At 61.7% G+C, this 68,507-nt stretch overlaps 3 protein-coding genes and 1 long non-coding RNA gene across 4 annotated transcripts; all 4 read right to left on the reverse strand.

Annotated features, from left to right (window-relative positions):
* Window positions 1-23,316: 23,316 nt before the first annotated feature.
* On the reverse strand, window positions 23,317-33,247 carry IGF2 (insulin like growth factor 2). The gene is made up of 4 exons (XM_082627200.1): window positions 32,293-33,247; window positions 29,301-29,463; window positions 27,112-27,260; window positions 23,317-26,685 (listed from the first exon to the last, which is right to left on the reverse strand). Exons 2-4 carry the CDS (start codon window positions 29,455-29,457, stop codon window positions 26,446-26,448), a joined length of 546 nt encoding a protein of 181 aa, XP_082483326.1. The 5' UTR covers window positions 29,458-29,463; window positions 32,293-33,247; the 3' UTR covers window positions 23,317-26,445.
* Window positions 33,248-41,868: 8,621 nt separating this feature from the next.
* On the reverse strand, window positions 41,869-43,330 carry LOC309807499. Its single transcript, XR_014294590.1, has 3 exons — window positions 43,243-43,330; window positions 42,372-42,525; window positions 41,869-41,950 (listed from the first exon to the last, which is right to left on the reverse strand). It is a non-coding gene; the product is annotated as an uncharacterized lncRNA (long non-coding RNA).
* Window positions 43,331-52,636: 9,306 nt separating this feature from the next.
* On the reverse strand, window positions 52,637-53,483 carry INS (insulin; the record flags this gene model as incomplete). Its single annotated transcript, XM_082629315.1, has 2 exons — window positions 52,637-52,782; window positions 53,297-53,483. The coding sequence occupies 2 exons, from the start codon at window positions 53,481-53,483 to the stop codon at window positions 52,637-52,639; spliced, it is 333 nt and encodes a 110-aa protein (XP_082485441.1).
* Window positions 53,484-55,819: 2,336 nt separating this feature from the next.
* Window positions 55,820-62,957, reverse strand: TH (tyrosine hydroxylase; the record flags this gene model as incomplete). Its single annotated transcript, XM_082628750.1, has 13 exons — window positions 55,820-56,166; window positions 57,058-57,191; window positions 57,494-57,589; window positions 57,784-57,840; window positions 58,355-58,424; window positions 58,551-58,686; window positions 58,777-58,922; window positions 59,303-59,353; window positions 59,650-59,717; window positions 59,941-60,029; window positions 60,298-60,472; window positions 61,271-61,462; window positions 62,868-62,957. The coding sequence occupies 13 exons, from the start codon at window positions 62,955-62,957 to the stop codon at window positions 56,007-56,009; spliced, it is 1,464 nt and encodes a 487-aa protein (XP_082484876.1). The 3' UTR covers window positions 55,820-56,006.
* Between the last annotated feature and the right edge of the window lie 5,550 nt (window positions 62,958-68,507).

Below are 68,507 nucleotides of genomic sequence, written 5' to 3' on the forward strand. Positions count from 1 at the left end.
ATACATGCCATGCGGCTTCTCAATCCCCAAATAAGGTGGACAAAGTCCACTCTGGCCGCCCAGGGAGCAGGAAGCCCGGGTGGGGTGGGAGGCCCTGCTGCCGGGGCTGAAGTCAGTTCCTTCTTCTCTAAACAATGGGCCTGGCCTGATCCTTGCCCTCCGCCGCCCTGCTCCACCCAGGCCGCCTCCACCTCGATGGGGTGCTGGGGCCCTCGGAACTGGATGCCGGGGGGCTGGGGGTGGGGCAGAGAGCAGAGAAGCGTCCGGCTGTGGCAAAGGTGCTGTCCCTCTGGGCCGAGGGGCCTGGCCTGGCTCCTGCTGCCCTGGCTTCCCCCAGGCTTTCTGCAGGTGTTGGAGAGGGGGTGTGGGGCTGCCTCCCCCACAGTGTCCAGAGCACCACTCGTTTTCTTCTCTGTGTCTTTTCCCCTCAAGTCACTCATTTCTCTCTCTCGTCCTCTTTCTGTGGCTGTCCCAGCTCCTGCCCCCTGCCCCTCCCCCACCATGGCCAGTCTGGGCTGTGCCCCTCCCACAGACCACCAGCTGGCAGAAGAGACTGGCCAGCTGAGTAGAGTTCAGGCCCCACCCAGATGCCAGAAGAGGGAGGAGGGTAGGGAGGGGGAAACTGAGTCAGCCCACTGTCCACGGTGTCTGACAGTGGCTCCTAGGGTTGGATTACTCAGCTGGGAATCTCTTGGACCTGAGTCGTGGCTGGAAGGGCTGCCCTACCTCGCTGCCCAGGCCACTGCACCCGTGACCCCCAGGAGAGAGGGCCCTCCCCCAGGGCCCCCTGACCCCTGACCCCCCGCTGTCCCTGACCCCCAACCCAATCCAGGCAGAGGCCAAGCCTCCGGGGGGTGGGGTCCCGGTGTTGACCAAGTCAGCTGGTCTGGGCGGGTCCAGGAGAGGCAGATTCAGGAGCCCCCTCGCTACCTGCCCAGCCCGGAGGGCGTGGGGGTCACAGTGGAGCTATCTTTTCAACCCACTGCTGCTCTGCCCACACTGCCGACCCACAGGTACAGACAGTGCTTCTGGACTTGTCAGATCAGTGAGGGAGTGAGTGGGTGGAGGGGATGGACGATGGGTGGATGGACGATGGATGGACGATGGGTGGATGGACGATGGATGGACGATGGGTGGATGGACGATGGGTGGATGGACGATGGATGGATGGGTGGGTGATGGATGGACGATGGATGGATGGGTGATGGATGGATAGGTGAGTGAGTGGGTGGGTGGAGGGGATGGACGATGGGTGGATGGACGATGGATGGATGGACGATGGATGGACGATGGATGGATGGATGGATGGATGGATAGGTGAGTGAGTGGGTGGGTGGAGGGGATGGACGATGGGTGGATGGACGATGGATGGATAGGTGATGGATGGACGATGGGTGGATGGACGATGGATGGATGGACGATGGATGGACGATGGATGGATGGATGGGTGGATAGGTGAGTGAGTGGGTGGATGGAGGGGATGGACGATGGATGGATGGGTGTGTGGATGGATAGGTGAGTGAATGGGTGGGTGGAGGGGATGGACGATGGGTGGATGGACGATGGATGGACGATGGATGGATGGACGATGGATGGACGATGGATGGACGATGGATGGACGATGGATGGATGGACGATGGATGGACGATGGATGGATGGATGGATGGATAGGTGAGTGAGTGGGTGGGTGGAGGGGATGGACGATGGGTGGATGGACGATGGATGGATGGACGATGGATGGGTGGACGATGGATGGATGGATGGATGGATGGACGATGGATGGATAGGTGAGTGAATGGGTGGGTGGAGGGGATGGACGATGGGTGGATGGACGATGGATGGATGGATAGGTGAGTGAATGGGTGGATGGAGGGGATGGACGATGGGTGGATGGACGATGGATGGATGGATAGGTGAGTGAGTGGGTGGGTGGAGGGGATGGACGATGGGTGGATGGACGATGGATGGACGATGGGTGGATGGACGATGGATGGATAGGTGAGTGAATGGGTGGATGGAGGGGATGGACGATGGATGGATGGACGATGGATGGATGGGTGTGTGGATGGATAGGTGAGTGAATGGGTGGGTGGAGGGGATGGACGATGGGTGGATGGACGATGGATGGACGATGGATGGATGGACGATGGGTGGATGGATGGATGGATGGATGGATGGATAGGTGAGTGAATGGGTGGGTGGAGGGGATGGACGATGGGTGGATGGACGATGGATGGACGATGGGTGGATGGACGATGGATGGACGATGGATGGATGGACGATGGGTGGATGGATGGATGGATGGATGGATGGATAGGTGAGTGAATGGGTGGGTGGAGGGGATGGACGATGGGTGGATGGACGATGGATGGACGATGGATGGATGGACGATGGGTGGATGGACGATGGATGGATGGATAGGTGAGTGAATGGGTGGATGGAGGGGATGGACGATGGGTGGATGGACGATGGATGGATAGGTGATGGATGGACGATGGGTGGATGGACGATGGATGGACGATGGATGGACGATGGATGGATAGGTGAGTGAATGGGTGGATGGAGGGGATGGACGATGGATGATGGATGATGGATGGATGGGTGATGGATGGACGATGGATGGATAGGTGAGTGAATGGGTGGATGGAGGGGATGGACGATGGGTGGATGGACGATGGATGGACGATGGATGGATGGACGATGGATGGACGATGGATGGATGGACGATGGGTGGATGGATGGATGGATAGGTGAGTGAGTGGGTGGGTGGAGGGGATGGACGATGGGTGGATGGACGATGGATGGACGATGGATGGATGGACGATGGATGGATGGATGGATGGATAGGTGAGTGAGTGGGTGGGTGGAGGGGATGGACGATGGGTGGATGGACGATGGATGGATAGGTGAGTGAATGGGTGGATGGAGGGGATGGACGATGGATGATGGATGGGTGTGTGGATGGATGGTTGGATGGGTGTGTGGATGGATGGACGATGGATGGATGGATGGGTGATGGATGGATGGGTGAGTTGGTGGATGATTGGATGGATGGGTGGGTGGACGATGGATGGATGGTTGGATGGGTGATGGATGGATGATGGATGGATGGTTGGATGATGGATGGATGTGTACCATTGGACAGCAGGGCAGACAGACAGAGGCACAGAGGAGCAGCACCCCATCTTTCCCTCCTACACTTGTGCTCTCACACACACACACACGCATGCGTGTGCAGCGGGCCTCCCTGGTCAAGGCCTCCAGAGCTGTCCTTCCTCAGGGCTTTAGTGACCAGGCAGACCCAGGGAGAGGGTCCCTGAGCCCGCCCAGTGGCCGCCGGGGTCCTCTGCTCCCAGTAGGGAACCACACGGCCCACGCACATGGCCTCCGGCACCTGCTAATCCCCTCTGATCCTGGCAACCTCGAGGTGAGGGCATCCGCCGGGACCCCCAGGCAGCCCAGAGGGGAAGGGAGCCGCAGGCAGGCCTCGCTCCCGGGGCGACTCCATCCAACGCCGGGACCCAGAGGGCCTGAGCTCTGCGGCGACCAGACCCCAAGCAGGAGGGTCTCGGAGCCTGCCAGCGGCAACCCCAGCCGACATGCGGCTGCAGGCCCAGCCTGTTGCTAGGATTAGTGCTCAGATTAGCCCACCAAGTTTCCAGAACCCTGGGTGTCAGATTCACCAGTGCTATAGAAACCTGGCTGGGCTCGGTGGGCGGGACTGGCTCCCGGGGGGCCTCCCCTCCAGGCCCAGCCGCAGTCCCCCTCCAGGAAAGGAAGGGCCCGGGGCAGGGACCAGGGCTCCCTGGGCCTGAGCTCCCACCCCCAGCCCCGCTGGGCGCCCTCCTCCTCAGCGCTCCTTGCCCAGGGAAGTTTTAGGTTTCCAGAATCAGCTGTTTTCCAGATACTGGAATGAAAACTAATGACCGAATCGTTCTGTGCCTGCAGTAGAAACGCCGAGCACTTTCCTCCAGGCCCCCCCGCTCCCAGACCCCAACTCCCTAATGCAGAAAATATCTGAGCCGATTTACCCTGTGGGCCAAAACGTACCTTGGAACCTCACTTCCCAGGCCCAGCCCAGGGGCCCCTCCTCAGATCCCCTCTTCCCGCAGCCCCCCTCCCCGCCCGCCTCTGCTCTGGGCAGTGCGTGGGCCAGCCCGGCCGGCCAGGAGTCTGGGGCCTGGGGCCAGCCCTTGCTGGTGAGGCAGCCAGGACGCGGGGCCATCAAGGGGGGAGGCACTGAGAGTTCCTGCAAACACGGCGAGGCTGGCCCGAAGGGGGTGCCCACACCAGGGCGGGGTGGGCAGAAACAGCAGCCAGGGCCCGACCCCTTCCCCAGGCCACCTGTCCAGGGCCCACACAGCAGCACCATTTACCTACAGCCCCCTTTCACTGACGTCCCGGGCATCTCAGAGGGGCCGGCTCCAGCCCCAAGCCCCACCTGAGCCTTTCAGAGCCTGCTGCGCTGCGGCCCACTCCTCCGCTCCAGGAGGGCAGCGGCATTCCTCCAGGGGCTCAGGACGGGCCTGGGGCTCATCCGTCCTGGGCTCCTCCAGCCCCTCAGCAAATGCCCTCAGCTCCACCTCCAGCCCCCATTTGACCCCAACCACAATCACCTCCTCCTCACACCCCCAGTGCTCCGGCCTTTGGCCCCGGCCCCTTTGGTCGGTTGACTCAACATCCAGAGGACCCTTTGACGCTGAAATCAGACCCTCCACCAGCCCCTGCCTCAGAGAAAAAGCCACATCGTCTCAGAGATTTCCTGGCCCCCACCAGTTCCCCGTGGCCTCTGACAGTCTCTGAGCCACCCTCCCTGCCCATGTGGCCTCACCGCCCTCCCCCTTCACCACCCCCCAGAGACGACACGTCAATGTCACTGTCACGCAGGGCCTTGTACCTGTGCTCCTGCCACCGCTCAGTCTCTCCCTAGAAGCTCCTGGGTATTTAGTTGTAGACGGACAGATGGGTGGATGCATGGAGGGAGAGACGGAGGGATGCATGGGGCGGTGGATGCATGGGCGGATGCATGGGTGCACCCTGTCCCAGCCTCTCGGCCCCGACCTCCCACGTCTATCATCTCCAGCTCCCTGCTGTTGGGCTGCGCACAAGCCTCCCCCACCCCGCCCCGGCTTCTTAACCTCCAGAAGTTACCCACAGGTTGGGTACTTAGAATGTCCTCTTTAACCCCTTCACCCCCACCCACATGCATAGACCCAGCCTTTCAAGAGATGCAGACCCACCCTGTTCTGCTGATTCTCAAACCCTCCAATTCTCCCCCACCTGCACCCTGTGCTCCACCCCTGCGGGGAAGACCCAGACCCTCATGGAGACGGGGCCTGCCCAGCTCCAAGCTCCTGGAGCCCCTTCACCCTCCAAGCCCCACTGCAGGGCTTAGCACATGCTCCTTCCTCGGCCCCAACAGGTCCTAGTTGCCCTGGGCAACGCTGCATCTCCTTACCAGCTCAGGTAAATGGCCAGCGGGATCCTGGCCTGCCACAGGGCCAGGTCCCGGTCACCTGCTCTCCAGTCTCTCAGTATCACCCACCGACCCCCACCCCTGGTTATACTGCAAGCTGCGTGAGCATGGGGTCCTGCTGGTCTCACCCCAGACTGAGTGTCCAGCTTCAGAGAGAACCAGGCCTGTGTGGGGTCCACGCCAGAGGAGACAGTGTGGATGAGATGGTGGCGGGCGATGCAGCCAGGTCTCCTGACACCTGGGGATCTCGCCTCCCCACGAGGCCAGGGCTCCTTGACTCTGCAGCCCTTTCCTGCCTTCTTCCCTCCCTCCCTCCCTCCCCCCTCGCTCCCTCCCTGCCTTCCCCTCCCTCCTCCCTCCCTCCCTCCCTCCCTCCTCCCTCCTCCCTCCTCCCTCTCCCTCCCTCCTCCCTCCCTCCTCCCTCCCTCCCTTCCTTCCTTCCCTCCTTCCCTCCTTCCTTCCTTCCTTCCTTCCCTTCTTCCCTCCTTCCTTCCTTCCTTCCTTCCTTCCTTCCCTCCTTCCCTCCTTCCTTCCTTCCTTCCTTCCTTCCTTCCTTCCTTCCCTCCTTCCTTCCGAAGGAGCATCTCAACCCCTCTGCTCTCCCCATCCTCCTGCCCCTGCGGCCTCATCACCCTCCAGGTCCTGGCCTCCTGTCTCCCTCCCTGACCCTTCCTGCCCCCAGGCTGAGCCCTCACTCCCCTGCCCAAGCCCACTGCATGCCCCCTGTCATCCATTGCCTCTCCACCTCCACTGACGCCCCTTCCCCCTCTGCCTCTGTCCAGAGACAGGCTCAGCTCTCCCCTACTTGGGATGAGTCCAAGCCCCAGTGCTGGGAGCAGAGTGTGCCAGGAGCTCTGTTAGGGAGGCTGCGAGGGTTCTGGGGTGCCCCTGCCCCCTGCGCGCCTCCCGTGCTGTCTTGGCCGAGAGGTCCCCAGCTGGTGCCGCCCCTGCTGAGGGCCATCGAGGCCCACCTGCCATTCGAGGGCCCTTCTCCCACGCTGACTGTGGCTTGGGGAGGGTCAGAGGGTTGCTGGGCCCTGCTGACCAGGCAGCCGGATGGAAGGGGTTGCTCCCCTGGCCTCGCTGTCCAGCTTTCCCAGCACAGAGCCAGTCCTGGGCTCCACCGCCCTTCCCGGAGCCCCTGGCCCGGCACTGCCTGCTGGGCAGAGCGTTTAAAAGTGACGCCCGTCATGCAGGGAACGTCATAGGGCCCTGAGGCCAGAGCCGAGCGGGGTCACTTTTTTTATTCAAAAGCAAAACCTAAACCAAGAAAACAAAGTGATTAAGTTTCTCCTCGGAGCGACGGGCCTCGCGAGGACGGGGCCGCCCAGCTCCCTGGCGCTCGACCCTCCGCCACCACCGCGGGAAACGACCGGATTCTGCACACAAACAGGAAGCAGCTGGTTTTCCCCAAACGTGAGGCCTGGGCTGGGTCCCCAGGGCGCGGGCTGCGGAGACGGGGGGCCGGAGCCAGGAGCTCAGCTGGGTGGGCTGCCCATGTCCTCGAGAGAAACGTCAGGAGGGACCCCCTGGGCTCGATCCTGGGCCAGGGAGACGGGGAGGGGGTGAGGAGGGGGCTCCTGCATGCGTCCCGCCACCACCGTGGGGCTCAGTTACCCCTCGTGGGCTGCCTGAGCCGCCCGAGGGCACGTGAGTTTAAGCGGGGGCTCCATGGGGGCCGGGGACAGGGATGCAGGGCAGATGCTGGACATATCCCGGGAAGGCCTCCTGCAAGCCGGCAGGAGTCTACCCCGATGCCCCTGTCCTGCCTGCTGCTCCATGGCTGGATTCGATCCTGTGCCAGGAAGAGAGGGATCTCACTCCTCCCAGCCCTGGGGTCCTCCCGGGTCTTCTCTGTGGAGTTCTGCTGAGATGAAAAGCTGGGAGCGGCCCGAGCAGAAATGTGTGCAACTTGGAGCACGTGGGCTCAGCCCAGCCCCGAAGGGTGCCACCCTGAGGGAGGCCCCACCTGCCTGGAAGGGGACACTGGGGTGTCCCAGGAGGAAAGCCAGGGTCAGGGGCTGGTAGGCAACTGTCAGCCTTGGGCAGTAGTGAGTTTCCTGTCACGGGAGCATGTAAAGAGAAGCTCACACAGAGAGGCCCCAGGCAGAGTGGACAGAGCTGGCTGGGCTCTGCATGGACCCCCCCGAGAAGCTCCATGGAGACACAGGCTGGGGGCGCCTGTGGTGGAGACAACATTGCTGGGACAACTTGCTCACCGTGCAGTGCTCAGACGGCACTCAGGAGTGGAGGCCAAGGCAGTTCTGACCCGGCCCCTTGTGAGGAGAGCTTCTGAGCGTGGATCAGGGGCTGCTTGTGTGGGACTGAGCGGTCAGGCACACGTCCACATGTCTGTTATACTTCACCCGAAACTTACAACAAAAGAGACTTCTTGTCCACGTGTCTGTTACACTTCACCCGAAACTTACAACAAAAAAGAATGCTCGGACGAGGGATTCGGCCTGAAGGCCCTGGCCAGTCCTGCCGGGACCCGAGAGCCAGTGTCTCGTCCAGTGGGCTCTTCCCCAGACAGAGTGAGCTCCTGGGGCAGCCAGGAGGCCCTGAGCTGGGGAGTGGGCTCCCCACTTTTCCTAGTGGGCCAAGGGGCACGACGGCCACCCCTGCCCATGGCCGGCTATGAGCAGAGTGCCTGGCTGCACCCCAGCCTGACTCTGAATCTCAGGGTCAGCACAGGGTGGGTCCTCCACACCCTCCCTGGGCTGGAGACCCTGACCCCACCGTGGTGGTACTGCGGGGTAAAGGAGGTCTCTCTGAGCCAGGTTTGGGAGACAAGTGTCTTTCAAACAGGATTAAAAAAGAGGCCAGGGCCTCCCTGGTGGCGCAGTGGTTGGGAGTCCGCCTGCCGATGCAGGGGATGCGGGTTCGTGCCCCGGTCTGGGAGGATCCCATATGCCGCGGAGCGGCTGGGCCCGTGAGCCATGGCCGCTGGGCCTGCGCGTCCGGAGCCTGTGCTCCGCAATGGGGGAGGCCACAGCAGTGAGAGGCCCACATACCGCAAAAAGAAGAAAAAAAAAAAAAAAAAAAAAAAAGAGGCCAGTTTTTCAGGAATGTTCTCAGATAGCAAGGCAGAGCGGGCTTTAGCCCGGAAAGACATGAGAACACGTTCCAGGGAAACCATAGTTGGGACCGTGCGCCACTGACACCAGGATGGAACTGTCACCCAGTGGGGACAGACGGGGTCTGGCGATAGTCCCAACTGTTTATACAGGGAGCATTAAAACCACAGAGAAAAAGAACACTGCAAAGTTACAACGGCATACGACTCACCAAGCCTTTCCGACAAGGGGCCAAAGAGGAATCACCTTCAAAATAGTCTTGAGGTAACTCCCTAGTAATTTGGAGTGAGATTAGATTAAGGAGAAAACCTATGCTTATAGGAAAACCTGCACACGGATGTTTACGGCATCTTTTTGCAGAACCGCCAAAACTTGGAAGCAACCGAGATCCCCTTCTGTAGGTGAATAGATGAATAAAGTGTGGACCATCCAGACGATGGAATATTATTCAGCGATAGAAAGAAGCTGTCAGGCCATGAAGAGACATGGAAGAAACGTAAATACATACGACTGAGGGAAAGAAGCCAGTCTGAAAAGGCCACATACTGTATGATTCCAACCACATGACATTCCGGAAAAGGCAGGACTATGGAGGGCAGTAAAAGGATCAGTGGTTGCCGAGGTGTAGGAGGAGGTGAGGATTGAACAGGCAGAGTACGGAGGGTTTTCAGGGCAGTGAATCTACTCTGTGTGTTACCGTGATACTGGCACGGTGGGTACGTGCCCCTATACATCTGTCTAAACTCACAGAGTGCACGACCCCAGGAGTGAACCCTAATGTGAAGTGTGGACCTCATCACCAATAATGTCTCAAAATTGCTCCATTAGGGCTTCCCTGGTGGCGCAGTGGTTGAGAGTCCGCCTGCCGAGGCAGGGGACACAGGTTCGTGCCCCGGTCCGGGAAGATCCCACATGCCGCGGAGCGGCTGGGCCCGTGAGCCATGGCCGCGGAGCCTGCGCGTCCAGAACCTGTGCTCCGCAACGGGAGAGGCCACAACAGTGAGAGGTCCGCGTACCGCAAAAAAGGAAAAAAAAAATTGCTCCATTAATTTTGACCAATGTCCCACCCTAGAGCAAGGTGTGAATGATGGGGCTACTTTGTGTGTGGCGGGGGTGAAGTGGTAAGGGTAACTCCGTGTACATTCTGCAAAATTTTCCCATAACCCTAAACTGGTTCTATCCTCATCCGAGGGCTGTCTGTCACCGACCTTTGATGCCGCTGACTTCATAGAGCACAGACTATTCACACAGCCCACCTGTGTGAGCCCTTTGCTCCTATGGTCTCTGTCTTATGCACAGGGAAACTGAGACATGGCAGGTTTGAACCCAGAGCTGCTCCCCAGCCCAGGCCCTGTGAACTCTGTTCCCCCTTATTCTCTTCTCGGGACCCCTTTATACTCTTCTCGGGACCCCTTTATATTCCTAAACATTCTGGAGGATGGCAAAGAGCTTTAGCTGATGTAGGGTTGCACCTGCTGAGATTTGCTGTATTAGAAGTTCAAACTAACGCATGAAAGTGTTCTGAAATATTTAAATTTTTAGAAAATTTTTAAAAATTCTAAGTGAATTAAAAGTCACAACAAGAGGGACTTCCCTGGCGGTCCAGTGGTTAAGAGTCCTCACTCCCACTACAGGGGAAACGGGTTAGATCCTTGGTTGGGGATCCCGCATGCTGCACCGTGTGGCCAAAAAAAAAAAAAAAAGTCACAACAAGATTCTCCATATTAACATATTAACATAAAGTATTTTTTTACAAAAAAGTATCTAAGCTTTTCTAATCAAAACACATTTAGTGGGAAGAGCGGCATTGTTTCAGACTTCGAAAATCTCTGTGGCTATGGGGAGAGGAGGGCTGTCACGCGGGCATCTTCATGCGGTCCATCGCAATACAATATGGTGCTTGGGAAGAAGGAGAGTCATTTGATGGACTTCTCTGATGTGCCTGGGTTTCCTTTATGATACTACACCCAAACTTGACAAGAGGTGGGTTCTTAAAAGTGAGATGCACTGTGGGGTCTGAAACCCCGTCAGTGATCTCTCCAGACGCTGGTATGCAAAAAGCCATCCATCTAGGAGACGAAGGAGATGGATAAACAAAACGCATCTTGGCACCTGGATTGGGAACAGAAGGAGGATGGGGGTCGGAAACATGGGTGAAATCCAGGTGAAGCCTGGGGCTGGATCAGGGACCTTCACCATCTCTTACTTGACACAAATGTAGGGCAATTCGGGAACTCTACCACCTTTGCAATTTGTCTGTTAATCTAAAATTGTTCCAAAATAAAGTTTCTTGGAGGTAAAACCCCACTGGTCTGTCCTGCACACTCAGAGGACGTTTTCCTGTGCGTGGTCACTGGGAAATGCCAATCCCCGGATTAGGCAGATCTTCCAAGGTCCACCCTGTCCACCGTCGTGAGCGAAAACTCATGTTCATGGACGTCACCGCCTGGCTCCTCAGGGGCCTTTCAGGATTGGAAGGCTGTCCAGTTCAGGGTGGCAGGTGCGCGCTTCCCAAAGTTCTGCTTTCTGCTTGGAAGTTCAAATGGGATCGCCACCAACAAACGCCACGGGCTGTTTTCCTTGAGGTGACAGCATGGTCCTTCTTCTCCGACAAAGCGGCCAGCACATGTGTGCAGGTGGCCAGCTGAGTTGGTAACTCTGACCGCCACACGAGGGCTGCTCCTGGACAAGCCGGGTCCTTCCTCGAGCGGCACCACGGCACAGCAGAATGTTAAGACACACTCCAGGGTCCAGCTTAGTGGGATTCATCAAGTTGACAGCTTCACCAAGTGCTGCCAGTCTAGGTGCCTCCTCTGAGGCTGCCTCTTGGGGTGGAGCTCCGTGTGCTGGGAGCCCCTTGCTCCAGCCCCACCCTGGCCCCCAACCCAGGCAAACGTCCCTCTTGTAAAGATTCCTGGTGGAAGCGCAGCCCCAAACCCACCCTCTTCTCCGTGCACCCACCCGCCTTCTCCTACTCTCCTTCCTCCTCCCGATTCAGTTCTCCTCGGCCTTCAAGGCTTTCTCTGAGTCTCTCCTCTTCCAAGGAGCCCTCCCTGACCAGCCCCACCTAGAGGAACACACTTCCTGGAGCTCCCACGGCCCATCCTTCTCCCCAGTGTGTTCCTGGCTCCCCCCACGCCGGGTGTGGACTTCTCGGGGGCAGAATCCCCCACTCCCCAACGTATCTATCTCCCCCTTGTCCACCCTGAGGTTCCCCGCCCCGCACGCCCATCGCTGCCCCATAAGCCCCGACTGCAGGCCTGGCAGCGGCCGGACTCCTTTGGTTCTGGGAATTCTTTTGACCCCCCGGTGAACCGCTGAGAGCAAACACTGGCCTCTGTGCTAATTACAAGCAGAGCGTGGAGGGAGTGTGCGGCCCTGGCTGAACCGCCCTGTCCCGCGTCCCTCGACCTGCGCAACTTCCTAGAATGTCACAGGGAATTAGGCCTGAAATCCCTGCGCGCTGGGAGGGGTTTCCATGGAACTCATGGTGGGCAGGACTGACCAGGATTAAGGGGCCTGAGCCCCCTCAGGCTTCCTCTCCCGGGAACCCCCAAGGTCGGGCGGGATGGGTGTTGAGCGCTCCACGGGCCCTGCCCGAAAGCGGCCCCTTCTCTTCAGCTGTGCCTGGAAGCGGCTCTTGCCAGCAGGGCCCCGTCGCCCACAGGACGGGGTTCCTAGCCCTCGACACTGAGCTCAGGGCATCTCCCAGATGCCCGCGGCCTGCAGGACCCCGCCTGTTCGATGCCCCCAGGTCGGGGTACTGGCCCTGGTAGGAGGGCCCTGGTCCAGCTGAGAGAACAGACTTGGCGCTGACCTGGCCCACTCCTTCTTCCAGGCCCAGTGGAGGAGACCTGCCTGTCCCATGACCCAGGGAAGCGACCCTGGACACAGGGACACGTGCCTCCTTCCCTCTGGGCCCCTCCTCCAAGCTTCTGGCAGTGTTTCTTGGGCCCTGGATCTGGGAGAGGCCTGGAGGGACTCCAGGGCACAGAGTGGCTTCCCTAGGCAACCTTGAGTGACCTTGACCTTCCTCACCATCTCCATCTTCTCACCTGGACAACAGGGCTGGTGACCACAGAGCCTGCCTTCCGGGGGTGTTGAGAGGATGCAGGAGGGTGTGTACAGACAGCCCAAGAGCAGCCCTGGCCCCTGTGAGCTTTGGAAACATGCCGATAATTCTCACTCTTCACGTGAAGGGTCCAGGAGAGTCTGGGGGGATCCGCAGCAGGTTCACCTCTGCACCTGTGGCAGGGACAGTTATGCTGAGCTGGAAGTGAGGCTGCACCTGGCAGGGGCTGGAGATCCGACGCCACACCCCAGCCACACTGGCCCCCAGCTTGCCCTGGGGTGGCAGGGAGACAGCAGCGGGGTCCAGAGCACTGGAGCAAGCAGAGTCCGGGACTTCCCAGGAGAGGCTGGCCCACAAAGGTGTCTTGCCTCAGACTAGGGAGGCGAGAGGACCTGGGCCTGCCTCTCGGCCTTGGGAGGGAGCCTGGGGACAGTGGGATTGCCAAGACCATGAACCCCGTTATTCTCCGCAGCCCGTCATCATGGAATCGGCTCATTAAACACCTTGTTAGTTGTCCAGCTCTCCCTCCAGATGGTGAGCTCCCAGGGCAGCCAGCCCACCAGTCCACACGGCAATGGCCAGCCTAGGGCCTGACGTCGGGCACTCAGGAGCTATTAATGACCGTTGACGAGTCTTGACCTTTCTCGGGAGACCATCTGCAAAATGGGGGGAATGGGCTCCACTTTGAGGATTAAATGATAGCACAGATGTACTGTGCAGGAAGTTTCCCCCGTTGGTGGAAGCTTCTGGGTGAAGGCTGACTTGTAAGTAGTAATTCTGGCCAGAAAAAAAGTCACCTCGGGGGTGCAAGGTGAGGGAGATGGGAGTTTCCAGCACCCAGAATGCTGGCTTGGGCAGCTGAGTGGCTGGGACAGCCATTCCTTGAGATGGGGAGCCCAGAAGGAAGGCCACATGTGGAACGTGAAGAATTTCGGGTGCCACTGGGTAAATGAGCAGACACTGGATCCATGGTCCTGACCTTGGGCAAGTGGAACCAGGATCCACGGTTGAGAGTCTTCAGGATGTATGTGATCACTGAGGCTGTGGGAGGATGCCCTTCCCCAAGGGGAGAAGTCCAAGGAAAGAGAGGAGAGAATGTGCTAAGGTCAGGACAAGGCAACCAACACTTAAAGAAAGGGGGACAGAAAAACTCCCAAAAGATGGACAGGGAAATGACCCTGCAGCCACAGCAGCCAAGAGGAAACCATGTCTGAAGCCTTGAAAATATGGTTCCATTGTCTGCTGGCCTCCATGGTTTCTGTTGAGAAGTCTGTCACCTTCAACACATTGTTCTTGGTTATGTAATATGTCCTCCTTTCAAATCTGTCTTTATGAATTTTCATTTTCATCAGTTGGACTTCAATGAGCCCAGGCACGATTTTCTTCAAATTGATCCTATTTGGGGTTTGCTGAACTTCATGAATCTGTAAGTTTATATTTTTAGTCAATTTGGGCAGGTTTTAGCCATTATTTCTTCAATATTTTTTCTCCTCCATTCTCTTGCTTCTCCCCTTGTGGGACCTTAATTACCCATGTGTTAGACATTTTAATACTATTCATGTGACCTTGAGTCTCTGTTCTTTTTTTTAAAATTTTTTTGCTCTTCTTCTTTGCATTGGATAACTTCTATTGACCTACCTTCAAGTCCACAGACTCTTTCTTTTGTCATCTCCATTTTGCCCCTAATATCATCCAGTATTTTTTTTAATCTCAGAGGTTGTATTTTTCTGTCTTAAGCATCCACTTAGATATTTTTAATATTTTCTATTTGCTGAAATTTTCTATCTTTTCGTTCATGTGAATGTGTTTTCCTTTATCTTCACTGGCATAGTTATCATAGCTCTTTTAAAGTCCTTATCTTATCCAGTATCTGAGTGACCTCAGAGTTGGTCTCGGTTAATTGTCTTTCCCCTTGAGAGGAAAACACATGTTCCTAGCCCTCAGGCATGTCATGTAATTTTGGATTGTATCATAGACTTTGCAACTGTTATGTTGTAGAGGCTCCCCATGCCAGGAACGTGAGCAGAGTTTATACTTAAAATTTGTAATGTCCCCTTCTCTGGCTCTTTTTGGGACTCCCATCTCACTCACTGATAACCTTGATTGCCCCAGGCACCTTCTCCTGGTTCCTCCAGCCAGAAAGATTGGGATTTTAGATGCCTGAACTGTACTGTGTCTGCCCTTCCAAAATGACCTGCTTTTGCTAACTAACTCGCTAGAGCCCTTGGGTAGTTTTTTTGTTTGTTTGATTGTTGTCCAGGTTTATGATTGTTATCTTCAGGAGGGCTTGTTTGTTAGACACTTACTAGTCCATACAGGAAGGGTAATCAAGAGAAGTTTCAGGATGGGGGTGGGGGTAGGTGTCAGCAGCAGCAAATGCTCCTGAGAGGCCGTGTCTTATAAAGAAAAAAATGTCCATTGAATTTGACTGCAGGGATGTTGGTGGTGCTGATGAAGAGAGTCATTCCAAGGGTAGTGGGATAGCAGGGTGGGATAGGTATGGCAGGGTGAATCATAATTAAGGAAATTCCTTTTTATTCCTAGCCTAATAAACATGTTCTATAACTGGTAGTGCAGGGGACTTCCCTGGTGGTCCAGTGGGTAAGACTCCACGCTCCCAGTGCAGGGGGCCTGGGTCCAATCCCTGGTTGGGGAACTAGATCCCACATGCTGCAACGAAGACCCAACGCAGCCAAGATAAATAAATAAATAATAAAATAAAATATTTCGGGGCTTCCCTGGTGGCGCAGTGGTTAAGAATCTGTCTGCCAATGCAGGGGACACGGGTTCGAGCCCTGGTCCGGGAAGGTCCCACATGCCGCGGAGCAACTAAGCCCATGCACCACAACTACTGAGCCTGTGCTCTAGAGCCCATGAGCCACAACTACTGAGCCCGCGAGCCACAACTACTGAGCCCGTGTGCCACAACTACTGGAGCCCGTGCATCTAGAGCCTGTGCTCCACAATAAGAGGGGCCACCACAATGAGAAGCCCATTCACCGCATCGAAGAGTAGCCCCTACTTGCTGCAACTAGAGAAAGCCCGCGCACACAATGAAGACCCAACGCAGCCAAAAATAAATAAATAAATAAAATTTAAAAAGACACTATACACTGTAAAAAAAAAAAAAAAGAAGAAAAGCTACACATATAACTGGGAGTGCACTTTAAATTTTATGGAACATGTTTGGGCACTTATCTATATTACTATATGGCTTTTCTTCTCTTTTCTATCATACGGCCTATTAACGTGATGATATTAATGGATTTCTTAATGTTGAGTCATTTTTGCATTCCTGGAAGTAAACTCTACTTGGTCATGGTGTATTATTACTCTAATTCAATACACTGCTGGATTTAATTTGCTCATTCTTTTATTTATAATTTTTGTGTCTCTCTTCACATGTGAACTTGGCCTGTGGTTTTTCCTTTTTTGTACTCTCCTGATTGGGCTTTGGTATCAGGGTTATGTGAACACAGAAAATGAATCAGAATTTTGTTCATCTTCTGTGCTTGAAACATTTTGTATAGTATAGGAATGATCTTGAACATTGAATAAAAGAACTTACCCATAAAACTCTCTGGGCCCTGTGCCTTTTTCTAGGGTACGATTTTATAGCTTTCAGTGGGCAACTTGTTTATTGACAGGTTTAGATATTCTAGGTCCTTAAGACAATTTCCAGATACATATTCAGTTAAATAAGACCTGTAAATTCCATTTAATCAACCAATATGTTTCAATTCCTATTATGTTCCAGACTCTAAAGGCAGATATATTTCAATCTGAATCAGCATATAGAATGTCTATGAGGATAGACATTCAGTAAATTTCAGTCTCTTTGCTTTCCTCCCTCCTCCCCAACTAGGGATGTCACAAGTGACAACACAGTGGATATCCATTGACCTGCACTTGCCTTATACACACCCACATGTCAATTCATACATGTATCTATCCTTGTATCTACCTATTCATCCATCCATCTAGCCACCCACACATCTACCCACATGTACATACATACATACATTCATATGTACATACATCCATCTACCTGTCCACCCACTCACCCATCTGTCCATTCAGGGCAACCACACTGAGTCTCTACTCTGCAACAGATACTGGTCTAGGTATTGGGGTCCATGGAAAGATAAGCTAAGTGCTTAAGTGCTGGAAGACCAAATAAAGGATCAAAATGGCCACAGGAGGCTACAATACGAATAGAACTGAACAAGATAAGATGCTGTGCTAGGATCCAGGGAACCAGGGGTTCAGAGTGGCAGATTTGAGTGACTGATTTCGGGGTGGGCCACCCGACCTGAGCAGGGCGGGTAGTTTTCAGCTCCTGCTTGGAGGAGGCAGCCTGGAGAAGGAGAGGTCCAGGGTCCCAGGTGAGAAGCCCCCTGGGGGGTAACTCCCCCGACCTGGGCATGCCCTCAGCTCTGTTGTCCCTGCTACCCTTGAGTTGACACACCAGGTTCCTCCTTCACTATGATTGTCTTGAGGGCAGGAATGGAACCTTATCTGTCTCCGTGGCTCTGGGGCCTTGCTCAGAGCCTGGGCACCAACGTTTACAGGATAAAAGATGAGGGAAAGGAGGACCAATGGCTGGGAGGCAGTGCGTGCTCACACGGATGCTGCAGAGAACTGGGTAGGGCACTGCCTCAGCGTGGGTCTGGGTTTCTTCCCCTCCCACTGAAGCTCTGCACCCAGGTCCCCGGGGGTGGGAGATGCCCCCACAGCCTCAGCTCCCACCTGCTGGAACCCCTCAGCACACAAGAGGCCTGGAGAACCTTTCTTCCCCACAGCTGCCCAGCAGGGGCGAGACCCTGGCTGGGGAGCATCCCAGGCCCCTGGGCTCCAGGAAGGTGGGGGTGGGAGCGCTTGTCCTCCCTCCTCCCCTCACCGGCTCAAATCGCCTTATCAGAAACTCCCTCGAGTGACTGGTTAACCAAATAGCTAGAATTCCTGCTCAGAGGCACATCTGTTCCTGATCGAGGGGAGGCCAGGGATGACAAGGAGGGGAGTGGGGAGCAGAGGTACAAGGCCAGGCCTTCCCAAAGTGATGCTCGGGCCAGACCACGGGGAGCGGGGTGCCGGCCTGGCAGAAGCAGACCGGATTGTCTCCAGGGCTGGGGGCAGGACAAGCCCATGCCTGCACCACCCGCCAATAGTGGGGAGCTGGGACCTGCCCACCAGAGTGGGAGGGAGAGGGATGGGAAGCACCCCGCCCCCGTGCACTGGCTCAGGGATGCTGGGCCGCACCGAGCTCTTCCCAGTGGGCGTGCCTCCCCTCGGGGCTCTGGCCCCTCCACCCCCTAACACACCCCCAATCCTCAGGCTCCAGCTGGTCCCACGTGTAGACCATCCCTAGAACGGCACCTGAGCGGCTTTGCTGGTGGAGACCACAGGTCGTTCCAAAGCCGCCCGTGCTCTCCCCTCTGCCCAGAATGCCCTTCCAGCCTCAGCATCCAGCCAACTCCTCTGTGACTTCATTTGCAGACCCTCCCCATCAGGTGGTCCTCCTCGGGTACAGGGGTTTCCAGGGCGCCTCTGCCTCACCCCCACTGGTGTGACTGCGGATCTGCCCCATGACACCCGAGCCCTCAGCCCAGGAATTCCTTCTTAGGCTCTGGCTCCCCGGCCCCCAGCGCAGAGCACGAGATAACGGAAGGATGAGAGAGGCCTCGCAGGGAGAAGGCAGAGGAGGAGGAGACAGGCTGAGGCCGAAACAGAGGAAGGGATGAAGACGGAGGCCGTGAGGGGGAATTGCACGCAGCGGTCGCAGTGGGAAGGGCCCAGTCCCTCCTGCCGGCCAGAGCCCCTTGAGTCCTGTCTGGCACCCACCTCTGGGCTCCCGCGTGGGCCTGGGAGGAGCCCTGCCTCGCTGTCCCCCAACCTGGGCTGGGACCGCCAAGCTCTACACCTGCCACTTCATGGACACTAGCCTTCCCGGGTGCCCGCCCCCAAGGCAGAGCATGTGCCCCCCACCGTGGGCTGCACGCTGAGCCGGGTGAGGGCACATGGGCCCTGGGCCTTAGGGCAGGGAGGAGCGGGGAGAAGGGGCTGCTGCACAGGGCAGGCGGGCGATGGACCAAGTCCGGCCACCCCGTGGCTCTGTGCGAAGAGGTGAGAGCTGCGGGTCTGACAGCAGACTCTGGTGGGGGCTTCCTTGGAGGGGAGCCGCGGGGGGCAGCGTCTGCCCACCTCCCCCTCTGGGCAGGGCTGTGCGGCATTCCCAGTCCAGCTAGATGGAGGGGCACTTCCAGCCCCCAGCACGCTCCCTGTCACCAACACCCCGGAAGAGGCAGCCTCCCCTCACTCCAGCCTGAGGAGCCCCCCACCTCGGCCAGGCCCCCGCACCCCTTCTGCGAGGCCGCCCATCGCGGAGGGCCTGGCCTAGGGCGAGGGCCAGTGTAAACAGATCATTTCTGTCTGCCTGGGGGGTGGGGGTGGGGGAGTTGTCTTGAGCTTTGTTATGTTCTGAAAAAAAGGCAAAAAATTTGGGTCACAAACCACAAACTGTTTTGCTTTCGGCATAACTGGCACAAACAGGCATTTTCTCTGTGGTTTCTGGCCGCCGAGGCCTGGGCTGTCTGGGGCTGGGGCGGGAGAGGCTGGAGGCTGCGCTAATGAGGCCAGAGGGGGCTGGGCAGGTAGGGGCCAGGCCTCCTGGGGTGGCCTGTTGGCCTGTGGCCCCCCGGGACGGCCACACCTGTGCAGGAGTGCCAGCTGGGTGCCAGGCCCAGGCAGCCAGGAGGAGCGGGACCCCGGGAGCCAGCACCAGCCAGGCAGGTGGACACAGGTTGCTGGGGGTGAGGCCTGGGGCCCAGGGCCACATGCACGCTTGCCGAGGCAAGGAGGCCTGCCTCCGGGAAGGCGGGGTTCTCCCCTGAAGGCAGAGAGCAGACGGGGCTGCGTGACGAGGGGTCCCCAGGGGTTGGTATGATGGGGTCCCTCCCCACACCCTCTGGGGCCTTCTCCCTGGCTGGCTTTGCGCTGTGGGCTTCGCTGAGAGCTCCGGAGAGCTTGGGAGGACATGACAGCAGGTGAAATGATGCACCTGTGGTTATGGCATGTCTGGGGGCCACGGGCAGGGGCTGCAGGCCAGACCGCTGTCTACACGGGAGGGGCAGCTCTGGACACCAGAGACCCAGGAATAGGGGCTTGGTGAGCCAGGACAGCACAGAATGATGGAGAGGACACAAGGGCGGGGGGTTAGACGGCCCAGGAGAGAGCAGCCAGCCTGTGTGAAGCCTGAGGGGTCAGGGGGTGGGGACCGAGACACAATCCACCGAGAAACCGGAGGGTGCCAGGTGCTTAAGACCCCAGGAAAGCCTGGCCTGGCCTGGCGTTTGCCCTCTACCCAGTGGCCCACGGGAGCCATGGAGGGTCCTAAGGGGAGAGCAGCAAGCTGTGGGCCTGCAGAGCAAGCTTGCCTAGTCACACATGGAGAGTGTCTGGAGGAGAGACTGGAGCAGCGTCCAGCTCCCAGTGGGCCTTGGCGACCAACTGAACGTGGGGTTAGGGGGTAGAGGACCATGGAGCAGGTGTGGGGTGGTGGCCACGAGCGTGCTCCGGTCAAGGGTCTGCAGCACACTGAAGCAGCTGAACAGGCCCCAGAAGGTGCCATGCTGCAGCTCAGGTGAAAACACCAGGTGGAGACACAGGTGGGGTCAGCAGCGGGGAAGCAAGGCCAGTGCCTCCAGCTTAGCAAACTCGGTCTCCTCCCATGGCTCACGGTCAAGCCTTGGTGTCCTCCCGCCCTCACCCTGTCCTCTTCACTCAGCAAGTGGTCAGGGGACCGGAACACACGGAGTGCTCCTGAGAGGGTGCTCAGGGCACCCGAGGGGGGTGCAGTTCAGCACCGAGTGATGAGGGCAGGGCCCAGATGGATGCCGGCAGGGAAAGGGGTCCAGGCAGAGGCAGCCCGTGCAAAGGCCCTGAGGCAGGAACATGCATGTGTGTTCAACCAGCCCAGAGGTGGGTGGGCCAGGGTGGCCTTGCAAGTCATCGCGAGGACTCGGTTTGTCTCCAGGGAAGCCAAGAGCAGGGGTGGGACCTGGTCTGATGTTTTAAAAGACCACCTGGGCTCCGCGTGGAGGTCAGGAGTGGAGACGGGAAGGGACCATCCTGAGGGGAGGTGCGGGCGTGGCCACCTGCTGGGCTCACTGCAGTGCCCTGGGCCTCTGGGACAGGGCCAGGCAGAGGAGGTGTGCCCTCGTGTAACTCGTTTCCTCAGCGACCACAAGCTGGGTGGCTTAAAACTATAGAAGTTCATTCTTTCTCAGTCCTGGAGGCCAGAGGTCTGAAACCAGTTTCACTGGACTCAACTCAAGGCGTCCAGGGCCAGGCTCCTTCCAGAGGCTCTAGGGGAGGGTCCCTCCTGCCTCATCCAGCTTCTGGGGGCTCCTGGCTTGTGGCCGCATCCCCCCAATCTCTGTTCTGTCTTCACACAGCCCCTCCTCTGTGTCCTCTCTCCTCTCTGCCATGGTAGGAGCCCCTGTCCCTGGATCTGGGCCCTCCCTAAATCCAGGATGGTCTCACCTCCAGGTCCTTCACTTCATCACATCTGCAAAGACCCTTTTTCCAAGTCAGGGCACATTCACAGGGGTTTAGAACGTAGACACGTCTTTTTGGGGAGGACACCTTTCAGCCCACCCCGTGGGTGCCCTTAAATATTCCTTGAATGAAGGACAATAGCCTCTGACCTCATCTCCCACACTTCCCCCGCGCCCCCCGCGGCAGCCCCATCCCCAGCCCCGGACTCCCCAGGTCCTGCTTCACCCCTCCTCCCAGGAGACCCCACCCCCACCCTCACCTCCTGAGTCACTTTCCCCATGAGGTCTAGCCACTGGAAAAAGCACCCCAATAATTCCCTCCATGACAGCGAGCCTGGGGTGCCCCGCACATGGGTGCTCATCCACACATGTGAATGAGTGGATGAGTGAATGGATGAATAGAGCCCCGGGGTAAGCTGAGAGCTTGCAGAGCGTGTGGAGAAGCTGGCCAGATCCAGGGCACGGATCTGGGACACGGCTGGGCCAAGCAGAGCAGAGTGGGGGCAGTGATGGCGGTGGGGGAGGCTTGGGGCTAACTCAGGAGAGCCGCGGGAGGGCTGGCTGTGCCCTGGTCGTGGCGGTCTTGGGGCAAGCAGGGTGGGGGCAGAGGCACGGGCGAATGGGCTGCAGTGAGGGTGAGCAGGCTGGGTGATGGGGCAGCTGGGAAGGGCAGGGGCTGCCCAGAGCTGGAGGAAGGGAGACCCTGGCCCAGCATCCCAACGGTCCCGGGAGGGGCCCCGGGCAGGGCTGCAGTGGACCTTTCGGGGGTGGGTCCTACCTGGGGTTGGCAGGAGACAGACTCCAACCTGGTCCGGGGGTGGGCAGGGCTAGGCAGAGGGTCCCGAGCTGGGTTCACACCCCAACCCCCGGGAGTGTCTCAGCACCTCCTTGGCTGGTGGGGGGGGGAGCCTCTGCCCCGCCCTGGCCCCCAGGCTCCCCTGAAGGGCCCCGGCTGCCCAGAGGGCACGGTGCGCCCCCATCCAGCTCGCTCTTTCCCACCTTCCCAGCCCTCCTCATTCTTGATCCCACCTCCTCCAGGCAGCCCCTCCCCACCCCCCGGCTGAGTTCTCAGGGAGCGGGGGCAGCATGGCCGCCCCGGGGACGCCATCCAGACCCCAGAGGCCACAGCCCGGTACCAGGCCGGGAATAAGTTCCAGAGATGGAGTGAACGGATTCAGGTGCAAGGCCTCCCCCCCAACCCAGACAGGGGCTGAGAGCCCTGGGCGCCCACTGAAGGCTGCCCAGCCCCCGGGCACAGCCCACCGCCGTCTCCCCACTGGGCACACCTGCTGACCGAGGGCTTGGGGATAGGTGGGGTGAGGGGAGGGCCCGGGCAGGCCTCGAGCATCTTAGATGCCAGCCTCTCTGCCTTCTGAGGGGCACGAGGATCCTAAAGGTCAGTGGTCAGAGTGGTCTGGTCGGCGGTGCAGGGCTGAGCGGGGGAGGGGGTTTCCAATGCCCTCTGATGCGGCCTCAATCTTGGGGGCACAGGGAGCCCATCTGCGTGTGCAGGTGGGCACACAGGTGACAGGTAGCCCTGAGTCCCTATCTGTGGCAACAGCTACAGTTTCCGGAACCTTTCAGAACCTGGCCCACGCCCTTCCCCCTGTCCCCCGAGGCTGGGAAAATTCCCTGGGGTTGACAGACAGCGACGGCATTTTAGTCCTCATCAGTGGGCTCTTGGAAAAGCCCCCCGGGACCCCTCCCGTCGCCTGGAGCCCTGTCTTTGAGGATTTGGTTCGAGATGGTCCCAGAGCCTCCCAAGATCCACGACAGTGGCGGCACCACTGCTGAGAGCCACGGGTCTTCGGGCTGTCCCCCCTGCACCCCATCACTGTCCCATGAGTCCTGTACACCCGCCTTCACTTTTTCTCTATTTTTTTTTTCCTCTTGCTTCTCTGATCGAATGAATTCTGCTGCCCTGTCTTTGAGTTCACAGATTGTTTTCTTCTGCTTTATCTAGTCTACTGTTGAACCTGTATGTTGAATCCCACAGGGGCCCAGAGGAGGGGTCCCCAGCTCCAGGGTCTTCCTGCCCCCCTTCCCACCTACCCTGCCCCCTCCCCAGGGCTCAGACCTCCCCTCCCTCCCTCCACCAGGTACCCAAGTGAAAAAAGCAGAGGGCTCAGAAGAAAATAAATTTAAATGCTTTATTAGGATTGCGAGCGTTAAAAGTTAAAGACAAAACCCAAGCTGTGGATTCTGTCAGAAATAGCATGTTAGGGGCGAGTGGAGGCGAACACGGCCGCGGGATGGACTGGGCGGTAGGTGACACTCGGTGTTCTGCGCGTGGGGGTCCTCAGATGATGGCGTAGAGACCCAAGAGGGGGTCCCGCTGAAGACAGCTGCGGGGACTCGGGGAAGAGACACGATGGAGGGCCACAACCAGGGCATGGAGGTCGGAAGGGGCCCGGGTCGGGATGGTGATGACCCACAGAGAGCTGCTCACTGGGGGACACAGAGGAGCCTCAGCAGACGCCCCCAGAGCCCCCACCCGATCGAGGCAAACGGAACCCTGGGTGGGTGGCATCTGGCTGAGTGGGCAGATAATTTGGGGTGCCTCGAAGACAATTTGGATCTCAGGCCAATCTGTCTGGCTTCTCCGATTAAGACAATTTAGCTCTTTGGGCTTCTGTCCAATGGTCCAAATGGCCCACTCCCCGGGCGCTGGCCGGGGGACCCTCTGTGTCTTGGGTGGGCTGTCACGGACCGCCCCCTGGGTCGTGCCAGCCCCGTCACTGGGGCCCAGAAGCTTCGGGCCTCTAGATTGCTAGTCAGGCTGCCGTGCAGGGGGGCTGCACTGGGGGCAGAGGCGGGGGTGAGGTAAACCTCCCAGCCGCCCGGATCCCTGCCGCAGCCCTAGGCGCTGAGATGGTGGCTGGCTCAGTACCGCCAGACCCAAGGGCCTCGGGGCCCAAGCGACCCCAGCTGTCGGACACACTCGCAGCTCTCCTGCTCTGCGGGGCTCGTGCCCTCCGGACCTCTCCTACTGCCCGGCATCACCCTACCTGGTCACCAGGAAGCCCTGCGGAGCTCCGAGCTTCCTGGGGCCCAGACAGGGCACTGAGGAGGCGGGCAAGCTGTCACCGAGGGGTACGGGGAGGGCTCCCCAGGTGCGCGGAAGGTGGCCACCTGCTCCCGCCCGATGGAGCCCCTTGCTCAAGCATCTGTAGCCCCTTCCCCCCCGGCCGGCTGGGCCCGCCGGGGGCCCCACCTTGGTGGCCTCCGAGCACCTTCCTGACACCTGAAGAGACGCCTCCCTGCCCCCTCCTCCGCCCCTCAGGACCCCCGGGGACCAGCCACCGTCCCCGGGGGCCAGGCCAGGCAGCGGCCGTCTCCATTCCCCTGACCTCTCGGGGGGCACAGTGGCCAGCACCCCCACGGAGGCTCCACTCTCCACTCAACCCAAGCGACAGGGACAGGCGAAAATCAAACCAAGGGTGATAAATGGCGGGGGGCAGGATGGCGGCGGGCGCCGCGGGTGACAGGTGGTTGGCTTCATGCGTTCCTTGTCCTTGGTCACTGCCCCCCTGTTACACGGGGACGGGAGTAAGTTTAATTTGGTACATGAGCGCGTAAAAAGCTAAGGAGGGATAAAAAAAAAAAAAGGAAAAAAGCCCCAGGAGAAGCCAATTAAAGGGGGGAAATAGATCAATTGGCGTCAATTTGGGTTCCTGATTCGATCTGTAATTCTGCACGTCTCCTCGTCAATCCTTCCTCCTGACCATTTTGTCCAAACCCTTGCTGAACCACTTCCTACCCCAGAGCATCCCCCCCCAGCCCCCAATGCCCCCCCACCCACCCCACCAACCTCCAGACTTCCCACACTCCCCGTCACCCTTGCCAGCCTCCAGGGGGCCCTCATTTCTGACAGGCTCCCCCAGAAGGCTGGCAAAGATGATCCCTAGGTGTGCTGGGGGGGGTCCCCAGATCTCACAGGAGCACACCTAGGGGGTCAGGCGACGCGGTAGGGCATGTCTTGCTTAGCCACAGCCATCTCCAGTCCGGCCAAACCCGTTCCTCGCTCGGCACGATAGTCGGTGCCTGGATGCCAGTGGGGTCTGAGGGCATCGGGACTCTCACTGCAGGTGCCGTGGGGTCAGGACGGGTGCCGAGAAGGAGGGGGGATCTTCCTCATCTCGGAAAGATGGAACCACCCGCGCCTGAGCCTGGGACACACACCCTCCCACCCTAGGGCGCATCCCAGGGGACCGGAGGGGAGCACAGGACGTGAAAACCTCTTTGCAGGTCAGCTTAGAGAAGAATTTGGGATGGAATGCGGTCTCATCCGCACAATGCTGGGTTTGGGTATCCCACATATCTGGGTGTGTGTGCGTGTATGGATGCACGTGAGGGTTGTGGATGTGTGTGAGCTTGTGTGGATGAGTGTGTGTGAGGGTGTGTGTGTGTGTGTGTGTGTGTGTGTGTGAGCGTGCAGGGTTGCGTGTGGGTGCGTGTGCTTTCAAAGGTGAGAATTCAGACGTAAGATTTTGGAGTGTGTGGGCGTTTATGCCAATTAAGTTTTATCTGCGCAAATTCGGGTTTTCTGTTCCGTGCACCGCTCCTCGGGTCTTGCTGGGCCCCCCCACTGCTCCACAGCGGTCTCAGTGATGGAAACTAGGGGGAGGAACGGGTTTGGGTCTTTGGTGTCACATTGCCAGAGCCCAGCGAGGGTTTGGTGAAGGAGGGAGATGGCTGGCAAGCAGTGACAAGCCTACCTGCAAATTTGGTGCCTTCCTTTCTCTTGGATGGTCAGCTCACAGCCAATTGAAGTCCAGGTCCGAAAGGAACGAGAAGGAAGGGTGGGGGCCAGATTCTTTTATTTTGCCAATTGTTTTGAAGCCAATTTATTTTTAGTATTTTTTTTTCAGCTAATTGATTTTTTTTTTAGGGTTTTCTGGAAAGCTAGTTAGCTTTTCCGGTGTTGCTAAGAAGCCAATTCGTTTCAAGGGGGCCGACATGTTTGTGTGATTGCAATTTTGGTTGTGTAATTTGGGGGTAATTTGGGGGTGATAATTTGGGAGAGAGAGCTAAAGCCAATTGGTTTTGTACATTTTTAAAGATTTTGTTGATTCCCTTAGCCCGATGGAGGGGGCCAAGGAGAGACCAGCCTGACGTGGGGAGGTTGGGGCACGGGGGCCAGGTCGGGGGAGCCCGCAGACAGGACGGTACAGAGGTTTTAGAGGTGGGACCTGATGGAAAGGTCCCGGTCAAGAGGAGGTCACGAGTGGATGGTGCCACTTTGCAGAATTACGACAATTTGGCTCACTTCCGATGGCCGGATGCCTCAAGAGAGGCGCCCCCGTGGGCGGCGGGGTCCTGGGTGGGCAGGGCGATCAGGGGACGGTGACGCTTGGCCTCTCTGAACACCTCCAGCTCCTTGGCGAGCGTGCGACCCCGGCGGGCTCGCAGGAGGGCAGGCAGACCCCTGCGCAGGCGTTGGGCGGACTGCTTCCAGGTGTCATATTGGAAGAATTTGCCCACGGGGTATCTGGGGAAGTTGTCCTGAGAGGGGAAGGGCCGGTCAAGGGGTGCCAGGCCCCCAGCCCCTGCCCCCAAGCCACCCAGGCCCCGGGGGGACATCTGGGCAACCTGCTGGGGGCTGTCCCTAAACCTTGCATTGTGCCCGATGTGTGACAGGTCAGTAACTCCCCCGGCTTCTGGCCAACGCCACCACGGGGGGTGGGGTGGGGGCACGTGGCAAACATGTAAAGGACTCCCTAGCCGCGCTTGCAGCTAAGGAGCTGCCGCGCCCTGGTCCCCTGGCTTAGAGGTAACAGCCCCGAGGGGCTCCAGAGAGAGGGGAGGGTCCCGGAGACCCCGGTTCCCCTCACAGGGGCCGGGCCGTCCATGGGCTCAGAGCTGGGGGGCCGCCCACGGGCCCAGAGCTGGGGGACCGTCCACGGGCCCGAGCTGGGGGGGCCGCCTTACCGGAAGCACGGTCGGAGGGGTCGACACGTCCCTCTCGGACTTGGCGGGGGTGGCGCAGTAGGTCTCCAGCAGGGCCAGGTCGCAGCTGCGGAAGCAGCACTCTTCCACGATGCCACGGCTGCGGCGGTTCACGCGGCTTGCCGGCCTGCCTGGAAGTCCCACAGGAGGAAGGAAAGGGCACGTCAGCACCAGCGCCCCAGGGGTCTCCCCAGGGTTCCTCCAGCCAGCCCCCCGCCCCTGCCCTTGGGACAGGATGCTGGTCACCTTGCAGGGACAGCCAGCCTCGGCCTGGAGGGGAGGAAGAAAGCGAGAAGGGGGCGCGTAGGGGCCCCAGAAAGGAGAGAAGGGACAGCGGGGTGAGCGCGCTCCAGGACCAGCCCCCTGGCCTCTCGGTGCCTCCCTCGTCGTATGTAAAGTGGGCACGGCCTCCTGGTCCACCACCAGGGGCTGTTTGGAAAATGCACGGGGCCCGGCCCCACATCCTGGGATCCCAGGGTCCTGACCCAAAGGCCGACTGGGACCCAAGTGCCATCCCCGAACCAACCAGGAGCCTGGGTGCCTGCGGCCCTAGAGACGCCGCGGAGACAGGTAGGAATGGGAGGAAGAAGGAGAAGACGGGAGGAGAGGAGTGAGGACCTGCAAAAACCACGCCCTCCTTTCTTCCCGTCCTCCCCCTCTCCTCCACGCACAGGCTCCAGACTCAGCTGCAAGGAAAAGCTCCCGGCCTGCCTTCCGCCGTCGGTGGGGGGAGGGAGAGGAGCCCCTAGTAAGGGGTCCAGGTGCAGGGTCGAAAGGGTTGGGGGCTCAGCCCGGCCCTCCTTTCAGGGAAACCTGGTGCCAGGGGGCCACTCCCCGGGCAAGGGCCAGTCAGCACCAGACCGTACGGTGCCATCTCCTGCCCCCAAATGTGGCAGGAGACAGAGGCCACAAGAGAAGCCAGGGCAGGCAGGGGCCTCAGAAGCGTCAAGAAGCAGGAATGCTTTTTAAAGAGAAGCTTTGACATGCCAAGATGGGCATTTTCGGCCCATTTCAGAGGGTGGGTAAGTAAAGGCTGCAGAAGAAGGTGCCTTGTGGTGGGTGATGGGCTGGTTATGATGAGCCTTACGGCCATTGCCTGCTTGTCCCGGCCATGTCCCCACCCACACCCAGCCCTGAGTGGTGTCTGGCTGAGCCCAGGGGGAGCACACACTCCCTCCCCCCTTGAGAGTCAAGAAACTGCTCCCCAGTTTCTCCTGTTATCCAGATGGACACTCTCCGGAACTCCCCTGACCCGTCCTACAGTTAAAGAAACTGAGGCCCAGATTGCTGGGAAGCGAGGGCAAGAGCCCACACCCCGAAGGAGAGGTCACCTCCAACAGGGGACCCGCCCTGCCACACAGGGCACAGGGGCGAGGGAGAGCCGAGGTCTCTGTGTGCCCAGCCAGCTCCCGCAGGTCGGGAATTAGAGAGAAGAGCGAGGAACAGCCAAACCACTCGGGCCGGCAGACGGGCACCCTGCATTGTGCCCTGCCCCTCGGGTGCGGACCCCACCCAGGCCTGGGGGCCCCGGCGGTCCCCTCCTGTGGACGGAGCCGAGCGTCCCCCAGCACGTGGGGCATGCACACTCACGCCACCAGCAACGTGCGCTTTTATTCTTATTGGTTTTCAACCCGTTTGATTCCATTTAAAATCTAACCATCCACGGGTATCTGCCCATTGCCAAGATGTGGGCAAAAAGTGCGGGGAAACCAGTGCCCGCAGCCCTGCCCGTGGGCAGGTCAGGGAGAAGCAGGAGGGGAAGGGCTGCCTCCCTGCGGGGGCCTGGGTCACCCCGCCCAGAAGCCCGGCCTCCAGCCCGCTCTGCACCCCACCCGCACCTGCCACTTAAGGTCTGGTCCCCCTGTAGATACCACCGTCCACTCTCCCTCCCACCTTGAGTCACGTTGCAAGAAATCAGGGAGTGCGGGCACTGCCCAGGCACACCGTAAGTGCCTAATAAATGTGGACTGCAAGGACGTGACTGCGCTCTCAAAGGCTCAGAGCAAGGGCCCGGGCTCATTCACCTCCAAGGGGCCTCCCTGGGCCCGACCCCCAGGCCAGGTGGGCCGAAGGACCTGCAGAGGTGTCTGACGCGCGGTAAGGAGGGCTCCAGCATCTATCGAGCACCAGCTGTATACACCCCTCCGCCCCTGCCCCGCTGAGCTACTTACTGAAGTAGAAGCCGCGGTCCCCGCAGACAAACTGGAGGGTGTCCACCAGCTCCCCGCCGCACAGAGTCTCACTGGGGCGGTAAGCAGCATAGCAGCACGAGGCGAAGGCCAAGAAGGCGAGCAGCACCGGCATCGACTTTCCCACTCGGATCCCCATTGGTGTCTGCGGGCGGAGACAAGAGGCGTGAGCCCGCCGCCCACCATGCCCAGGTGCAGGCCTCTCCCGCCGCCCGCCCGCCAGGGCGTCCCAAAATGCTGGCCCAGCAAGGGGACGAGGGCCTGCCTGCTCCCTTTAGGGCCACTAAGCCCAGCCATCTCCTAATTTAAAGTCCAGTTACAGTCTTAAAGCATGGCTTTCTCCTTAATCTTAACTGTTTTAATTACAGAAGAACAGGAGCTTTCACTGCTGAGGCAGGCAGGATGCAGAACTGCCCCACGTGAAGGACTGTGTGTGGAGCACATCTTTGAGGGGCACCAAGTGCTAGTCAGTAATTTCACGTGGGGATCACTGTCCCCACCGTTATTAATGCAGGGGCTCAGCCACACCCAGAGCTGCAGGGGCCAGTGCTGGACACTGGACCTGGCCTCCATCCTATGATGTCATGGGGGCGGGGCCGGTACAGGGCAGTGGCCACTCCTCGGGCCTCCCAGCGCCAGCCAAGATGGCAGACAGCCCCACCCCAGCACAGAACATGTGCATCCCAGAGGACCAGCTAAGCAAGGATGCCAGGAGGACCAGCCTCCCTCTCAAAGCAACAGGGGGGTTCTGCTGGGCCAGCACCACCCTTCTCCTTCCCGCACCGCCTTTCCCACCCTCTCAGTCTGAGGCTGAGCAAAGCCTGGGTCGAGGGTCCGACGGTCAGCACGGCGGTGCCAGCCACGCTCCCAGGAGCCTCCTTCTCCTACATCACTTAGTCCCTCGACTCCAGTCTGCCCTGGGCACCCAAAACACACATAAAAGCCAAAAGCCTCCTTTCCAGGCCTCGCATCACACTACCCAGGGCCAGGGACCTCAAAGTCCCTCCAGGACCACCAGACCCTCTCCCCATTTGGGGTACCCAACCCCACCCCAGGAGCTGGGGAGAACAGGTCAGGCCACCTAGAGGCCAGACCCCAGGTCCCTCAGGGCACCATCTAGAAGGAGAAGCACATCTCAAGACACACCCCCTCGCAAGGCTTTGTGGCTGCAGACCTGGGGCAAGGGTTAACCAGGTCCCCTAAGGAGTCGGGGGGCTTGAAAGGGACCTTGACTCCTCTTGAGACACAGCAAGCCACCCCTGCCCCTCCAAAAGGTGGAAGCTCCCCAGGCAGGCAGCCCCAGCCTGCCCTCTGCAGGCCCAGGTACCAGCCCCTTCTGGGGGGACAGTCACGGCCGGGTGCCCCTGAGCCCCGTGGTACCCGCAGGCTACCCTAGTAAGGGCCTGGGCGGAGCTGCCCACGTGTGTCCCTCTTAGGCTGTGCACCCAGTGAGCACAGAGGCACCGAGCAGCACGCCCCTTGCCAGCCTGGAGCAAGGCTGCTGCATGCTGGGCCCAGGGGAATTTTGATGCAATAAATCGTGTAGGAAATGAGGGGCTGAGGAGGAAGCACAGTCTCGCTCAAGCTCCTGACGAGCAGGGCCAGCTCCATGGAAGATGGAAACCGCCGCCTGGCTCAGCTCACCTCCTCCCTGCACCAGACCCCAGCCTGTCTCCCGACACCCCAGTGCCGCCCCCCCTCTCCAAATTCTAAGAACAAATTTGTCCAGCTAGGGACTCGGTGCCGTCCGAGCGGCAGCCCCATCCTTCTGCAAGCCCAGCCACTTAGTGTGGGGTCCAGTCCAGGGCACCAGCACAGAGCAGAAGACTAGACGAGGGGCATGCAGCTGTGCGGGCCAGGTGAGCAAGCGGGCAGAGGAGGGAGGGCAGGGGCGAGAGGGCAGAGGCAGAGAGGAGGGATGAAGGGGCTGAGTGGGAGGCCGCGGGCAGGGGCCAAGGGGCTGAGGCCGGAGCGGGAGGGCAGCGGGGTCCTCGCTCAACAGCCCTGGTTACCTGCAGCTGGACAGGAGGCTCGCTGGGGCTGGAGGAGGAGGATGAGGGAGGAGGAGGCTGGAAGGCTGCCTCAGAGGAGAAGCTAATGTCCAGTTTGCAGGCTGGTCAGTGCCTCAGCTTTTATGTCTGAGCCGGCTCCTCCCAGCCGCGGCTCCACCCTACCCCCACCCCTCTCCCTGCTGACCACTCCCCCCGCCCCCTTTGCTCCCGCCCCCTCCCTCCTTCCAGCCGTTCCCTTCTCTGCGGCACCCCCAACCGCCTTCCCCACCATCTCTTAGCAAAGAACGGGGGGCGGGGGGGCTCATCCTGCACCCCCAGCCCATCTTGGCACCGGGAAATGGGGGCGGGGGGTGCAGGGAGGGGGGCTGCTTTCCACCTCCTTGTATGGAAACTTCCATCTGCCCACTGGGGCAGGGGCAGTTACCCTCTCTGGGTTGTCCACTGCTGCCCTTTGGAGCCCTGGACCAGGCCCTCTCTCCAGATTCCTGGTTGGCAATGTTGGGGACAGGGAAAGGGAGGCTGTAGGGGGGTGCGCTGCGAATGCGGTGTCTGGCAGGACTCTTTTGCCAACTCGGCCCCCCTCGCTCCATCCTGGCCCCGCCCACCCAGTTTTCCTCTCTCGGTCTTGCTGGCACGGAGTCAACATACCAGGGTGGGTTTCTGAGACTTGCGCCCGTCCTCGTTGCACTGCCCCCCGCCCCCGCCCCCGCGGCACAAATCACAAACTTTCAGCAACACCCCCTGCACCCGCAAAACGACCAGGAAGTCGCCTTGCAGACAGCTCACACCTCCCTTGGCACTTCCCAAGTCCCCACCCCCGCCCCCCCACCCCTCGCCCCCTCCTCCGCGGCACAGAGCAGAGCGCGGGGTTCGCGACGCGGAACGTGACCGACAGCCCCCCACCCCGTCTGCCCCGGGCCCAGCCGCCCCGCCCGGCCCGGCCCGGCCCGCACGCAGCTTACCTGGAAGCCGGCGCAGGGGCCGCCCACCTCCCTGCTGCGTATTGCAAACCGAACAGCGGGCGTTGGCCCTCCTGCCGGGCACTCCTCTGCCAGCGCCGCTCTGGCCGAGTCGCGGGGGCCGAATGTGCGACGGGGCAGAACGGGGGGATGGCTTTTTTGGGGGGGTGGGAAACTCGTCTGATTGTTTGGGAAGGACGGGCTGTCTGCGGGCTGGGGCGGGCCAGATGTTGTACTTTTAGGGGGGGAAAGGGTATCGGGAAATGAGGTCAGCTGTTGTATCAAGGATAGAGAGGGGCAGAGATAGTGAGAGAGACAGAGTGAACGTGAAAAGGGGGGGCCGAAGAGAGGGCGAGAGAGAGAGAGAGGACAGTGAGAGACGGGCAGGCGCACAGCGGGAGAGAACAGCGGAGAGAGAAACAGAAAGCGTATAATTAATCCACTTTGGGACGGCGAAGGCGAGAGGGCGGGCGTGGAAGGGGAGGGAGTTGGAAGCAAGGAGCTGGGGGGGGCGGGAGGGAGCAAAGGGAAGGCTGCGGAAGAAGAGAGGGGGCCGGGACCAGAGGCCGGAGAGGGGACGGGGAGCGCAGAGAAGCGAGGAAAGGGCGCAACGTCGGGGGCCGGGGAAGGTGCTGAGGGGGGCGGAGCGGAGGCGTCACCCGGGCCGCGGGCGCCCAGCTCGGTTTGGGCCGACGGAGCCCTCGGCCGTCGCGAGCCCGGGCCTCGGGGGGGCGGCGGTGGCGGCGCCGGGGCCGCTCGGGACGCAGCGAGGAGGGGGAGCGGCCGGGCTGCGCGCCGGGGAGGGCCGGGAGGGAGCGCGGGGGATGACAACGCCGGCGGCCTGCGAGCCGGACTGCCTGCGGGGGGGACCGCCTCCTCGGGCGAAGCGGGACGGGCGTTGAGGTAGATGAGGAGGAGGCGGCGGGGGATCCGCAGGCCGGCGGAGCGCGACCCCGCCGACGGCGCCCGAGATGGGAGTCAGCAGCGTGGCGGCGGACGGCGTCGACGCGGGGCCGCCAGCCGGGTGGAGGCGCTGGCGGGCCGAGCGCGGGCGGGCGTGGGCCAGGAGGCGGGGGCGGCCGGAAGGGGGGGGCCGGGGGCCGGCCTGGCCTCACGCAGCTCCGCCGGAGAGCAGGCGAACTCCGGGCGCCAACGCCCGGCTCTTATAGCCGCGCCACCCCGCGGCTCGGCGCCCGCTCGGGCCCCGCTGGCCGTGCGCCCGCGCCAATGGGCGCCCGCGGGGCCCTCGCCCCGCCCCCGGACCGCCCTCGCAACTCGAGCCAAGGGCGGGGGGCGGGCTTGGGGTCCCGGGGGGCGGCGGTCGGGGGGGGGGACTGTGGGGTGCGCGGGGGCGAGATTGGATTGGGGGCAGGGATCGGCAGAGTTCGAAAGAAATCCAGAATCGCCATTCTAAAGTGTTTGGGGGCCCCGTCTTAGGTTCCGGGGTGCCAAGGTCCCCGCATTAGTGCACGGGGGACGCGGGGCGACCAGGGTGGGCGGTGTCACACGCCCTAGAGACGGCCGGGTCCCCGCGCCCGGCCAGGGGGTTACGCGGCGATGGTGCCCTGTTGGAATGTGGGCGCAGGTGGCTCGACACTGTGTCGGGGGTCCCCGAGTGCCGCTGGGATGTGCAGGGGAAGTGGGGAGTCCCTGGGCGCGGGCGGGGCGCGCAGCCGCCACCTGCCCGAGCAGGCGCAGCACCTCGAGCCGCAGCCGGAGCCCGAGCGCCCCCCGGTGCCGCGCGGGAACCGGGGAGTAGCCTCGGCGGCCGCCAGGTGCGGTACGTGGGGAGGGCCGGCCGGGCCAGGACCGAATCTGGCCCAGGCATAGGGCCGGCCCGGCCTGCGCCTGCCGGGAGAGAGACGAGCAGGGCGGGAAACATCGCTCAAATCCTACCTGCATGACCGGGCTCACCGGGGTGCATCTAAGCAGCTCGCCTTTGGGGCCCACCCAAAATATCCGGATAATAGTTCCCCCGTCCTCTGTGCGTTGGACTTGCGTAGACTCGGGTTCAGCCCCAGGGGCCACCACGATAATTTGGGGGTCTGGGGAAACCATCTCCTGGAGAGTTTGGACGATGTAAGAAGTCGTTGTGATTTTTACCAAGTCAAAACCACGCACGAGCCCCCGCGCCCCGCCCGCCCCCAGGAGCCCCGGCCGCCAGCGCCCCTCCGAGGGGAAGGGGCCGCCGGCGGCGGAAGCCCGCGCCCGATTCGCCCCCTCGCTCCGCCATCAATCACGTCGCCCGCGCTCGGCGCGCTCCTCCCGGAGTCCTCCGCCCGGCGGCTGGAGGCGCCGCGCCGCCCGAGCCGGGTGCGCCTGTCCTCCGCGTCCCTCCTACCCTGCGCCCTGCCTGCCCCGCTGGGGGGCCGCCGAGGCGCTTTCCCCACGACCGTGATCTTTGCAGAGAGCAAACGAAAGCGGCGCGGGTTTCAGGGCGCCTGGCCTAGCGAGCGCGGCCGCCGAGGGGCTAGCCCGCCGCAGGCTCCCGCGCCCCGCGCCGGTGTCCCCGGCAGCCGCTCGGGACGACGGGACGGCGGCGGGTGGGTTTGGGAGCCGGGCCGGGACGCGAGGCGGCGGGGAGCTCACCGCGAGGCTGGAGGCCGGAGGCTGCGTCCGCGGGCGCGCTAGGAGCCGAGGCAGAGAGCGAGCGCTCTGCAACGGGCTGTGGACGCGCTGAAGGTGAGCGAGACCCCGGGGGCAGTCCCCAGTGTCCGGGGGCAACGCCCAGTCCGTTGGAAGACCCGGGGACAATGCCCAAATTTGGGGGAAACTGGGGGCAATGCCCAGTCGTTTTCCTGGACGCGGGAGAAGCACTGCCTACGTCCTGGAGGACACGCTGCCGGGCCAAGTGTGTTTGGGGAGCACAAGAGAAAGTTTCCAACTCCGAGGAGCTCCGGGGACTTCGTAGGAGACGCAGAGAGGCCCAGAACCAGTGCCCGTGGTACGCGGGATTGGGGAAGCTGCAGAGACCGCGGCGGGGCCGGGAACAATGCCCAAAGGCCAGGAACGCAAGTCAGAGCCGCCTGATTTGCGGGCGAGAAAACGAGTGTCCCGAAGTGGGGACCCAAGGGAGGTTGCGTCGGTGTGGGGAACTGCGATTCACGACTAAATTCGAGACTCCAGAAAAAGAGTCCGAGTCTGAGGACCGGGGGGATTTCTCCCTGCAACTGGGGGACAAGGGAGCCGCGTCTAAAATGTGGGGACCCCAGCTTCTGGGTCAGCAAGCTTGTGGGAGGTCCCACTTTGTGGGGAAGTAGGTTTGGGGATGACCCGAGGAAAATGCTCAGCGTGAAACTTGGGAGAACCCCAGAGGCGTACTGTCTAAAACTGGGGGAAGAAAAACAATGGACACATTTTGGGGATCTAGGCAAACTGTCTATGCGGTGGAGAAGAGTGGAGATTAATTTCCACAACTTAGAAATTCAAGTTAGTGGCCTGGACGCTTGCAGCACCCAAGGAAAGTAACTTGCATAATTGCTATGGCTTTTGAGAAAGTTTTCAATGTCCTTTAGAGAATCAAGAAACACGATCTAAATTCGGGGCAACCTGGGGTGTGATCAGGACATTTGGAGAATGCAGAAAATCAATGTCCTTTTATATTTTAATTTTTACATTGGTTTCAATTAGTTTATTTTTGGTGAACAGGAAAAAAAATATTTTCCTGGGCACTGTCTGAATTTGGGGAACCCTAGTAAGACGAGGCCCAAGTTTGGGGGATCCATGAAAATTGTTCAATAGAGATTGGTACCTAAATTTCAGGGAACCTGGTTAGTAGCAAGGAAGCTTGTAGGACGCGGCCTGTAATACCTGGGATTTCCAGGACCCGGGGATATTTTTCGGTATTTGGGCAATTTCACTTGGAGGCCTGTGGAAAATTGCCTAAATTTAGGGGGGACTCGGGGCAAGGATCATAAAGTCAGGGGACCCATAAATCAATGTTCCAAAAAAGTTCAATTCTTTTGTGGAGGGGGGAAAACAATCTCAGTTTATTTTGGAGGGTTGGCAGGCAGTACCTCAATCTGGAGGCCCCAGAAAAATCATTTTTGAATCTGGGGATCCAAAGAAGTTCTTCAAAGTCCTCAGGAGAATTGAGGTCAATATCTAAGTTTTAGGGGGAAAGGATTCAGAGTTCCTAAATGGTGGGGCCTGAAGAATCAGTGCCTGAAGCTGGTTATCTACAGGGGGTTTGCAGTGTCTGGGAGACTCAGAAAATGTCGACTAAATTTGGGTTGACTCAGTGGGTGCGCGGGATGCTTTGGAGCCCAAGAAATCAGTGCCTTTCTGTGACAGAAGTGTAACACTGAATGTGTTTGGGGGGCCTGGAGGGCAATGCCTAATGTTGAGAGCCCAGCGTGTCCAAATAGAGGAAAGGGTCCAGTGTTGGTTGGCCTGGGATTTGGGATCAGTTCTGAGTTTTAGAAAACCTGGATTCTTGTCAGTAAGCTCGTGGGGCCCAGGGAATTTTTTAATATTCAGAGTGTTATGAGGCGGAGAAAATATTCAGAATATTTGGTTACTGGGACACTCAAAAGAGCTTGGTCTAACAAGATATAGGCTCTGTGAAAGAGTTTGTTTTGTGCGTGGTTTGACCCAGGGGGACCTGGGAGGTTTGTGATTTGGGGGAATCTGCCTGTTCCACGATCACAATTGAGCACACCTTGGATAATTGCTCCGTGTGCTTTCGGGGCCTGGGTAACAGTGTCTTAAATTTTAAGGAACCTGATAAGTGGCAAGGAAGCTTGGAGATCCCCGGAAATGAACGCCCCGTATCTTCATGGCCCACCAAAAAAAAAAAAAAAAAAAAAATTGGGAGGGGGACCAGAAATCATCCTCTCAATTTTGTGGAACTCAGGAGATCAGAGCGCAGACTGTTTATGATTCAGAAAGGGGATCGGCGGGCTTTGGGTGTAATGCCTAAATTTCGGTGGAGGTATGGGAAGCAACGTTCAGACTCTGAGGGTCCCGGGGAAATGGCTTAGTGTGTTGCGGAGGTGGGGGGCGCCTAGGATTCTTTGTGGAAAATTTAGGGAACTCAGGGTGAGGCCAATACATTTGTGGAACTCAGCAGATAATGCCCCGAACTCTAGTGAACCAGGGGAACAGGGCTTCAGTGTGGGGGGCCCAGAACAGGGATGGTAAGCTTGGGAGCCCCTGTCGTCCAAAATTACGGGGACACAGGAAGAGAGCTCCACTTGTTTGGGAATGATGCCTAAATGCCAGAAAAACACTGTGCACATTCTGGGGAGCCAGGCGAATTGGTCAGCCTGACCACAGGACCCAGGGTTAATGTTTAAATCTTCCTGAATAGGGTTTGCCACTGTGTAACTCTGCAGAACCTGGGGGTGGGGCTGGGGGGGTACAGAAAATTGTGAAGAGCCTGGGAGAAAACACCCAATGAGTTTGGGGACCCAGGCCACTAGTATAAACCTGGGAAAGCCAGTGGGGGTTATGCGTTTTCAGATCCCCAAAATTAATGTCCAAAAAACCCCAAAACAAAACAAAACAAAAAAACCCTTGTGACCTGGAGAAATGTTGAATGTACTGGGGGGACCTGAGCAAAGCTTAAATTTGGAAGAGACCAGAAAATATAATGTCTGCGATCCGGAGGAGCGGGGAAGGTGCTGGGTGGGTTGGGACCCTGGGAATGGAGGGCTGCGTTTGAGAGGTTGAGCTCCGGGGCCCGGGGAAGCACCCGCCGCTGGGGATCCGCCGCCCCCGGGACTCGCGCGGAGCAGTGGCGCCCTCCCCGGGGGACGCGAGCGCGGGTTGCGCGGCGGCGGCGGCGGCGGCGGCGGCGGCGGCTCCGGGGCTGGTGCGCGGCACTCCCAGGGGCGCCCTCCACCCCGCCTGGCACATGGCTTCTCCCACTTTTGCCTCCTCGCCCCTGAGAGCGCTTCCGTGCAGAAGCCCGGCCGGGCGGGCGTCGGGGTGGAAGGGAGAAACCCGAGAGCCGCGGGGGAGCGATGGGGCGCTGCTCCCCCGGCGCTCCCGGGGCTCCGGGCTCCCCGCTCGTCCGCCTGCGAGGAGGCCCGCGGGCTCCCCGCCGCCGCCGCGCCCCACGCGCTCCCGCGCTGCGAGCCTAGGCGAAGCCGCGGCCGGGCGGCCGCCGCGGGCAGGCTCGTCCCCGGCTCGGTTTGGGGGCCCGGGAGCACCCCCGGCGGCCACCCCCTGCTCGCCCCGGCGCTCCGCGAGCGCCGTCCGGGCCTTCCCCAGCCCCCAAACGAGAGCGAACCCAATTTTGTTCTGGTAATGCGGGAGAGCAGAAGGGCTGGGGAAGAGGAGAAGAAAGTGGGGGGAAGAGATGGGGGGCAGGCCTGCACGGTGGCTGGGGGTCAGGGGTCTCCTTTCGTTTTTCTCGAAGAGAATTTTCACGAAAAGCCTCCCTCTCCGGGCTGTGGAAGCCTAGATCCTTGAAGACAAACACTGAACCCTACCCAGCACCAAGGCACTGGCGGGAACTGGATCACCCATTCACAACTGGGCAATGTGGGAAGTGGGGGGCAGCCACCCCAGGGGCATCTGTGGGTTGGGGGCGCTGCCAGAGAGGGTGTGCTGCTGGGGGCAGCAGAATGGCGGGGCCCCGGGACCGGTACGCCGGCCGTCGCTTGTCCCCGCTGTCATCCCACAGAGGGACCCCAGCTAGAAGGGGGGCACCTCAAAACCTGACACTCTGGGAAGGCAGGGGTTAAGGCCATTGGACAGGTGTGGGGACTGGGCAGGGCTGAGGCAGCCCTTTCACAGGAGCTTGGCAGGACAGGGAGGACACCCCCCCACCTATGAAAAAAAACAGCCCATTTTCCACCCAGAGCCCAAGGCACGTGGGGAATGTTCCCCCTTCAAATTCCAGTCCGTATCAATCACCCCCGTGTCCATTCCAAGAACATCTGGCCTGTCTCGCCCCCCCCCCCCCGCCGCCCATCACTGCCCCCCTTCCCCCCTCCACCAGCCTTCTGCAGTCCCCCGCGTCCCTGGCTTTCAGGCCTATGCCTATAGGAGGGAAGGCAAGGAGGGAGCCTCCGGAAGGGAAGCCTGGCTGCGTAGCTCCCTATTCTGTGGCAACTTGTAAATTTGGGGCGAAGAGTATTTTTAAGTGCCTGTTTGCGGACCCGGCTCCCTGGGATCCCAGAGCGGATTTCAAGTCCTGGATGAGGGCCTCTGCTGCCCTTGCCCTTGCTCTGGGTTCCCCACCTCTCCTCCAGTCCTGCTTCCCAGGCTGGGGGTGGCGGAAGGCTGGGGTGAGGCGTGTGTCAGTGGGGCTGCCTGGGCGCATCCATGCCAGCGGCCCTTTGGTGAGCCCCTCCCCTGCTTTGTGCCCTAAGCAGGCGCCAGCCCTGGAGAAGCTGCTGCCTGTGCTTGCAGACCTGGACCTTGGAGGTAAGACGGCTGAGGCCACCTTGGGGTGCCAGGCTGGGCCATCAGGGCGAGGGGGAGGGGGGCAGAGATTCACTTCCTCCCCGTGAGGGGCTGCCTGCTGAACCCTCGCCTTATTTAGTCACAAGTTCGGCTAAAGGGGCAGGGTTGTCGGGGGGCAGATCCGGGTCGCCATGGGGCTCAAAAAGGGCACTGGCCACCCCCACCAGTACCAGCCGCCCAGGTTGCCCCGACTTCCGGCCCCCCACGGTAGGAAGGGACCTGCCAGCAAGCCTGGCATGTCGTGGGGCTGGGGTCTCCCCCAGCACAGGGCTTGGCTGGCAGGAACTTCGGCCCCAAGCGCCATTCCCCCCCCCACCCCTAACGACCTCACCCCCGCCCCCCACCCTGCAGCAGCCCTGGCCGCCCCTCTAGATCTGCAAACCATATTCCAAAGAGAATAATCATCCCCCCAAAGATTCGGACTCACCCCAGCAAGCCCAGCCCCTGCACCCAGGCCCGCGGCTCCAATGCTCCTGCCTTGCCGGTTCCCTCACTCCCGCCCGCCCTGCAGCCGGCCTTTCCCACTCCCCGGTTTCCTCCCCCGGCTCTGGCTCCGAGCTGGCCGCCCCCCCCCCTCCCTGGGACTAAGCCCAGCATTTTACAAACCCGGCTCGTTCTCCGAGAGTCCCCTGAGCGCCCCCTCCTTCACCCCCCACCCCGCAGGGCACCCGCCACTGGGGGCAAGGACCCTGCCCTCCAATCTAGGAGGGACACCCGCTCCGGTCAGCCCAGCTGGAAGCAGGGGACCCAGGCCCCAGCTGGAACGCCAGGACCCGACGGCACAAGCCACCCAAGGCACAAGGCACCACAAGCCACTGATCAATAAACCAAAAGTCAGAAGTACGTATGGGTCGGTGTGTGGGCACCAGGGGAGGGGGCCAAGCAGGCGCCCTCGGGAAGGACCGAGGCGTTGCCACTATTGTACTATTGTACTATTTTATGTAGTGTCTGAACTAAAGACACCTTTAAAAAACATTCTTGGTTTCTCTCTCGGATGGGCAGACCAGCCTGCAAGGGGGCACCTGCTGGGTCCCCCACTGCAGGCCCTGAAGAGTGGCCTCTGTCGCTTTGGGGTCAGGAGCAAGAACACAGACCCACCCACCTCCACCTCCAAAGCTCTCCAAGAGCCTGGAGCGAGCGCCCCTCTGGGGCAGCTTAGCCTGGGCCCCCACCCCGGTACCTGATGCGTGAACCCTGCGGCCACCACCACGGAGCTGGCTCCAGAAGTGTCCAAGGAGGCTCTGGCCCCTGGGCCTTTCTAGTCACCCCCCCTCCGGCCCCCACTCACACACAGGAAGCCCCGCCGGCCTGAACACAATGGAATCATGACAACAGCGCTCAGAAAGCCTCTCCCGGCCTCTGGTCATACCTCACTTGTGCCTCACAATTCTCAACAGCCAGGAGGGCTGCGACTGTTGCCCACTTTGACAAATGGGGACACAGAGAGGTCAAACCACTGGTGTGAGGACCCACAGCCAGCAGCCCAGGGCAGGGAGGACTGGGTCTCACGTGCCCCAGCTGAGCCCAGCTTTCCTGGGGTCCCCTATTCCTCCCCAGCGTGTGAGTTTCCCCCCTGTGCCCTCCTCCTTCCCCCCCTCCTCCAGGTCTGTCCTCACCTTGACCCCCTCCCTGGCTTCTCCCCTAGGCTGCTCCCCTCCCCCTTCCTCTGTCCTTCTTCTCCCAGGAGCTCCCCTCTGAGGACCATGCCGCTGCCCAGACCGCAGGGAGCCTGCTCTGCCCACACCTGAGCCCCCCCAGGGAGAGAGGCACCTGGAGCCGACCACCTGAATCCCAGATTCCAGCTGTGTGACTCTGAACACACCCCCAGCCCCTCTGAGCCTCCACTCCTTGTCAAAGGGGGGATGGGAACTAAAACTGCCTGGGGGGCTCAGCGCCAAAGGAAATCAGGCCCCTGTACAGAGCCTGCTGCACAGAGATCTGTACCAGGGGACGCTGGGTCCTGTCCTGGGAGTCTGGAATCACTCACCTCTGCAGGGCTGGAGCTGACTGCCGGCTTCAGTTCTGAGCGGGTGGGGATCGCCTGGGCCACAGGCCGCAGCAGCTGACCTCAGGGCTGGGGTCTCGGGTGGCTCTGGCCTGCTGCAGCTCAGGCTGGCGCTCAGGCTGCGGCTCAGGCTGGGGGGCAGCCTGGGCAGGGAGCTGACCCGGAGGAGATGTGGGGCCTTGGGGCTGGGAGCTAGAATCCACCTCCTCTTCCTCAAGCTCAGTGGTGACTCTTCGGCCCCTGGGGAGAAGCAAAAGGGTGTTCCTAAGATGACCGCTTTTAAAACAACCGCCCCCCCAAGCCAGGGCCCTGGTTCCCTGCCCCTCCCCTGGCTGTTGGGTGGAGAGGCCTGCAGGTCACCTTGTCAGGGTTTGGGCGGTGGCTCCCCTTCCGGTCCCTCTGGCTGCCCAGCTCTCCCTTTCTTAAAGCACTAGGGAAGGAGCAAAGTGCCCACAGTTCACCCAGAGCTGGGCTTCCCAGCAGCCAAGCCTGCAGAGGTGCCCATGGAACAGCAAGACACCCTCTTGTCGGACAGGCTGCCCCTTCCTGGGGTGGACTTCTGCCTGGGCATGGGGGCTGGGGGCCGCACACAAACAACCTGCCTTGGGGGATCACAGCACGTGATATCAAAATTCTCCCCCCTACTCTCTGACATTCCCACCTGGAATGGAAGCAAGGAGGGAGCCAGGCACAAACCGGAGGACACAGCTCTGCCTTGGGAAGGCAGCTGAGAGGGGGGGGAAACTGGGCTTCTCCGTGGAAATGAACCCCTTCCCCATGAACACCACCCTGGCTGGACGGAGGCGTCTGGGACCCTGGGTGGTGGGAAGAAACACGTCATGCACAAAATAATGCACTCCTGGAGAAACTACCCAGGGCAGGGGAGGCTGGGAGGAGGCCCAGGGGAACACTGTCTGGAGGAGAGAAGCTTCTTTTTTAAAGCCTGCTGTGGGGTCCCAAGGGGCATTGCCCCTTCATGGTCCTGCTCACTCTCCAGTGACATAGTGGGATTCTTTGGGGGGCGGTGGTTTTAGGGAGTGGGGAGAAAGGGAAGCTTTACTTTTTAAGTGGCATCCCAAAACCAAAACACAGCTCCAAAATCTCAGGGCCCTGGCCCCTCTGTAGTGTCCTGTTTGTCTCTGGTTACCGTCGGGGAGGGTGGGGTGCAGCAAGAGGGAATTTCTCACCCAGAAAAACCCTGCGTTTTACATTTGCAAAAACAGCCGTGCCTTCCTGCTGAAAAGAGCAGCCCTACCCTCCGCCTCTGCCCCTCCCATTTTGCAGATGAGTGAAGGAAAACTCACTTTCCTTGCAAAAGACTCGAGGGCTCTGGGCAGCTCTACAGAAGAGTCCCCTCTCCACCTGTCCTTCCTGTCCCCTCCGAAGTCGAAGCTTGCCTGGGTCCTCTGGCGCAGAGGTCTCTCTGCTCCTGTTAACTGCCCCAGCCCCAAGCCCCCAGCCCACCCACACCTGAATGCTCAGAATGCAGCTTTTCTCACACACTCAAAGGGGAGGGAGGGAAGCCCAGTCACCTGTACTCTAGTCGCTGCGTAGTCCCCGAAGCTCCTGGGCGGTGGATAAAGAGGACTGGGGAGTCGCTGGTGCCCCAGGCTCTCTGCCGAAACTGCCTGGCTGATGATCCGCTGGCCGGGCCGATATTAGCAGTCGCCGCCAAAGCAGGGGGTGCTCTGGCTGTGCTGCCCAGACCCTCCAGCCGGCTTGATGCAGAGGCGGAGGAGGAGGGGGACGAGGCTGAGGCTGGAGAGACGATGAAGGGCACTTTCAAAGTGTGCATTATAACAGGCCCCAAGAAGCAGGGGAGCCTCGCCGCCACTGAGCACGGCACCTGCTCAAATGCCAACTGAAACTATAGTTTTGCCCCTCACCTCCTCGTCCCCTCCACACCTTTCCTCAAGCCCCTCCAAATTTGGGTAGCTTTGCACCAACTTGGTGGTGCTGGGGCAGCTGGCTCTGGCACCTTCGCACGTGAGGGCATAGCGCATTAGGGGGTGGAGATCTGGCCCATCCCTAGCCTGGCAGAAAGGCATTTGTGGGCGTGGGCATTAGCCGTAAGCACTCCCTGCCAGCTGGAAGGTGGGACTCTTTGGAGGGGGTGGAGAGTGGGTAGGGCCTCACTAGATTGACACTTGGCAGTCACTTGACACCCTGGCACGCCAGTGGGCGTGGCACGGGTAAAATGGGGGCGGGGCATACTGGGGAAAAAGCCAGGGTTCGAGAATGGTCAGAAAAATCTTTCTTCATGGGCTCCCAACACAGCTGCAACACAATGCGGCCATGTCCGTCCTTCTTCCAGAGGCAGGGGACTCACCTGGGAGTTTTCTCCCTTCCCTAGTGGCATATGATACTACCCCCTACACCCTATGTGTGGTGCTGGGCACCAAGGATGCTGAAGCAAATGGCAGGCAGCAGGTGGCCAGCAGAAGTGTCCTGCTCACAGGTACCCCTGGGTGGGATGACTGGGGTTCACAGCCTTTTGAGCTTGGCTGAAACTCCAGTTGAGGCACAGACTCAGAGGTGTCAGAAGCTGCTGGTGGTGGTCGGGGGGGGACCCAGATAGAAGTGCTGCCTGATTAGACTAAGTCTCACTGGGAACTTAAACTTTCCTGAGCCTTCAGGTAGAGCAGGAGGCAGATCAAAGACTCACTGAGAGGCAAAGACATGTGCCATTCCCAGAAGACCACCAGTCCACACCCTCCCTGTGCCCCTGCACCCCTTACCAGCCTGTGTTGGGGTTTAATTCTCCCCTCTCCCTTTTTCTTTCAAGCCCTCACCTGAACTTCCTTTCTTAGCTGGAGGTATACGTCATCTGGTGGGAGGACAGGGCTTTCAGTGGGGAAGAGAGTCAGACTTGGGGGGACTCAAATCTGGTGGGGGTGTCCTAAACAAAATGCAGATGCCCCAGAGCCATGCCATCCTCTGGGAGGAGGGGAGGTGGGCCTCCTCACTGGTCTCTTGGGTGGGGAGGGGTGCAGGGATGCTAAAGGTCCTGAATCAGGTCCAGGGCACAGAGAGGGGACTCAGTGTGAAGCAGCCCACAATTGGGGGGATGCAGCAGTCACTTGCTCACGCTGGCTCTGCTTTGGGTTCTGTGGCTTGGAGTCTCCACAGCCTTTGCCACACACCTATGCCCGCCAACCCCCAACCCCGGTGTCCGCTGCCAGATGCCCAGGTGTCACAAGGGGCTACTTGCAGGTCCCTACAGAGAAACTTAGCTGGGACTTCCCAAGCCTCAGGTGGGGCTAGGGGGGGTGAAGGGCTGACCCCACGTCAGATGATGGGGTTCCATGGAAGGTCCACCAAAGGGGGTGTCTTCAAATTGAGAAGGTGGGCAGCTCAGGGGTTGAAAGGGGAGCAGCATTTCAAACCCACAGATCAAACTCTTGGAAATGTGGAACCTCCCACCCCTAAAACAGTGTATCGAATCTGAGCTCTGCCCTAGTGTGAATCCCCATTTCTGGCACAGCCCCAAAGGGGATCACACCAATGCAGGGCTATTTTATTCCATCAGAACCTTGAAGCCCAGAGTGTTTAAGCAAAGGAAGGGGAGCAGAGAAAGGGTTTCAGGGTGGGGAGGACCCATGGGGGACTAGCTAAGCCATGGTGCCCCTGAGTCAGGCCTAGAAGTATTGTGGGTGTGAGGGCTGTGACCCTCAACATCTTATTTCATTTACTGTCCATGGTGGGAACGCATGGCCTATAGGGGCTACAGGGTAGTGGGAGAGAAGTGGGATGCACCTCACAACATAAACCTCACAGCCCCACTGCCCCTTAGGCCTGAGAGAGGGTTATCCCATCCTGGGCTTCTGGTCAGATCCTATTTATGCTGGAGAGACTTGAAGGACCCTTAGAAATTCCCAAGTTTCCTCCACTTGGCTGCTTAAGTGGCCTCATGCTGACACCTGGTGGCCACTTCTAGGATTACAGTGCCCAGCTCAAAAGTTCTTCGGAGCGGCAAGCTGGGGCACCCTGGGGAGAGGGCTGGGGGCGAAGTGACAACATTCTTCCTGCAAGGGGGAGGCCCCTGCGGTGTCGGGGTACTGGTGCACTCTGCACCTTTGCGCTCGGATCTGAGGCTCTCCTCTGCCCCCACCCTGGCATTACAGAACTGACGGTGGAAGGAGGCCCAGGGGAATTCCTCTCTGGCGGTTCGGATCCCAGGGGTGTGGCGAGGTGGTGCCTAGAGCACAGGTTAAACCCGGGACGCCTTCCCAAAACATCAGCTGTGTTCTGAGAATTAGAGAAACCTGTATTATGTTTATATCAGAATAAAATCAGATTCATTACTGAGAGGCTCTGGAGCAGAATGTTTGGGTCCCCCATCCTGAGGCAGGGTCCCCGAGACCAGATTCAGGGGCTGAATCTTGCGCCCGAGACCCACAATCCCCGCAAGGCTTTCCAAATCTGACCCGAGCCTGGCACCTTGTGGCCACATCGAGAAATGCAACCGCAGCCTCAGAAAGCACCTGGCTGTCCTAGAAATCAATATGGCCATGAGGATAACAGAAGAGCCACTCTACCAAACCTGAGAGCCGAGAGAAGAGGCGGAGGAAACGGAACCCCCATGCTGAACTCACCAGTCGTCCCGAGAGCCCCGCACCACTGGGACCCATCTGACCCAGCCACCTCTGTGCGGGCAGCCAGAGAGGCCAGGGTGAGGCCACCCCAGGGCAGCAAGACCACAGTGGGAGGGCCGAGGGCTCATGCTGTACCGCTCACACTGCGGTGTATCCAGAAGGGGAGAGGAATGGGCAGGAGGAGGCCCGGAGGCTGACCCGGCTCAAATCCATGCTCTGCGGAAGGCCCTGGGCAAGCCCGGGCATCCCTGGGCTGCCACGTCCCTCTGACCTCACAGGCTTGACATGCTGGTGCCTGAAAGCCCTTAGGTCAGCGTCCAGCACAGACCACATACTAATATGTGTTTGTTATTGTTCATCATTATACGCTCTCAATGCAAAGGTATGTTTGCCCCTGACTCCCCTGACCAACGGGACTAGAACTTTCTTTCCTGGGTGTTGATAGCTGAGTCATGGCCCCGGCTGGTCCTGGGTAAAAGCGGCCACCTGAGAGGACTCTGGAGTTTGGGGGGAGGGGGACTGGCCAGGCAGGGAGTCTTTGCCCTGTCCCTGGGCACAAGGGAGCCCCAGATCCCCTGGGCCATGCACACCCCTTCCCTCATCCTGCTTTCGGCCTCATTCAAGACGTGTGAGCCAGGCTTCCCTGGTGGCGCAGTGGTTGAGAGTCCGCCTGCTGATGCAGGGGACGTGGGTTCATGCCCCGCTCCAGGAGGATCCCGCATGCCGCGGAGCGGCTGGGCCCGTGAGCCATGGCCGCTGGGCCTTCGCGTCTGGAGCCTGTGCTCCGCAATGGGAGAGGCCACAGCGGTGAGAGGCCTGCGTACCGCAAAAAAAAAAAAAAAAAAAAAAAAAAAGACGTGTGAGCCCTCCACGACCCCAGCTCTGGGCCTCCTCCCTTGGGGAGCTGGCCCTCCTGGCAAGCCCCACCCAGCACCCCGACATGCCCACGGGCCGCCCCCGCTACTGAAGAGCTGCTCCTTTCCCGTGGAAGACGCATCAGCTACCTTTTGCCTTTGCTGCCTGGAGGGGCAGCAGGCTGTGGAGCACTAAGGCCCAGAGAGGGGAAGTAACTTGCTGGAGATGCAGAGCGAGAAGCCGCAAGAAGTGCCCTGCGCGCGTAGCCCTCCCTCGGCCTTCCTCACCTACAGGCCTGGCCCACAGAAGACAGCGCAGTGCATGCCGGGCGCGTGGAGGCAGCCTGAGACCGTGGCCTGTCCTACTGGGGAAGGAGCTGAGAATACAATTCAGAGGACCTGCGGACACCATGGCAATAGGCCTGGGGGGCTCCCCACTCACAACATCGCCCCACTGGACCCTGACCACCAAGGCGGGGAGAGTCTCCTTGCGTTCCCTTTTGATGTTTGAGGAAACCGAGGCTCAGAGATGTTATATAACTTTCCCAAGGCCACACAGCCATGGGCAACAGAGCAAGAACTTAATCCCCAGGTGCCTGGCCCACCAGCTCTCACCCTTCAGCCCTGCACTGGCCCGAGTGGACCCCCCTGCTGACCCCAACATGCTGAGGGCGTTCGGGAGGTGAGGCGTCCACAGGACTTGACCCATTGTGTCCTCCAGACCTCAACCTGCACCTTCTTTTTGGCCAGGGCCTGGAGGACGACATCTCTGTGTGAACACGGCTCCCAGTGTGGCTCCAGGGAGGGTGGCACGGGCTGTATTTGCCCCACGGCAATCCCTGGGCTCGGTTTGCACCCTCGGACGTGACAGCCAGATGCGGACACAATCTTAAGGTCTAGGCACCCGAATGTGGACACAGGACTCTTCCTCCAGGAAGCCTCCCAGCCTGCCTGTTCTGACCTCCTCTGATCTGTGCAGCTGGAGTTAGGGGGCCCCCCTCAGCCCTCTCCTCTCCTGTTTTTCCTCTAGCTCTTCCTCCCACCCGGAGTCTGGCCTCTTTGCCCTCCCCGTTCCCACAGCTGGACCCGGGTCCAGGAAGCAACCCCAGCAGGTGACCAAGAACAGACCCATCACGTAGGCCTCAAGGGAGGAAGCCCATCTTCCATCCTCTCCCTCTCCCTGACCCTTGGAGGGTTTCTTGGACAGGCTGAGTTTGTTGGACCTCAGGTGGGTGCCAGGGAAGGCCAGGGAGACCATGGAGGGCTATGGAGGACCAGAGAAAGCCAAAAAAGGTCCCGGAGGGCCAGAGAGGGCCAGGAAGGACCATGAAGGGCCAGAGAGGGCCAGTGAGAGCCAGGAAGGGTCAGGAAGGGCCAGAGCCTCGGGTCAGAGCCGGGGCCCCCACATTCACCTCCTCCCAGCCCCGTTCTGGCTGCCCGCTGAGCTACCACGCAGGCCTGACCCACAGCCCAGAACCTGAGGCCCAGAGAGGGAAGGGGATTTCCAAGGTCCCCCAGCAAGTGGGCCATGGGTGTGGGAGGGGCAGGCAGGGTGCCCCCAGGGAGACCAGGCTGGAACAGGGCCAAGTTCTGAAGTGAGGATGGACTTTGAAGAAGAAAATCCTGTGCTTTGAGACGCAGTGTGAACGGCCTCAGGCTTCAGGGCTGCCGGGGCGCCGGCTCTGTTTTCCAAAAACACAGATGGACTGGGCAGGGGGTCAGTGAGGCTGGCGGAATGCGCTCCTTGCCTTCCTCCGCCCCACCCCCACCCCCGCCCCACGAGGTTCTGATGGGCCAGCAGCCTGGTCCACATGGGGCTGCAGAAGGTGGGGCACCCGGAGCTCACAGGCTCTGGACCCCCAGGCTGGGGACCTGGAGGCCCACCTTCATCCCTGGCAAAGCACAGAGCCAGGCTCGGCTGGGAACGACCCTGTGACCTTGACCCTGGGTCTACGTCTCTGAGCATCTCTGGGTGAAGGGAGCCTGGGAGGCAGCACCCACTTGCAACCCCCTCCTGAGGCTCCAGGGGTGCCCCCAAGATCCCATATCTCAGCCCAGTGCTTTGGAGGGTGGGGACTGTGGAGTGACGGACCCAGGCCCAGCTTCTGGGGACAGCCTCAGGGACCCATCTGTGGGCTCCTGAAGACTGTCCCAGGGGTCTCCGGGTCAGACCCCCGACAGCGGCAGGTGGCAGGAAGTGGGAGGTTTGAGCAGGGGGGGTGGGGCTGGCGGGCTCCCTGGGGAGGGGGCTGAGCTGAGGACCCGAGGGTGGGGGGCCGGTGCTTGGCTGGGGAGTGGTAGGGAGCCACCTCCGCTGGTCTCCACTTTCGAAGGACTCTGCCTCGCTGTTCCTGCACCAAGGCCAGAAACAACAGTGCCGGAGGGAGGGGCGTGGGCCGGTGCCCCACCACCCTGCTTGTCTGTTTGTTATCTCCACGGCTCCCAGACCCATGACCACCCCCTACCCCCAAACATTCTTTCTGGAACTGACCTCTCTCTCCTCCCAGCACCGGGAGGGGGAGATGGGGATGGACATGGGAAAGAGCTAACCCTGACCCAGCTGGACCCCCGCCAGAGGCCTCGTGGGCCCAGGGTTCCTGGCCCCGAAGCCCCCGCCTCACGTGAGCCTTCTGGCTCGAGTGGCCAAGGTGGCTACAAGCAGAGCGAGGGGCCGCCTGGCCTGATGGTGACAGCCACCCCTCAGCCCCCAGCCTCAATTCTCCCAGGCCCTGGAGACCCTCAGCCAAGGCTCCAGCTTGGCACGGGAGCCTGGCTTGCTCAGCCAGGATGGGGGCCCTGGAGGAGGTCAGCCCCAAGGACTTCCGGCCCCAGGTCTCTGATTCTAGAGGGTCAAACTCTCACTGGAGACGTTTCCAGAATGTTGGGGGCCCGGCACATTTGTCCAGCTGCTCCCCCAGGAAGCCTGGGCCCGTGAGGTGGGGTGTGGGCTTGAATGGGGGGGCTGAGACCTCAGCACCCTCTCCCCTTCCTTAGCCTCATGGCCTCCAGAGTCCGGGGATGCCAGCCCGTTGGGCATCCCCCGGAGCCCCTGTGCCTGCCGGCAGCGGGGAATGCGGGCGGCGTGGGCAGTAGACCCCTGTGGAGAGGACCACTGTCCAGGATAGTAAGCCCAGCACAAAGTGGAGTGTGGCAAAAGTGAGGCTTTGGCGCCCTCTGCTGGTTCTATCTGTGAATGACTGCTCTGACTGCCTTGCCTCGCGTGGACGGGTGCCCACCTGGTAAACCGCCCTCGCAGGGGACCCAACCCTGCCTGGGTGCCGGGGCAGGCTCCCCAAGGTAGGGACTCACAGCCTAACTGGACACACACACCGGCCGGGGCTCTGCCGGGGCTCTGCCTGGGCTCTGGTTCCTGGTGTTGCTCCCTCTTCCCAGCCTGGCCCCCACCAAGCACCAGGACCTCAAGGGCAGAGAGCCCACCCCAGCATCCTTGCGTCCACCTCCCATAGCCCTCAGGATCTGCTCAGGCCCGGAGAGCAGCAAGGACAGTAAATATTTACTGCCAACAGGAGAAGGCAAATACAGCCCCAATGGCCAGGTGGAGCTGCCAGTTCATCCGTGCCAGGAACAGATGCAATCCAGGGAGCCAGCCTGGAGGCAGCCACACAGGCAGAGTGTCCTTAGTGGGTGGGCACCAGAGGGCCTGACCCCAGCCTCAGTCTCCCCATTGGGGACACAGGGTCAACAGCACACGCCCGCCCCCCACGGCACGCGTGACAGTGCAACACGGAAGACGCAACAGTGAGGGAGTGGAACGTGTGGAGGGGCTGCCCTCGGCACTTGGGCCCCACCGCCCGCGCGAGGGTTACACACGGGCCTGCACACCGCTGACGGCCACCGCCAGCCGCAGGGGCCAGTGAAGCCCGGGGCCCAAGGGCAGGCCAGGTCCGCCCTCCAGTTCCCAGAAGCGGCGGAGCCTGGGCCTGGGTGGGTTGGCAGAGCCGAGGTCTGCGGGCCTGGCTTCTGTGGGGCGATGTGGGGGGTCCAGAAGCAGGGGCACCTGCGGTGCGGAGCAGGAGACGGGGTCCGATCCCGCCCTCGCCCCCGGGGCCCTGGCGGCCCTGGGCAGCCACTTCTCCTTCCCTCCATGACCCCGTCCCTGCTGGGGGTATGGAGGGCCCCCACCCCAACTGTTCGAAAACACATCCGCTGGTACCCAGGGGGTGGTGGGAGCGGCTGGGGTGGGGGTGGATCCTGGGCCTCAGAGCGGCAGCGGGTCTCAGGAGGGGAAACGAAGACAGGCCCCAGCCCAGGCAGGGCGCCGAGGGCCATGTCACACCCTGACCCACCGCGGTCCCCACCTGGTGGACTCCTCTCCCGAGCCCCCCGGCACCACCCAGCACCAGCCGTGATGTGAGTCCTGCTGGCTGGTATGGCCCCGCCTGCCCCGGGACCCCAAAGGCCTCCACCCTCTCCACAGAGTCTGTTGGCACCTGAGGGGGAGGGGAAGCGTCCGAGTCGTCCCCAGGGTCTCACTGGCTGGCGGGGCCTTGAGGGCAGCCTGACTCCGACCGGCCCACTTCCCAGCCCCAGCTGCGTGCGGCCCGGCCTCGGGCACCCACATACCTCAGCTCCTGCGGGGTGCCCCTGCCTCTACCCGTGCTAATGGGGCCGCCTGGGTGATCCCACGGGCAGCTTGCCACTCACCCTGGCCACCCGCCCCCTCCCCCTCCTCTTCCGGGTCCAGTGTCCGGCCATCCACCTGCCTGCCCAGCCCTGGCCTCCACTCCAGGGGCGGGGCCTGCTGGGGGCCTGCAGCGTCTCCCCTGGGGGGTGTCGATGTGGGCCTGGGGTGGGACGGGGGTGAGAGCCTCGGGGTCGCAGGGAGGGCCGCCCAGCCGGCTGGGTACCAGGCCGGCCTCTGAGTGGTCTGCAGCGACTGGGGCCCAGGCACCCAGCCCCAGCCCGGCCACCCCGAGCCCTGGCCCGGGTGGAGCCTTCAGGAAAGCTGCAGATTGATTTGGCTTGGGCGGCCGGCAGGCTGGCCAGGCCTTGGTACGGCCAGGTCACCCTCTGACCTCCCGGGCTGTGACCAGCCAAGGCACCCCTGGGCTCTTTGGCGTGACCGACAGCGGCCTGGGCGGGTGCCCCGCGGAGCCACCTCGTGCAGTAGTGGGGCACTGAGGAGGGGGTTGTCATGGCCCCCGAAGACAGCAGCTCACCACCTTGGGGAGTACTGCCATGAGCCCTGGTGCCCGTCTGCCCACATGCCTGTGGGCACCCAGTGCGTGACGCAGAGAGAACAGAGAGGGGTCTGGGGCAGGCGCCCCCCCCCCACCTCCCGTCACCAGGGCCTGGGCAGGTGGGCCGGCCTTCCTTGCCCTTGCCCCCAGCAGCGCCTCAGCCCCCCAGGCCACACAGACGACAGCAGCAGGGCTCATTCAGGGGGTTTATTGACCATCAGGGGTGCGGGGAGCACGGTGCTGGGCCGCCTGCCTGGAGGGGCGCCTGGCCGGGCCCTAGTCGCAGTAGTTCTCCAGCTGGTAGAGGGAGCAAATGCTGGTGCAGCACTGCTCCACGATGCCGCGCTTCTGCGGGGGCCAGTCCAGGGCTGGGGGCTGCAGGCCGCCGGCACCGGGGCCTCCACCCAGCTCCACGGCCCCCACTGTGGGGAGAGACGGTCAGGCAGATGGCGCTCCCCTGCCCACCCTGCCCGGCCCTGGGGCGGGACCCTGAACAGGGGCCCTGGCGCCCATCACGGCCTGCCCCACCCCCTCCCCCTCCCCACAGCCCGGCCAGGACGGGCCCTCTCCCAGGGTGACGGGGCGTCTCCCACAAGCACCCCCATCGCAGACACATCACCCCGAGACCATTGGCACCCAGGACTTGACTCACTTCAGAAGATTCCTCCCTGGAGCTGCCCTCGGTGGGGAGGGGAGAGAGTGGGGCCGCGGCGCTGGGCGAAGCCGGGGCGAGAAGGGAGGCGGGGAGGGGGAGGGGGAGGGGGGAGGGGGGAGGGGCAAGCCCACCCTCAGGCGTCCTCCTGGCTCACCCCCAGGGAGCTGGTCACCTTTAGGATGTGACCAAGTGAACATCATTTTCCTTTTTAAAAAAATCCCTCCTGACCTCCCACCGGGTGCCAGCTGGAAGCAATGGGGCGGCGGGGCAGCGGGGCTCACCCTGCGGGCCCTCCACCTCCCGGCGGGCCTTGGGTGTGTAGAAGAAGCCACGCTCCCCGCACACCAGGTACAGCGCCTCCACCAGGTGGGAGCCGCACAGGTGCTGGTTGACGAAGGCCCGGGCAGGGGTGGGCGCCCAGAGGGCCAGCAGGGCCAGCAGGGGCACAAGGCGCATCCACAGGGCCATGGTGGGGGCACAAGGACCTGGGGGACAGGGGGGGTTGAGGCCAGCGAGGGGGCACCCGGGACCGCCAGCCAGTGCTCACCCCCAAACGCTCCAAAAGAGGAGCCCACGCCCTCCTGCCGCTCAGCAGAGCTCGGGCCTGGGGCCCCGACGCACTGGACCCCAGTGGGGCCGGCCCGGACCAAGGCTGACGCAGAGCCCACAGGGACAGACCTGCTTGCTGACGGCCTCGAGTGCAGCTCGTCCCGAGGGCTGGGGGCTGCTGGTCCCTGCCAGCTTTATAGCCCCTGACCCCTCCACCTAGCCCATTAGAGCCTCAAGTGGGTGGCAGATGGCCCGGGGGCTGAGGCTGCAATTTCTGGATCATTTCCCCGCTGCTGGGTCTGCAGGAACCTCTCCTTGGTCGTCAGCACCTCTTGGGGCTACGGGGTCATTAGAGTCTTAACGAGGGACCTAATGCTGAGCTGTCCCCGCTCACAGCTGGGGGCAAACGCCTCCACGGGAGCCGTGCCCCACCCGGCCTTGCTTGGGTCCCATCTTCCATGTTGGTCCGGGGAGTGTGGGCAAGAGAGAGGACCCCTGCCCGCTGTCCCTGGGGCTGCCCTCGGGGCCCCAGAGGTGGTCCAAGGCCATGGGAGGGCAGTGAGGGAGCGTCTCCTTGGCCCCATCCTCACCCACCTCAACACTGCAGCCCGCTGAGACCCCCAGCTCCCTGGGGCGCTGCCGAGTGGGCTGAACTCAGGGACCTGCAGCCATGAGGGTTCTGAGGCTGGCCCCTGTTCCTCATCTTCAATGTAGGGGCCACAGGACGCGTGGGTGGGGCCCCGCCACACCCCGCCGAGGCGGCCTCTCGGCCCCCAGCCCTCTTCCTAGAGCCCTGCTCATCCCCCCCGTGCTGACCCCTTTCAGACCGGCCCCTCAGCCCCACTGCATCCTTTGGCTGTCATTTGCGCCGAGCCCCTGTGGTGCCTCCAACCCCCTGGACAGGCCCCTGGAGGGAGGCCCGGACCCTAGCAGCCCCCCACACCGAGGAAGGGGCTGGACCCTGACTTCCCAGGGCGTCATGATGTCCGGAGGCCCCTCTGCAGCCAGGGGAGATCTGGAGGCCTCTTAGAGAGGGGTGTGCAAGGCGAAAGGCTGGATGACGGAAGTCCCCGGTGGGAGGGCAGAGCCCAGGGCCCAGGAGGGCAGGAAGGAAATGAGGCCGGCCATTAGCCCTTCCCCAGGGTCTCAGTGGGGCTCACAACCATCAAAAGTGGCTCCATTTGATGCCTCACAGGCTAAAGGGACACAGGTACAGGAGGGCTAGTCACAGACAAGGTGCTTGAGGTGCAACTGATGGAAGGACAGACCACCAGGGAGGGCTGGGACGGAAGGCTTTGCCCAGGAGGGTCTTGACGGATGAGTAGGAGTTTACCAGGATTAACATCCTAAGAGCTTAGAGCCAGGGTCCTGGTGGTGGGAGGGGGAGGTAGGGGGAACCAGAGGGAAAGAGCAGGGCCTGGAAGATGGGCTGGTGTCTACCTCCTGCAGGAAGTAAGGAGCCAGCCACCTCCCGGGAAGCCCCAGGCTACTTGCTCCGAGGGCCAGGGCCAGGATGGGAAAGGGGACACCCTGGGCTGGGCCAAACCTGGAGGATTCTGGGGGCTGTAGCTGGAGGGCCAGGTCCAGACCTGTCGAGTAAACAAAGCCCAGAATCCAGCCCCCCGCCCACTTTGCTGGGGAGACTGAGGCCCAGAGAGGTTACCTAGGGGCCAGCTCAGCTGAACGCTCCATCAGCACACATTGTGGGGGTGGGGGTGCGTTCCCAGGTCCTGCTCTGGGTGGGGTGGGGTATGGGGATCAGAGGCAGCTATGCCTTGGACGTCCCCCGTTCCTCTGCTTGCTCTCACAGGCTGGTCCCTGGAGTCCCGTCTTCCTCCTAGTGGGGCCATCGGGCTTGTGGGGAGGGCCCAGCCTGCAGCCCTGCCTAGGAGACCACGGCTGTGAGCCCTGCCCCCGCAAACCCAGGCCAGGCCCCCACCTCCACGCTGCCACCCTACAGAGATGGGACAGCTCAGCCAGGACGCCCTCAGCCCTCTGGAGCTGCCGGTGGCTCAGCACAGGCTGGGTCCCCTGGGCGAGCAGGTGACCCGGGGCTGCCTGGAGGAGGTGGGGCAGGCAGTGGATGAGCCTCTGAGCAGGGATGAGGCAGAATGTGAGGGGCGCAGGGCTGCGGGCTGGGCCTGGTACAGACACAGACAGAGGAGCCAGCCAGGTCGGCACCCAGAGGGGTTCTTTCTTTTATTGAGAATGGGAGCAGGTGGCACACGGCACATGGGCAGCACACGGCACACAGTCACCTGCAGGCGGAGCTGGCAAGCGGTGGGCGGAGCAGCAGGGTGCCCTCCAGCAGGGGGATCTCTGGCGGGCTCTCGGGGTGCCCTGTGAGCCAGCCCTTCACGTGGGCGGGGGCCAGGGCCGGCAGGGGGAAGGCCAGGAGACCTGGGGCCGGCCTATGGGGGCCTGCGGGGTGGCGCCCCGCGTCTAGCTGATGGCGCTCAGGGCGTGGGTGAGGACGTGCAGCTCGTCCCGGACACCATCCAGGGCGCGTCGGATGGCATGGGGACTGTCCAGCACATCGATGGCCAGCGTGTATGGGTCGAACTTCACGGAGAAGGGGCGCTGGATGCGGGAGGCGTAGCTCCTGGTAGGGGAGCCGGCAGGGACCCTCAGTCACCCAGTAGTGGGGAGCCGGAGGGGTGGGGCCCGGGTCTCCGTCACAGCAGACTCTGAGCTCCCAGGACTTTTCTGAGCCGCCTGGGCCCCCAGAGCTCATTCTGTACAACCAGCCGGACAAGATGGGGGACTGAGACCTCCTCCAAGGGCTGGGGGCTGTTTACGGCAGGGAGGGACGGGCCTTTCCAAGCGAGCCTCTGCAAGGCACTCCACCCCTCCCTGCTCCTTCCCGAGGCCCCGCTCAGCCAGGCCTCCTCCCTCAGGAAGATTTCCAGACCGTGCGCCCTGCAGGGTCTATTGCATCCCTGTCCTTAAGCTTGTGGGGGGGATCCAACCCCCCCCCGCCCCCCACCCCGCCACTGCAGGCACATAGATCCTGGGCCTCAATCTCCCCGGTGACAACAGGAGCCAGGCTGGAAAAGAGGCCCCTTCCTAGGGCAAACAGGTGGGCCGTGTCGGGCTCTGCCCTCCTCCCCTGGGGAATGCTGGTCACCGCACCTCCAGCCCTGGAAACTCCCCGCTACCCCCAGGCTCCCCACCCAGCCCTCAGTTACCCCGGCCCCTGTCCTCTGTCCCCACCGTGGCCCCAGCTGCTCAGAGGGCAGGGGACTGGGAAGGACCCCACACATCCGTCTTACAAAGTCAAACTTCACCTCCTCAGAGCCTGGCCTTGGCATGGCCTTGACGTGGCCACCAGCCCCGCAGGTCTCCCCACCCCAGACTTTTTGGGGGTCCTGCTGCGGGAGGGGTGCTGTAACCGAGGTGTGCACAGTTTTCTCCACTGTGAAATGGGTTCACAGGCCCAGCCTGCTGGCTGGCTCTCCCAGTTTGGGGGGCACAGTGGGGGGTCTCGGCCTACCTGAGCTTGTCCTTGGCATCACTGAAACTCTCAGACACGAAGTAGACTGGCTGATAAGTCTGGTCCTGGTAGGGCTGCACGGCCGCTGCGTCGGGGTCAAAGGCCCGGATCTCGGGCCCCTCAGACAAGGAATGCTGGCGGGAGCCCAGGATTGGGGGGGTAGGGATCTCAGGGCCCTGAGGGAATTGGAGCCCCTTGGCCTGACTCCACGGTGGGCTCTGGGTGTGGATTCATACCCGCCCCTCTCCACTGGGGGTCCTCCCGAGGCCTGGGGACAGTGTGAGTGGGACGGGGCAGGGACAAGTTTTCTTGGCCCCCCTAAAAGGGCAGCCCCAGCCTCCTGGGAGGCCCGAATCCAGAAGGCACGGCCAAGGTCGCCCTCCCCGTGGGGACCCAGGCTCCAGCCCCTTCCTGGGGGGGACGGGGAGCGTCTCACCAGGAGCTCCCCATAGGAGGACAGCAGCCCCGCTCCGTAGGCCTTCACCTCGCCGTTCTGTTTGCACAGCCCAAACTCCACGGTGAACCAGTACAGCTGGTGGGGGCAGTTGGCAGGGTCAGCCGAGAGGTACCACAGCACAGCATTCCCCACTGACCATGGCCCCAGGCACCCACCACCCAGGCAGAGGCGAGCCAGGCTCCGGGCGGTCACGGCGTGAGAAGCGGAGGCCTTAGCCTGGACAGGAGGGCCCAGCCTGGACCCAGCATCCTGCAGGGGAAAGAACCCACCGTGGACAGCTTCTCAATTTCTTCGTCTGATGCCCCCAGGGATGCGAGGCCGATGTCCTGTGGGGGAGGGAGAGCTGAGGGGGGAGAGGCTCAGCCCACCATGGCTTGGGCGCCTGTGTGAGGGGAGGGTGCTGGGGCTGTCTTCAGCCCCTCCAGGGGTCTCCTGGACACTGCCGGGGTACAGAGACCCTCCCAGGGTGCAGGGACCCTCCTGGGATGCAGGCACACTCCCAGGATCCATCAAGGGCCCAGGACCGCTTTCTGCCGTTCCTGGGAGAGCCAGCAGGTGGCAGCACAAGCCGCGGCACTCGGCCCCCAGCTTGTCCTCTGGGCACCGTGATCTACTGACTCTCAGGACGGGATTCTTCCCGTCTTTGTTCTAAGGTGGTCTTCCCAGAAAGGCCCGCCCGCCCCTCTCTTCCAGGACGATGCAGTCTCTCTGAAGTCTCATGGCCCAGGTGTGGGCGGCGTCCAGCCTGGGGGTGGGGAGGGGCAGGCAGCACCCATCGCTGCAGGTGTCACCCCCTAGCCCCTCGGCTGACGCCCAGCTCCTGAGGCCTCGAGGACACACCTGGGAGAACTGGGCGAAGGTCCGGTCGGCCAGCATGGGCACGTGCCCCAGCAGCTCGTGGCAGCAGTCCCTGTGTTGGGGGTGGACAGCGGGTGGGGCCGGGGGCCGGTGCCGCAGCCTGACCCCCTCCCCCAGCAGCACGCACCGGCCCCTGTCCTCCGCAGGCCCCCCGCAGCGGGCTGGGCTGGGCACTCACGGCTCGGGGGAGTGCATGGGTGAGGAGGCATGGCGGATGTACTGGGTGCACTGGAACACGCGGAAGGCCAGGCTGGCCAGGAAGTCCCGGGCGGACAGCAGGCCGGCCACGGGCCGCAGCTGGAAGCCGGTCCGCTCTGCAAGGGCAGCGGGTGGGCGGTCAGCGCGGGTGGGGCCGCCGGCTGGCCACCTCAGGCCCTCCCGCCGGGGCCTCCACAGCGTCGCACCCTTCAAGAAGCGGGAGACGTCCTCCAGCTGGGGGATGCTGTCCTCCCGGTACCCGCAGAAGTGCTCCAGCAGCTCGAAAGCCTCCAGGTGTTCCCGGCATGCGTGGGTGGCGTAGAGGCCCCGCAGCGTGGTGTAGACCTCTTTCCTGCGGGCGGGGGGGAGGCTCAGGCTGGCCGGGTGCCCCCCAGTCCCAACCTGGACCCCCACCGCCTGCTCCAGACCCCTCCCCACATCCAGCAGCCCCTCCCGTGGGCTCTCTGCTCTGCCCCCTGCAGACCCCAGGCAGCCTCACACCGCAGGCCTCTCACTGGCCCCAAAGACACTGGCCACTGGGAGTGGATGTCTCCCACCTGCAGCTTTGGGGGGTTTCAGGGCACTATGGGAGGCCTCGGGAAGTCCCTCCTCCACCCGGACTTAGTCTGTCCTCTGGAGGCCACTACTCTTCATGCAGGGATTCTAGGGGTCTTCCCGGGCCCCCCTCATTCCCCACCCCGCCCCTCCCCAGCTGCCATCATGGGGTCTCACCAGGTGGCAGTCTCCTCGGCCGTGTACTCCACGTGGGGAATAGGGTCGCCTCTGGGGAGGGGGTCAGCAGTTAGTCCAGGCCCCCTTGGGGAGGGTGTGTGGGGGGTGGACAGGAAGGGCCTGGGCTGAGCAACCCTGGCTGTGTGGCCGCAGCAAGTTGCTTAACTGCTCTGTGCCTCCGTTTCTTCGGCTGTGACTTGGGGACCCCGAATCAATGACCATGGTGACAGCGAAGGTGATGGCATTGGTGACAAAGACATCCCTCCCTTCCCCCCGCGCAGGTCTAGTGTGAGCCCGCAGGACGGGGTCTGGGTCTCAGAGAATGAGGTCCCGAGGGGGGTCCTTACTGCTTGTACTGGAAGGCAATCTCAGCAATCAGCTTCCTGCGCTGGCGGTACACCTGGTCCGAGAAGCCCTGACGGCAGAGTGGACGCCATCAGCCGCCGCGGCCCTCCAGCCCTCCCCACGTCTCCAGCCCAGACGCGGCCTGTGATACCGGCGGGCGCCTGGCAGCTGCACCCAGCCAGACCTCAGGGTTCCACCAGGAGCCGGCGGCAAACAGACACCCCATCCCAAGCCGGGGTGCACTCCCACTGCCACAGCCATGAGTACGGGGACAGGTCGGGGCCCCGGCTCACCGGATGGTCCAAGTCCAGGTCAGGGTCAAACTTGGTGACCAGGTGGTGACACTTGTCCAGCTCAGAAACTTTCCTTGGGAACCAGAGGACTTCACGCAGGAAGGAGAGTAGAAGGACCAGATTGGGTGTTGGGCTGTGGTAGGAGGGCCCCCCTGGAAGCAGCCTCCCGCTTGCGACCAGGGGGCTGGAGGTGACCCAGGCCCGGACACAGACGAGGAGGATGGGGGAGGGCCGGAGCCAGCAGGGGGGGAGCCCCCAGGCCGTGCATGCGGTCACTGGGGTTCCCCTGTGGGACCTCTTGCACCCCGATGTCTCGAGGTCATGTGATCGCCCTCAAGGGCATAGGGGCAGCCTCACCCTTGCTCTCCCCGGCGCCCCGCACATCTTCGGCCACGCGGCGGAGAGAGCTGAGCAGGGTGGGCAGGGCGGCGCTGGGTACCTCACAGCGCACGAAGTACTCCAGGTGCGGGCCCCCTGCCCGCGGCTTTTGGGCGGGCCGGGTCTCCAGATGGTGGATTTGGGCTTCAAATGTCTTAGGAGCAAACGCAGGGAGAAAGAGGGAGGGAGAGATGGAGAGACAGAGACAGAGACAGACAGAGGGGGGAGGCAAGGGAGCTGGGAAGCAGGCACCGGAGTCGGCCCGCCCTGCCCTGCCCTGGATGCCAGCAGCCAGCAGCCCACAAGACCGCTTTCCAGACTCAGGCCCACTGCTAGCTGCCTGGGTAGGTTTCAGCTGGGAAAATGGCTCTTGTCTAGTTGGTCTAACAGGGGTTGTCACAGGGTCCCCCAGACCCAGTGTTTCGGGTGGGGCCTTCTCCCAGGCAGCCTGATTTCCATCCCTGGTGGCCTCGTCCGAGACCTCTAGACACCCGGGGCTGGGGGTGGGCCCTGATCCCACTGTGGGCAGGTCGGGAGGCTCAGGCCCCCACCAGGCAACACTGAGCGCGGCGGGAAGGGGTGGGTGCGCTCCCCTGCCAGCTCCCATCACCCAGCAACGAGGGAGCCTGTCTTCACAGCCCTCGGGCCACACGGGCATCAGCCATCGCGGGAGCTTGAGAGGAGTTGGCTGTAATGTCATTTGGGTATGTGTGCCAGGATCCAGCAGCTAACGCCATCAGCTGTCACATGAGCCCAGCCCCGCCAGGGCCAGGCGGGCATGGGGGGCCCTGCGTCCCCGGCTGCCCTGGGGGATCCACACCCACCTGCCCCCAGGGTGAGGTGCTGGGCACGGGGGAGGGCAGGGGGCCGGGCTCAGGGAGCTCCTGAGAACAGAAGGGTGAGGCAAGGGGCTGTGAGCCCCCTCCTCACGTGGCCCCCAATGCTCGCTCACCTCAAACACCTTCACAGCCCGGGACAGCGCGGGGGGCTTGGTGGCCCGCAGGGTGAAGAGGAGATTCAGCACGGCCTTCCCGTCCCGTCCCCCCAGGGCCTCGCCCGGCTCCGCGGCGGCGGCCTCCGCCTTCTGTCGCTCGTTGCGGGCGTCCTGGATGAGGCTCTGCCGCCTCCCAACGAAGCGTGGGGACTGTGGGGACAGACGCGCCAGCTCCCCCTGCCCTCAGCCGGACCCACAGAACCTGGGACCCAGCTCCAGCGTGGCGCCTGCCGGGGGCCGCAGCGGGGGGACAGGGAGGGCGCTGGGAGCCACAGCTGAGGGTGGCCTGTGCCCCCAGGCCACATCTAACCGGGTTAGGTGACAGGAGGGCTGAGTCGGGAGCTACCCTGCTGCCCCCGGGCTGGGCAGGGCCAGGGGACATGGTGTCTGGCCCCATGGAGTGACCTCTCCTCACGGCCCCATGCCCAGCCCTGCCTCACAGCCCAGGGGCCCTGGCCACACCTTGTCCACAGCCAGTCCCGAGACCATGAGCCCCCGGGGTCAGTGCGTCTGCCCCGCCCCCCGCCCCACCCCCCGGCCTGAGTAGAGAAGAAGCCCCCTGTCTGGGGCTCATCATTTGCAGCTGAACTTCCAAGAAGCTTCTGGGGCTCTTGGGTCTTGGAACACGGCAGGGGGCCGCGGGGGAGCCCTCCCCAGATCTCGCCTCTACGGTGGGCGGTGTAGACAGAGGAACAAGGGGCCTGGGGTGGGCACTCTCTACCCCACAGCCAGTCCCCTGAGATAGTGCCTGCAAAGTAAATGTCTAGAGCCCAGCCCATGTTTTCAGGAAAGCTCTATAAACAAGAGCCAGTTTAAACCTGCAGGGAGCTGATTATTCCAGGCTGTCCCTGAGGACGAACTGGAGACCCCTCTTCCAGGCCAAGAAGCCCCCAGTTTTCCAGTCTCAGAGAGGGGGTGGCCCGGCGGGTCTTCCCAGCACAGCCTCCCTTGAACTCGGGGGCTCCCAAGTGGGGGGCCAGGCCTTGGGGGCCATCCCTGGTGGTCAGGGAGGCCCAGGGTTGCTGGGCAGGGGAACAGGGGAGGTGGGTTTCAAGACAGGAGATCCCACGTGGGACACGGACTGCATGGCAGGTGGATGGGTGAATGATGGATGGACAGCTGGACGGATGGACGGATGGATGGTGGATGGACAGGCAGATGGTGGGTGGTGAATGGACAGGTGGATGGGCGGGTGGATGGGTGGGTGATGGATGGGAATCACCCTGGAGCTCAGACCTCCCTACAGCTCAGCAGAACTGGGGCCTGCACCCCTGTTTGCCCAGCGCCCCCCACCACCTTGAGCTGCTGCAGGGCCTGGGACACTGTTGCATACACACTGGGTCCAGCAGGACGCACCCACAGGGATTCAAACACCCGGGCACAGGGGTTGCCCACGGAGTCCGGGCAGGGGAGGTGCCTGCGGCCAGGACTGGACGCCAGGCCTGGGTCCAGGGCGTCCATGTGGACCCTGATCCTGGAGCCTCCCGCCAGCCTTCAGGGGACACCCCTGGGCTTCTGGTTCGTTCCGGCCCGTGGGCACCAGCCTGCCTCTTACCATGATGGCCTCGGCCTGCTTGGCGTCCAGCTCGGAGACGGCCCTGCGGAAGCCCTTGGCCTGCGGCGAGGCAGCGTTGGGGGTGGGCATGATGCCGGCGAGGTCCGGGCTCCGTCTCCACAGCCCTCTGCCGGGCGGCCTCTTATAGGCTGAGCTGACGTCAAAGCCCCTCTGGGTCCTCCACCTCCCACCTCCTCTGCGTCCCCCTCCTGCTGCCGCCTGAGGGAGGTGGGGTGGGCGAGGAGCACGGAGACGCAGGAGAAAGGGCTCCTGTCCCATTAAATCTAATTGCATCCACCGTCACAGGCACCCAGGCAGGCGGCCGGCCCTTCCTCTGAATCATCCGGGCTCCGGCAGGCGTGCTCCACAGGGCTGGGTGCAGCTGGGCCCCTCGGCTCACACACAAGCCGGGTGATGGGCGGGTACACGGGGAGGTGGAGTTCTGGACACCCCACCGTGTTCGTTACACAAAACCCTGACCTTTGGTGGCCATTGGTCCAGAAAGCCAGGCTCAGACCTCAGGTGTCAGGAGGCAATTCGCTTTTCCAGAAGATTCTTCACTTCACCAAATTTCCCAACAGGGTCCCGAGGCATGTTCCTGTTCGATGTCCTCAGAGGGAACGTTATCTACCTCCCCCCCCCCACCACCACCAGGCACATCCAGCAGGGCCCAGAATGTTCCAGAAGGGCCCATCCTCCAGTGTGCAGGAGAATGAGGTATGCGGGGGTCAGGGAAGTCTCTAACAATTGCCCCACTCACTCCTGCATGGCCGTCTCTCCCCATCTCCTGGCCCGCCCCTATCCCCCAGCGTCCCCCAAGGCTCCCTGACTGCTTATCGCTGGGGTGTCACCACCTCGGGGATGCACCCATCCCTGAGCACTGAGGCCCAGTCCCTGTGGCCCAACCCTTTTCACATGGTCCCTGGCATCATATGGGTCCCGGGACAACCCCAGCCCAGAGTTTCTCCTGAGTTCCATGCACGATGTTCCTCTGGTGGTGTCTCAACCCCGGCGACCGTGGGACCGGAGGGGACCCACCCACCTTTGGCACCAGGCAGACGTGAGTCCTTCCCTGTCTACCCCGCCCCGTGGCCCATCCCCGTGTTCAGGCACAGCTTTGGGAAAGGTGTGAGGCCCCCGGCAGCTCCAGCTGGTCACCATGTTGTCTCAGGCCACCTCCCCAGCAGCCCTCATGCCCCAAAGAAGCACCCACCCTTCATCACAGCGGCCATCCGCACCCCTCTCCTCCTGGACCTTCCCCAAATGTGGTCTGACCATGCCATTCCCTTGCTCCACAATCCTCTATGGCTCCCCATTGCTCTCTGGAAGCAGCCTGAGTGACCCCTCCCCTCACCCACCCCTATTGATCTCACTCCCAACCATCCCCATTTCCTGCTAAAGGAGGGTTTGGACTTCACGACACCCAGTTTGAAATACTGCCCCTCACCCTTTTCTTCTCCTGGCAAACTCCTATGCATCCCACAAAACCAGCTCAGCTACCATTCACTCTGCAATGCTTACCCCTTCTTGCCCCTGATATTAACCTCCCCCTCCTCTGCTCTCTGAAAGCAGGAACCTGCTGGCTTGGCCTACAGCTGCATCCCCGTGCCTGGCTTGTCTCATCTCCTAGACTCTGGGCTCCTGGAAAACATGTCTCAGTGGCCCCTGCCCCCAGGGCCCAGCCCAGAGGAGGTTCCACAGGGCTGTGAGCCCTAAATGGTGCTAAAAGGATCTGCCCAAGACCCAAGTGGGAAAGGCGGGGCTGGCTCTGCCCTTGTGGGCTGACGTGGAGGGCGGTGGGCTTCCACTGCCCCAGGCCGCATCTGCCCTGCCTGAGTGCCCAATGGTCTCCAGGGGTGGCCAGCCTCCATGCCCAGCATCAGGCCTGCTGCAGCCCTGGACAGGTTCCCTGCTCCCCCTGGAAGCCCCCTGGGGCTCTCATGTGTCTCCTTCTGGGAGGACTGCTGGAGACCCCTTGGTGACATGGGTCCAGCCCTTCAGTGGCCAGCTCATGTGCTCAGAGGGGGCCCCCTGCAGGGGGGTGACGTATCCACTAAATACTGCATAGGAGGAGCACGGGCCTCCACCACCGGCTGTGGATTTAACCTTTCGGCAAATATCTCTGCTGATAACAAATATTGTTTCTAATCCCTTTGCTTCCCTGAGCCGGTGCCTGCGTGGAAGCTGTGTGGAGCCAGCTTTCTGAGTCTGCCCTGGGGCCAGACGACCCCCAAGTGAGACCCCAGGCAGGAGCTGAAGGTGGGAAGCTGGTGGACACGCTTCAGTGAGCAGCGCGGCCCCCTCCTGACCACGCGTCCATCTGCCCATCCATCCTAGGAAGACTCTCCCACACCCCTGCCCCTCCAGGGCTGGCTGGACTGGGCCCAACTCTGGGGCCCCCAGAGCACAGAAGTGCTCCCTTTTCCTTTAGCCGCGCCTCCCTCACTGTGTGTTGCACCCTCTTCCACCCCAGTTGGTGAGGGGACCCAGGGCGCCCCAAGCCCGCTAACATCCTCTCCCCTGGTTCTGCGCCTTGGTCTCCTTCCCGCCGAGGGTCCCCTCTGACCTGGGCCTCCCAGGTGATGGCAGTGTCTGCCTTCAGACGGGTTTCATAGACCCATTCCACAGATGGGAAGACTGAGGTGAGTGGTTCCTCTGGGTCACACAGTGAGTCTTGAGCCCAGGTTTCCCATCTCCTGAGACATGGCTCTTTCAAGGACACAGTAGTGTCCATCCCAGGGCCTGAGGGGGCTCAGGGCCCCAGGCCCCAAGGAGAGAAATCTAACAAACCCACGCCAGGCAGGCAGACACCCCCGAGGAGGGCAGGGCTGGAAGGGGACCCACGAGGGAAGGTCAGGCATGAGAGAGCCCTGTGGCCTGGACACAGTCCACAGGGGAGGAGGGGCCGGGCACGGAGGTGGGAGGACAAGGGATGTGGCGTGAGGCCAGGGTTCCGGTAGCCCCTGCCGTGCTCCCACCTACTCTAGGCCTCAGCCCTCACTGCCCGCACCCCTCCCCTGGGCAGTCCTCTCTGCCACAGTCACACTGAGTAATTACAGCCGCCTTGCCAGGCAATTAGGAGGTGCTGAGCTGGAGTGTTTTCTCTCTCAACAAGCGAGGCCCCCAGAGGATGTAATAACCCGTAATGACAGTGTGCCCGCTCCTGGCATCAAGCCGGCGCCTGGCATGGGGCAGGGGCAGGGTAAGTAGCATTCACCCCCCACCCCGCCCCGCTTCATGACCACAGGGCCGTTCCGAGGCCTCAGGCTGCTCCCCCAGCTGCCGGCCTCTCCCGCCATGGGACCCCCAGCCCCTGCTCTCCTCCGCAAACCCCCTCAAGAGGGTTGCTGAGCAGGACGCTGCTCCATCCCGGGGCTGTGCAGGGCCCCACCATCAAAAACTATGAGCAAACAGTCAGGGAAAGCGCTCCTGGCAATCCAGGGGTCAAAGGTCATGTCCGAGGGTGGTCTCTGTGCACGAGCATCGTGTGTGTCCTGGGAAAGGCACACATCTGTGTGACACACACAGACACGACACACACCTCCGAGGACTTGGGGCACTCAGGGTGTCACGCTGCCTGGGCTGTTTCCGGGCCCCTGTGGTCCCAGGGGCGGCTGGGGACAGCAAGGGCTGCATCCCACCCCTTCTGCCTGGGGCAGCTACACGGGCCCCGCAGAGCACACGCCCCGGGGATCAGGGACAGAGGTCCTGCCTGAGCCGCCCACCTCCAGCCTCGCCCAGCCTGGGCCCCAGTCCTCTTCCAGCCGGACCCCGTGCTTGGGGACAGGCAGGGAAACAGCTGCCCAGCTCCCTTCAGACTCGGAGAAGCAGATCCATGATATCCTGACACACAGGCCTGTCCGAGCTGAAATGTCAGAGCAATTAGCCCTAACGAGGACGAGGGAACAGAGGCGAGAAGGCGGGTGGCGGAGATCGAAGAGCCGGGCCAGGAGCCGACCGCCCCACTGGTCGGTCCGATGCGCTCAGGGATAATTGGGCATCTGGGAGTCAGGGGAGAGCCGGCTGAGCGGGCCACGTGCCCCCTGCCCCCTCAGAGATCCCCCCCACTCCCACTCCCTCCCCCTGCCAGGCCCTCAGGCCCAGGGGCTGACCCTTCCTCCTCTAGGCTGACCTTCCTCTTGCCCCCTTTCTGAGCTCCCTTCCCGTCCGCACTGTCGCCTCGTGGGTGGGACCTGCCCTTGGCAGGAGGCTGGGCCCTTGGCCCCGTGCTGGAGACACCTCTTGGGGGGGCAGCAGGGGGCCCTGGCTTAGCTCCTTGCGCTCCAGACTCTGTTTTCCCATCCAAGCAGTGGGAGCGCGGGTCGCTTGGGCACCAGACGTTGGTGCTCTCAGGCTTCTGGAGACGCACTCCACACCTTCCCAAGGGTCCCCATCCCAGGATCCTCGCAGCAGACATCTGTCCAGCGCTGGGCACGGGGAGGCCTGGGCCGGGCACTGTGGTGCAGAGACGGAAGATGGGGTGGGGCCAGCAGCCGAGACGCTGCTGCCAGGTTTGGGACCCGCGATTGGGAGCTGCAGCTGCAGCTTTATCGGTCTGTGTGTGTGCGTGTGCATGTGAACATGTATGCACGCAGATGCTTGTGCAAGTGTGTGTGGGTGAGTGTGTGCATGTGGTGTGCAGCAGGGGCTTAGAAGGCCTGACCAGCCATGGTCGGTGGTACACAGGGGGACCCCTGGCTCTGTGTCCCTCCAGACCCTCACACCAAGTCACAGCCAAGGCCCCAGTTTCCTGACAGGTGCTCTTGGCTTCTGGGGGTCCCTCTGCAGACCCCCCTGCCTGGCCCCCATGCCAGTGACTCAGCCTGCCTGCGGGCCCCCACCCACCTGGCCCTTTCAGTCTTCTGACAAATTAGCCGGAGAAAAGCAATGAGAGCCACATTCAGTTCTCATTAGTCACTCCTGGGCAGCCTGTGGCAGCTGTGCTTTGACAGCCATCAGGTCTAATTGCAAGACCAGTGTCCCTCCAGTCCTGGTGCCACGGGCCCGGGTCCCAGTCACCTGCCCCTGTGGCTGCTTGGGGCACCCAGGGCCCTTGATGGTGAGGGGCTGCCTCATCCCCCGTCTCCACCCACCCAGCCTCCCTCACATCCTAGGGGGAGCCTGGCTTCCGGCATCTGAGTCTCCCCACATGGTGGCCCTGGGCTGCATTAACAGAAGTACAGTGGCCGAAACACGGGAGGGGATAGCCTTGCTCTGCTCAGCGTGGCCAGACCAAACCAGCTGAATCTCTCAGCTGAACATCTGGGAGGCCAGTGCCCCAGGCTCTGCTCTACCTGGCTGTTCCAGGGGTCCAGCATCTTCAGGTCCTCCCCGGCCCTGCCCGCTGGGAGCGCCAAGCAAGGCCCGTCCACCTGTGTCCACCTGGGCCCATAGGCTGCCTCCACAGTGCTTCCTGCCGCCGGGCTGGGATTCGGGAGCTGGGTGGGACCGAGGCCCCCTCTCTGTCCGACCCCATCCCATCCTCCCCTCCCGCACGGCCTCACGACCTTTCCTTCCGGGGTGGGGAGGGCAGTGCAGCCCCTCCCCATACTCCTGCTTCAGTGAGGCCCGGGAAGCTCTCTGAGGTCCCACCTTGCCCCCCAACACTGACATTTTCAGGACCCAACGGCAGCGGCGATG

The sequence above is a fragment of the Mesoplodon mirus genome (genome assembly GCF_964341445.2).
Source record: "Mesoplodon mirus genome assembly, chromosome: 7".
Classification (NCBI taxonomy): Eukaryota; Metazoa; Chordata; class Mammalia; order Artiodactyla; family Ziphiidae; genus Mesoplodon; species Mesoplodon mirus.

Excerpts from the sequence above, each read along its gene's own strand:
- IGF2 (XM_082627200.1), bottom strand. The coding sequence starts at position 29,457 with ATGGGGATCCGAGTGGGAAAGTCGATGCCGGTGCTGCTCGCCTTCTTG. Across the intron at positions 27,261-29,300 it reads GGACCGCGGCTTCTACTTCA|GCAGGCCGGCAAGCCGCGTG; the intron begins GTAAGTAGCTCA and ends TGGGACTTCCAG. Across the intron at positions 26,686-27,111 it reads CCCCTCCGACCGTGCTTCCG|GACAACTTCCCCAGATACCC; the intron begins GTAAGGCGGCCC and ends TTCCCCTCTCAG.